At 40.0% G+C, this 72,089-nt stretch overlaps 2 protein-coding genes and 1 long non-coding RNA gene across 8 annotated transcripts; 2 read left to right on the top strand and 1 right to left on the bottom strand.

Annotated features, from left to right (window-relative positions):
- The first annotated feature begins 42,633 nt into the window (after positions 1-42,633).
- On the top strand, positions 42,634-45,628 carry FUT13 (fucosyltransferase 13). Its single transcript, XM_078992112.1, has 3 exons — positions 42,634-43,428; positions 43,921-44,094; positions 44,832-45,628. The coding sequence occupies exons 1-3, from the start codon at positions 42,934-42,936 to the stop codon at positions 45,399-45,401; spliced, it is 1,239 nt and encodes a 412-aa protein (XP_078848238.1). The 5' UTR covers positions 42,634-42,933; the 3' UTR covers positions 45,402-45,628.
- Positions 45,629-46,244: 616 nt separating this feature from the next.
- Positions 46,245-49,218, bottom strand: LOC145043451 (BTB/POZ domain-containing protein). Its single transcript, XM_078992111.1, has 4 exons — positions 48,977-49,218; positions 48,735-48,880; positions 47,394-47,509; positions 46,245-46,962 (listed from the first exon to the last, which is right to left on the bottom strand). Exons 1-4 carry the CDS (start codon positions 49,111-49,113, stop codon positions 46,357-46,359), a joined length of 1,005 nt encoding a protein of 334 aa, XP_078848237.1. The 5' UTR covers positions 49,114-49,218; the 3' UTR covers positions 46,245-46,356.
- Positions 49,219-51,600: 2,382 nt separating this feature from the next.
- LOC145043450 (uncharacterized) lies at positions 51,601-55,395 on the top strand. Of its 6 annotated transcripts, none has more exons than XR_013681035.1 (7): positions 51,601-52,725; positions 53,860-53,930; positions 54,292-54,370; positions 54,617-54,699; positions 54,794-54,877; positions 54,970-55,111; positions 55,194-55,395. It is a non-coding gene; the product is annotated as an uncharacterized LOC145043450 (long non-coding RNA). The 6 variants fall into 6 exon arrangements; XR_013681033.1 differs by having other exon boundaries at positions 51,601-52,983; XR_013681032.1 differs by having other exon boundaries at positions 51,601-53,636.
- The last annotated feature ends 16,694 nt before the right edge of the window (positions 55,396-72,089 follow it).

The following is a 72,089-nucleotide window of genomic DNA, read 5'->3' as shown; positions in this document are numbered from 1 at the left end:
TAATTAAATAAAAGCTATATTAAATATAGTATAGGCATAACTCACTTACAATGGGTTTTTATTAAAAACCAGACTTCGTTGGAGCAGCGTTTCCGAGCCGAAAACTTTTCTTCTCGGAGCCGTCGGGCGTTCCGGGGCCTTCTTCTCGTGATAGGGAGGTTCCGTAGACTTGGGAGGGGTTTAGGGAGGCTAGAGAGAAGTTAGAGAGAGAAAGAGAGGCTTATGGTGTGAAGAAAATATGAGGAGTTCACCCTTGTATTTATAGGAGTTTTATAGTAAAGTAGCCTCTAAGCTTCGTCCGTAACTCTTGCATACGAGCTCCGTTTTTTTCTGTCTTTTTACCGTTGAGTTCCTATTAATGAGATCTTTAACTTTCATTTAGACCTCGTTGGCTAATTCTCATTCTATCTCGGATTTACAAAACTGTATCGAATTCGTCGCGCTCGAAAAGTAGGGACTAAGCTTCATCCATAACTTTCGCATACGAGCTCCATTTTTGTCTGTCTTTTTACCGTTGAGTTCCTATTAATGAGATCTTCAACTCTTATTTAGACCTCGTTGGCTAATTCTCATTCTATCTCGGATTTACAAAACTGTATCGAATTCGCCGCGCTCGAAAAGTAGCGACTAAGCTTCGTCTATATCTATCTCATACTATCTCCGTTTTCGACGTTCTTTATATCCATGCGTAGGTAAAAATAATATCTACAACTTTCATTTTGGCTCCGTCGGCTAATTCTCGACCGATCATAAATTTAACATTAGGAGGCGTTTAGACTCTTAAATGACCGCGAAGAATTCGTAACCTTTCATACGAACTCCGTTTTCGTCCATCTTTTTATTGTTGAGTTCCTATTATTGAGATCTTTAACTCTCATTTAGGTCGCTTAAGCCAAAAACCGCTCGAACTAAAATTCGAGTTTCGGGCTGTACACTACTAAGCTGAAGCTTTGAAAAATCATAACTTCCTCATACGAAGTCAGATTTGGGCGTTCTTTTTACGGATTTTCTCATTTTAACATACTCTACGACTTTGGTTTAGATAACTGAGGCTAAAAAGGCTTCTATCATAAATTCACTTTTTACGCTTCCCGGTGCCGTGCCGGTTTTGCCGTAAAACTTCGACGGGCCATAACTTCTTCGTTATAACTCAGATTTCGGCGTTCTTTATATGTACAGAAACCTTGTGACATATACTATAACTTGGTTAAAACTATTTATTCTAAATAATCTTTTGCCAAAAAGTCGTTTTCGACCCATATTGCCTCTAAATTGACTTGCCCGGATCTACGGGCGTTACACAAAACCCCAAGAATCTCCCGCAAATGTTCCTCATGCTGGTACCTAGTCCTCGAATACACCAAAATATCATCGATAAATACGATCACCGACCGATCCAACATCGGTCGGCACACCCGGTTCATGAGATCCATGAATGCGGCCGGGGCATTGGTGAGCCCAAAAGGCATCACCACAAACTCATAATTCCATAACGAGTCCTGAAAGAAGTCTTTTGGATATCCTCCTCGCGAACCCTCATCTGATGATATCCCGACCTCAAGTCAATCTTGGAAAACCAAGATGCCCCCTGCAACTGATCGAACAGATCGTCGATCCTAGGTAACGGATATCGGTTCTTAACCGTCAACTTGTTCAACTCCCGATAATCGATACACATCCGGTGTGAACCATCCTTTTTCTTGACGAACAAAGTCGGCGCTCCCCAAGGCGAGCTACTCGGTCGAATGAATCCCTTTCCTAACAGCTCCTGAAGCTGCGAGGATAATTCCTGCATTTCCGGCAGAGCGAGACAATAAGGCGCCTTGGCGATGGGCACCGCTCCCGGAACCAAATCGATACGAAACTCCACTTGCCTCTCCGGAGGCACGCCTGGTAACTCTTCGGGGAATACATCCGAAGACTCGCATACAACTGGAACGTCATCAATCGAATTGGGCCTCTCTGCGGTCACACGAGTATCCGTCACATAGGCTATGAATCCATCACAGCCCTACTGCAAATTCTGCCTCACCCTGGCAGCCGAACAAAACGCCGACCCACACCGGGTCCCCTCGCCATAAACCGTGAGCACTCCCCCACTAGGGTCTTGAATCATCACCAGCTGTCTCTCGCAGTCAATGACTGCTCCAAACTTGCTCAACCAATCCATGCCCACCATAACGCAAACATCCCCCATAGCTATAGGGACCAAGTCTATAGGAAACTCGACCCCAAAAATCTCGAGCACGCATCCTCGAATCACCTCGGTGGCGTATACCGCTCTCTCATTTGCTATAGCAACTCGCAGGGGACGAATCATCACCTCCCGATCGATATCGATGTGCTGGCTAAAAGCCAACGAAACAAAGGACCGACTCGCACCCGAGTCGAATAATACCAAAGCAAGCACATGATTCACAAGAAAAGTACCTACGCATATAATAATATAAGCACAATATCTCAGTATTGATGAGATTAAACTAACCTTTAATCTATAAAGATCGATTAGATCTTGAACAAGAAAGTAAATAAAAACGATATAAACACAATAATAAGAACAAGACAAGATGGAATCAAACGAGTCGAATGATTAAACAAAATCCTCAGAAGAGCTCGATTAAGAACATAAACTGTAGAGGATTGGAAGGTTACAAGAACGATCAAAGAAACCTGATATCGTCTAGATGTATCGCTATACTCAGATCTCTAAAAACCTTTACCTAATATGCATGCAAGCGTAAACTTATATACAAAACATAAAAGGTTCACGGTTGGACAGGCCCAAACCGGAATACAAAAAGCCTTATGCTAAACGAGCCCAAAAGACGCAATCTTCAAAAATGATCTCCAGCCCAACAATCTCCCCCTTTGCGTCAATTTGGAGCGAGACCTTCACTAGTTACTGGGGCCAGCAGCTGAAGCAGGTACCTTCTTCTTCACGGTACTCAACAGACATTTGGTGATGGAAAGAATGGTCTGTCTAAACCGGATGTACCAGTTAATCATATCTTCAAAATACTTGACATCATCAGCCGAGTTCTCTTTACACCGTTTGACAATGAACAGCACATGCTCCAAACAGGTTGTGGTGTAAAGATGCTTGTCAGCTAAAGCGAAGAGACATTTCTGTCCTTCCGCTCTAGTGAACATAACCGAGTTGCGTCTCGGGTCGATCCTGCCCAGTAGCATTTAATTGAGATCACTGGCCGATCCCACAGGAGCAATTTTGGGTTTCTTCTTGAAGACTGTGGCGACCTCCTGATCCATTAGGGCAACCTCCATGATGTAGCAGACTAACATCCTTTTGACATGGTCTAGAATGGGACCATATTCAGCTTCATTAGTCAAAAGGATATTATACAGGACAATCCAATCATGAGGATTTAGATTCAGTAGATCTGCCAGGGAGATAAGATGAGCAGTTCTTGCAGATCCCCGAATCAACTTGAACCGAACATTTATAAAACGTCCCTCAGTATAAGGTTTCAGCACCCGAACGTTTACAATCTTCTGGGCGCTCCAAGTAAGGAATTGTGGACTAGCAGCCGCCAGATAGAAGTCAATGAGCTCCGTGTCAAGCTCAGCGTTCGGGTGAGGGACTTCAAAGATGTTAGAGAAGACGTGGAAGATGAACGCCTTTCGAGTCAGCGGCATATTGAACTGCGAATCGACAGTGTTGTTGCAGTCGAACGATATAACCGGCTCAAACCATAAGATGCTGGGAGTTTCAATGGCCTCTTTGATTAAACGTTCCCTGGTCCAGGCAGGGAAGAGAGTCTTTCGGCTCTCAAGGAGATCGTGGGCTTCTTTTTGTCTGCCTTCGGCTTCAGCAGCCTCTCGCGCCACACGACTGGCATCTTCATCAACCTTGCGACTGTTCTTTCGTTTTAAAATGTCAGCAATGGTCTCCTTGTCGCCTTCTTCATCTTCGTCCTCAGCAATGTTTTTTCCTTTGTCCTTCACACCCGAGCCTAAAGCATGACCAATCGGAGATGGTTCGGTCGTGTGAGTAGCTTTGGAGGAAGGAGGTGGTTTTGATCCTGTCTTCTCATCTCCCCCTTGTTTCGGAATGGACACGAAACTTGGGAGCCCTTCTACTTTGTTAAGAAGATCGATGGCTGGAGAGAGCTTTTCAGCAAGGGAACGCCTCACCGAAAAGTTTAAGATGGGATCGTGTGCTTCCAGAATGTTGGATATAACAGCGTGAACATCCGAAACACACGTCTTGACCACCTCCCGTTCAGATCGAAGATCTTCCAGTTGTTGTTGGGATTGAGAGAGTTGAGTTGTCTTGACCTCAAGTGCGGTTGTTTTGGTTGCCAGATCGTCCATTAACGAACGCTCGGTTGCAAGATCCTCTTGTAGTTTGTTGAGGCGAGTATCAATGGAGGCACGAAAGGCCGAGTTGTCGTCGCTTATGTTTTGGCGTAGAGTAGCGAACGAAGGCAACTCCGATGAGACAAAGTTGGCCAATTGTTGGACAATTGGTTCCAAAGATGTCTTTGTGGCATCTGCACTTTCCTGCAGGGACTGCAGCAGGGTAGAGGCATCAGAAAATAGTTTATCGACTTTTTCGGTCGCTGCCTCATATGCCCTGGTAGATGCTTCAATTGCAGCAGTTGCTGAGGCCGCTGAATCATGTTGAGCCCTGGAGAAGGCATCAACAATCTTCTGAAGGGCAGCTTCAGACAGAGAGGACTGCTGGTTGGAAGAGGAGGCGAGAAGTAGGTCAATCTTCTCGTTGAGCTCTTTGAGATGCTTCTTGGTTACTGGAGCATCATCCTCCTCGTCACTTTGAACTTGAAACGGACTATAGTAAACCGAATCAAAGATCATGTTTTCTCCCCCAAGATAAGGGTTTTCGCCCTCAGATGCATTTTCAGGAGATGAAGGGGGTGGAGAGGTTGGGGGTGTTGTGGGTTTGGTAGGATCAGGTTGAGTGGGTGATGGTATAATTTTGGTTGGTGGTTGAGTATGGGTAGTTTCAGTTGTTTGGGTTTTGGGTTGAGGAGGTTCGGTTACATGTGGTGATTCGGTTGTAGTTGTAAAGATTGGTGGAGGGGAAGGAATTGGGGAAATTGGTAGTTCCATCTCTGGGGTAGGGGACCGAGGTGGTGTGTTGCCTAGTTGAGGAGATGCGTCCCCTTGAGAGTCGTCAGAACCCGAACTCTCACCCTCAGAGTCACTCGAAGAAGAGGGTATTACAGGCTTTCGCTTCGGTTGGGTCTTCCTCTTCTTCGGTGGTGGGGATTGTGCAGCTTTCGGTTGTTTCCTCTTTTTAGGAGAAGGCCCCTTTGGAGCTTTGGATGTTTGCTTCCCTTTGTCTGCCTTTTTGCCCCTGCTCACCGGTTTGTCTGCATCGTGAATTGACCTGAGCATTTCCGGGGTCAGATCCCTTGGACCAGATGGCCTTAGCTCCTTGAGCTTCCGAATCAACCTGCTATCAGAAGGCACATCACCATACATTGACTCCGAGATAGAGCCAATAAAGGAGAATTTTGATGCATCTGAGACGATGATCTTCTTGGTATGGAAAGTACCAATAGAAGACATCGATGCACCTTCAGCAGTGGGAACATCAAATCTGTCCATGGCCCATTTTGTGATCAGGATCCAGAATCGGGCCAACGAGACCTAAGAGTGTCGGGATGAAGAGGAGAGGCTTTGAATAAGTTGTTGCCATAGGACAAACCCATAATCCAGGTTAATCCCATTGTAAACCCCGTACATGATGGTGAGGAAGAGACGACTTGCGCCATCTGATCCTGAACTTCTCTCCGACAAGCCCTTGAAAAGGACTATAAATAAACCGTTCCATTGTGGCGGCAAGCATGACTTTTTGAATCTTGCGACAGAGGTGAGAACTTCTGTGTATCCCATGTTGTAAAACATGTTATACAGATGACCAATCTGTATCGACTCCGGATGAACTCTTGAAGGGTCATCAGCAAACCCTAGCAAGGTGCAGAAACGTGGACGAGAGACGGAGGTTTTGTGTTCTCCAATCTCAAAAAACACCCGGTCGACAGCCTTGTCGTAATATGCAGTCGCGTAGACCTACGATAGGGCCACCATCGGCACCGATTCGATTCTGGTAAGAGCCGGAACAAGTTGGGAATACTTCAAGCACTCTATGACCGGCGACATATAGGAGTCGTACGCCAGTGGGTTAAGATCAATGACCAGACATTGTTGTGGGCGAATGGGAAGGACTTGTGAGGTAGCATGAACAGAAGAGGAATCAGCCATTGTTGTAGGTGTGAAGAAGATGATGAACAGGAAACTGTTTGAGAGTATTTGCGTTCTGGAAATTTTGAGGGTGGTAAAGAGGTAAAAGGTGGTGTAGTGGGCTATTTATAGTGGGAGATAGGAGAGAGAAAAATCGTTTCAAATCTCTTATGGAAATTTGAACCGGGTTGTTGAGTGACAGACGGACGATAGTTGGGGCGTGCGATGATCACGTAGGAGAGAGAGTGTCAGGTTCCTAGGATAACGCCGCCCAACAAGCGCCGTTTCATAGGGACAAGCCGTTACTATTCCCACACGCGCATTTAATGTCACAGGACAAGAAAGAACTTAAGGTTTAAAAGAGGATTCCCGTTAAATTATGATCAACCATTTATTAAGAAATGTTGAAAGGCTTCTTTTAATTAGGCTAAATAAGAGTGGTTTGAAAAGAAATAAAATCTCGGAAAGAAACATAAGAACACGATCCCAAGGGAAGAAATGTTTTCGGTTTAAACAATTTCATAGGAATCACATAAAATTCGAGATTTTAATAGGGTACTTTCATCAATTCTGTAGTGAAAACTTGAGCAATTTAATTGTTCACCGTCAATTCATTAGGTGTGGAATTTTGGGTTTCACTTAGTTCGTAGTGACACAATACTAAGATCATAAACACAGATGTTGTGTAACCATAAACCTCAGTGGTAATTTCTGAGAGTCTCAAGGGTTACTATGATGGAATGAGTGTAGTGGAGAAGTAATGTGGAGATGGTGTAAGAAAGCGAAGTACCTCTGCTGCGAAAAGAAGGACCAAGCAGGAAACTCTTAACTCATGTGAGAAAAAAGTGAGGTAGCTCACGATTAGAATAAATGAGTTGGCCTTATTGGGAAGACAAGGTTTGTGTATACCAGGTCATGAGGGACATTATTCAAAATCTTATGAGGCTTGAGACACATACAGCAGCATGCTTCTAGGGACACTTAGGTATTTCATCAAATTTATCCCACAAACAAACACAAATCATACAAGAAATAAAAGAAAATATTTTTGGAGTTTTTGAGATTAAAAACTTAAAAAAAATTAGACATAAAAAAAACTTTAAACAACTTTAAATAACTTGAAAATATGACAAATGAAAAACCGAACCCGAACGTTCACGTGGTTTCGGTTCTAGAAAATTTTGAAAAACCGAACCCGAACCTTTGGTTGGTTTCGGTTCAATAAAATTTTGAAAAAACCAAATCCGAACCTTCGGTTGGTTTCGGTTCAATAAAATTTTGAAAAACCAAGAAATTTAGGCAAACAAGGAAAAGAGATTTTGACACGAGGAAAAACAAAAATTGTACAAGAAATATACAACATAGAAAAACTACCTTTGAAGTAACGAGTGAGTCAGATAGTTGAACCGAACCCGAACGTTCGGTTGGTTTCGGTTCTTACGTTTGAGTTGGAGAGATAGTGTGAGGTACTGACTCTGATTCCATCATACCTAGTCCTTGCAATATTTTATTGAATGATGCTTCAAGAAGAGCTTTTGTAAAGACGTCAGCCAGTTGATCAATGGTTCTTACGAAGTGAACTTCGACATTTCCATCTTCCACGTGATCTTTGATGAAGTGATACCGCAGTGCTATGTGTTTGGTTTTGGAGTGTTGCACTGGGTTATGACAGATCCTAATTGCACTTTCAGAGTCACAATATAATGGGATCTTCTTCATATTGAGTCCATAGTCTCGAAGTTGACTTTGGATCCAAATCACTTGTGATGTGCAGGATGCAGCTGCAATGTATTCCGCTTCGGCAGTAGATAGCGACACGCACGTTTGTTTCTTGGATTGCCAGCTGACTAACTTCCCGTCAAGAAATTGACAACCACCAGTTGTGCTTTTATGGTCGAGTCCACATCCTCCAAGGTCAGCATCAGAATAGGCTTGAACAAAGAAGCCTGAGTTGGATGGATACCATAGACCTAAGGAGGTGGTTCGCTTAAGATATCGTAAGATGTTCTTCACTGCAAGCATGTGAGGTTCGCGTGGGTTTGCCTGAAAACGAGCACAATAACACACAGAAAACATGATATCAGGTCTGCTAGCAGTTAGATACATCAGTGATCCAATCATTTGACGATAGAGTGTGATATCGACAGCCGGTTTGTCTAAGGATGGGGTAAGCTTGGTGCCGAATGCCATTGGGATTTTGACTTTTGTGTCTCCCATCATACCAAACTTTGCTAGGAGAGTCTTCGTGTAAGCTTCCTGATTAATAAAGATGCCTTCGGGTCCCTGTCTTATGTTTAAACCAAGGAAAAAGTTAATAGGACTCATTGAGCTCATTTCAAATTTAGTCTCCATCAGCTTTCTGAATTCATCTGTTAAGCTGGGATTCGTGGAGCCAAAGATGATGTCATCGACATAAATTTGAACTATCATAAGGTGGTTACCTTCCTTTTTGCGAAAGAAGGTTGGGTCAACCGAACCTTGTTTGAATTTAGACATCTTTAAAAATTTTGTAAGCATTTCATACCAGGCCCTCGGAGCTTGCTTGAGGCCGTACACAGCTTTATCCAAAATATAGCAATGGTTTGGATGCTTTTCGTTCACGAACCCGGGAGGTTGCTCCACGTACACAGTTTCTTTGAGTTCTCCATTGAGAAATGCACACTTGACGTCCATTTGGAAGACCTCAAAGTTCTTGTGAGCAGCATAAGCCAGAAATATTCTAACAGATTCTAGCCTAGCTACTGGAGCGAAAGTCTCTTCATAGTCTATCCCTTCCTCCTGACAGTATCCCTTTACCACCAGACGAGCCTTGTTCCTTATAACATTACCTTCCTTGTCCATTTTGTTCCTAAAAACCCATTTGAGACCAACAATCGAAGCATCTGGAGGAGTTGGAATGAGGCGCCAGACTTTGTTCCTTTCAAATTCGTTCAGTTCATCTTCCATAGCTTGAACCCAATCAGAGTGATCTAGGGCAGAGTTAACTGTCTTCGGTTCAACTTTTGATACGAATGAGTTAAACATACAAAACTCAACTTTTGAAAATAAGGATGTCTGTTTTGCCTTCAGTTGTGATCGGGTCAGAACCTTTTCAGAAACATCGCCAACTACTTGAGAGACAGGATGATCTCTGGTCCATTTGATAAGAGGAGGGTAATTCGGATTAAAGGTTGGATCTAGTTCAGCATTGATCATTTCTTCTGGCTCAGATTGGCTATCGTAATCGAGTGTCAGATCATCATGTTCGTCCTCAAGTGATGAGCTTTGAGAGGCATGAGGTTCAGGTGTTTCTTGTGGTACTGAGCTTCCAGGCGTTGAGGCATCTTCGGATGGAGCGGTATCTTCTGTTGGAAAATCATCTTCGGTTGGTGAAAGACCTTCGGTTGGTGTGGTAGAATTTAGTTTCCCCTGGACTTGTGAGCTTGACTCCCCCTCGACTTGAGAGCTTGGCTCCCCCTCGACTTGAGAGCTTGGCTCCCCCTCGACTTGTGCGCTTGGCTCCCCCTCGACTTGAGCGTTGTTGGATGGAGAGTCGTTAGTGGTTGAATCTCCTTCATGCATTCTTCTTGCAGCATCTTCAACAATCTGCTTCATGTGATCAACTTTGTTGTCTGCTGCACCTGCTTCGGAGAGAGAAGCATTCTCCGGTTCGTCAAAGAGCTCCAGAAATGTGTCATATAAGTTGGCGACTGAGACTGTGACCTGGCCAGTTAGAGGAAAGATTTCCCAGCGGTGTCTTCTTTAGCCTGTAGCTTCTTGACATAGTTGTCGTCAAAGGTCACATAGTATGTCTCTTCAATCTTTCTCGAACGCTTGTTTAGGACCCTGTATGCCTTGGATGTGAGTGAGTAACCCAGAAATATTCCCTCGTCGGCTTTGACATCAAACTTGTTGCGGTGTTCTTTAGAATTAAAGATGAAACACCTTGAGCCGAACACATGGAAAAATTTCACATTTGGCTTTCTGTTGTTCAGTATCTCATATGGAGTGAGCGCGAACCTCTTGTTGAGATAGGACCTGTTCTGTGTAAAACAAGCAGCCGAAATAGCATCAGCCCAAAAATAAAGTGGTAAGGAAGCGAAACTTAGCATAGTTCGGGCAACTTCACACAAAGATCGGTTTCGTCTTTCGACTATTCCTTTCTGTTGCGGTGTGTAGGGAGCTGAGAAATTGTGACTAATTCCCTTTTCTGCAAGAAATTCTTCAAACTCCCTGTTCTTGAATTCGAGACCATTGTCGCTTCTGATGTTACGAACAACCTTCTTGAGTTGTACTTCAATTTGCTTGATAAACACTTTCAGCTTTTGAGTCGCTTCAGATTTGAGCTTTAGAAAGAACACAAATGTAAATCGTGAAAAGTCATCAATGATAACAAGAATATACTTGCTACCACCGATGCTTTAAAATTGAGATGAGATAATCTTCGGTGCCACAACCAGCTTTCGTCGGATTGAGCTTTTGACAACAAGCATATAGCTGGGTTTCCTTTGATGGGTTTGAGGTTTAAGGGAAACATTTCACCCTTTCGCTCTGACTTGAGAATCACTTTCTTTGACTTTTTCTCTATGATTTCAGAACCTTCATCATCGAACGAGACTTTGAGACCTGTACCTCCAACAAGCTGAGATACACTAATTAGGTTGTGTTGGAGTCCTTCCACATAAGCCACCTTCCTTATAGTAAAGTCCCCATTTGTTATCATCCCGTATCCCTTTATGGTGCCGAAAGAATTATTTCCAAACTTGACGTTGCCACCATTTGCAAGAGATCTGTATTCCCTAAGCTCCTCTTTCCTCCCTGTCATGTGACGTGAGCAGCCACTATCGATGTACCATTCTTCGTCGAACTGCTCGTCACTTATAACCTGCAAAAATTAGACAGATTTAGGAACCCAAAGTTTCTTGGGTCCACGTGAGCTTTGCATGGGAACGGGAACAATAAGAGAGACATCAACAAGATAAGTTCATTTTATAAGAGTTGTTTCATCTTTCCTTTTAATGGTAAAAACCTTTATTTTGTTAGGATTGGATGAGTTAGGTTTGGACTCTGGTTTGGATTCATTGACCTTCTGCTTCCCCTTTTGCTCAGCTGACGAATGAGATTTTTGAAAGCAAGAGGAATCAGCTTCAGAGTAAGACGGAGACGAATCGGTGGGAGTAGAAGAATTAGAAGAACGAGAAGAAGAATTAGAATAATGAGAAGAATTTGAACGAGAGGGTTTGGATTAAGAGGATTTTCTGGCTGGAGACTCTAGGTGACCCTTTTGCTTTTGATCGTTGAAGGGACTGACCTTAGAGTTTTGTTCTCTTTTGACTTCGGAACCGAACCTTTGCGTTCGGTTGGAGCTGTCTTTGGAACCAAACCTTTGGTTTCGGTTGAAGTCTTTTTCAGAACTGAACCTTGGCTTTCGGTTTTTGTGACTTTCAAACTTTCCTACAGGATTGTTTTCACACTTCAGATTCTTGTCTTGATGAGAGAAATATGCATTCTGGGAATACCAGAATTGTTTCCTTTCAGAAAGGTTCTTCTTGTATCTATTGTTCCTTTCTCTCTTCCTATTCCTCATCTGTGTAGGTTGATGATGAACATTTGCTTTCGTTTTCGGTGTCTCCTTGGCCGGTTCCTTTTGAACTACAGGAGTTTTACTTTGAGCCGAAGGAGCCGAGGGAATGTCTTCTTTTGCCGAGTGATCATTCTTCTGAGGAATATCTTTTGTACCACTGGTGCTTGGCTCATCGAAGTTGTTCGGCTTATTCAAGGGTTCAGGTATGTATCTTCCTTTGCTCTTCCAGGAAGTTCTTTCAGATAAACCAATGGTTTCGTCTGCATTATCAATTGGAGCTTCCCAGAAGTACTCATCGCAGCCATCAGCATTGTCTTCGTTTACAATGGCTACAAGTTCAACTGTTTGATGTTCGGTTACTCCTGTTACTTTGTATACTTGATTCGGAGTGGTCCTGACCTTTTGATACACAACTGCTTTCTCAACTAAAACTGGGGACTTTTGATGGGACAAACGAGCGAACTCTACTGAATTTTCAGAAACAAGATTCTTGTGGTTTTCAGGTTCGCTTTTAGTAAATTCTGAGCAGTCAACCGTGTCCTCTACAGAAATTTCACTCATGTTTTCGTCCTCGTTAAGCTCAGATGCATTTTCAACATCAATTTTGTTTTCTGAGCTTATGTTGGCGTTTAAAGAGTTAAATTTTTGCATGGTTTCGGTTCTCAGTTTAAGTCTGTCATTTTCATCCAAAAGGTTTTTAAGCATGTCCTTGTGGTCCTTGGATTTAATGAAGGACTCAATTTTGTCCAGTCCATAAATGTAGGTCGGATTGACATCATCAGACGATATCACACTCTCACAATTGTAGGCTTCGGCATCGATTTCATCTTCCTTAAACTCTAAGAAGGGCAAAATCATGCGGTGGATCTTTTGGCCTATTTCACAATCCAAGTGAAGCTGAGTAATATTAGAGTATAAACGTTTAGCTATTAAACAAAAAACATTCCGCTGTTTTAACAATTTTAAATTGTCTCTTTGCAAATAAATGTTTTCGTCTCTAACTTTAACTAATTCCGACTCCTTTAACTCGATCCACATTCTCCGCTCCTCACTTTTCGATGCCACCCTGCTCAATTGATCAGTTAGGTTAGAATTGGTGACTCGAGTTTGAGTTAAGCTACTATCTAGATGAGAAATTCTTGTATTAACAATTTTTAGTTCTTTCTCATATAAGGTTGATGGTACTTTAGATGAAACAAAAACAGATTGTACCTTCTTTATCAGTTCATCGAGCTCACTGAACTGTTGGCTAAGTGGTTTGGCCGCAAAACACATATCCTCCTGTACCTTCGGTCCATCGCTTCCTCCATCGGTGTTGTATCCCCTCATTTGAGATACATCAATCACCATGAAGCATCTTCCTCCACTGCTTTCCTCCTTAGCCACATAAGCCTTTCCATGGGTAGGCTTCCTCACTTCATCGTCTTCTGAGTCGGTAGACCAAACTTCCGTGCTACCGAACTCATCACCTTTAACCGAACCCTGCACAATAAGAGCATTAATAGAAGGGTTAGCGGCAGACTTTTTCTTTCTCAACTCGTCCAGTCTTTTCTGCAACACAGCTTCCTCGTCATTCCCATCATCTTTTTCAGCCATCTTCTTGAGGACACAGTCCTTGGCATAGTGGTTTTTCCCACCACAGTAGAAACAGCTTACTCCGGAATCCCCATCCACCTTCGGTTCCTTCTTGTGCTCCTCAGCCTTCGGTTCATTGTTCACCTTTTCAGAGCTGTAACTCCCCTGCCAGTTTCGGTTTTTGTTGCTGGGGAATCTCTTCTTTATGAACCTCTTGGGATTGGACACCATCATGGCATAATCCTCTGATGTGAGATCATATTCCTCCAGGTTGAGGTCTTCATCCTCCATCACAGCTTTACTTTTAGATAGGAGGGCCAACGAACCAAGACTAGTAGCAACATTCTTTTCTTGCACCACAATCTTCTCTTGGGACTTGAGAATACCCACCAGTTTCGCCAAAGAGTATGATTTAAACTGCTCATGGGCTTTAACTGTGGAAACCACTACTCTCCATTCATACCTCAGACCATTCAGGAAAGTAACCTTCTGTTCAATAAGCTTCCTTTCAATATCGTGTTTGATCATCTTGCTGAGAAGATGATTGAAGCGATCAAATGTCTGGGTCACGGTTTCTTCGACTCCTTGCCTGAATTCTCCAAACTCAGATAAAAGCAAAGTCTGAATAGAATGTTCAAGATCCTCGTCTGTAGAGTACAGTTCACGAAGTCTATCCCAAACTTCCTTTTCCGTCGTGCATGAGCTGACCAACCTGAATGTGTCGGACTGAAGGGCGAATCTAATCAACCTTAATGCCTTGATATTGCATTGGAATTTATCCTTTTCATCTTGTGCAATATCCTTCACGTCCTTTAGCAGATCATTGTACTCCTTTTGTGTCTTGATGATTCTGGACGTTGCAGAATGAGAAAACGATCCATTGGTGATGGCTTCCCAAATGAGATACCCATTATCCTTCGATCCAATAACGTAGTCTTCGAAGTGATGCGCCCATACTTCATAGTCATGGGTGTATAAGATTGGAATCTTTGTCGTCGAACCAATACTGTTGGAAATATTAATAAGGTTTGATTGTGTCGCGTCCATTATGATCGTAAAAACCTGTTCAAAGATCAGACTTGTAATAAAGCAGATTAGGGCAAAATAATAAATATCAAGATACGTCAATAAAGAGATGACGGCTCAATAAATATTGATAATTGCGGAAAAACCCTAATGGAAATCTTTTTCACAGAAAAGATGTGTATCAATTACACAGCCTCCTGCTCTGATACCAATTGATGAGATTAAACTAACCTTTAATCTATAAAGATCGATTAGATCTTGAACAAGAAAGTAAACAAAAACGATGTAAACACAATAATAAGAACAAGACAAGATGGAATCAAACGAGTCGAATGATTAAACAAAATCCTCAGAAGAGCTCGATTATGAACATCAACTGTAGAGGATTGGAAGGTTACAAGAACGATCAAAGAAACCTGATATCGTCTAGATGTATCGCTATACTCAGATCTCTAAAAACCTTTACCTAATATGCATGCAAGCGTAAACTTATATACAAAACATAAAAGGTTCACGGTTGGACAGGCCCAAACCGGAATACAAAAAGCCTTATGTTAAACGAGCCCAAAAGACGCAATCTTCAAAAATATCTCCAGCCCAACAAGTATAAATGTAAATACATGAAATAATACATACCGGCCACGACATCAGGCGCCGCGCGGACCTCCTCCGCAGTCAACTGGAAAGCTCTCCCACGAGCCTTCGGAGCCTCGGTCTTCACTGGCCGAACCTCAGGAACCCTGGCAGCAGGCGAAGATCCCTGGCGAAGCTGGGGGCACTCGGCCTTCCGATGGCCAGTCTGGTTGCAATGGAAGCAAACCATGAATCCCTTGGGGCAATCCCTAGCAATGTGCCCCTCCTTGCCACACTTGTAGCAAGCACCCGATCGACATGCCCCCTCGTGACTATCACACCCCCAAACCAAGGATGGCGGAAACGTCTGGGGGTGGAGGACTTCATGTACAGTATCACAACAACGTGTATAATAGTGCTCAAAGTAAAAACAACCACCATATATATAATTGCAAAAGTTACACCAAAGTATATGTTTATATGTTTCAAAAGCAATTACATTATGATGACAAAATAAATTGTTGACGGTTTAACGTCCCACCCTCAAAGCGATGAAGTTTTCTTGTTTCACTGATTTCCTGAGAATACAAGTAGTTTTAAAAGTGTCAACAATTAAGTTGGTGAGTTCATAAGAGTTTTGTTTGAAGTAGAAACCGTTTTCCTTGTAAAATCGATATAGTTTGATTTCCAGAAAATCCAATATTTTCTTAGTTAAGTGTGAATAGAAATATTCCTATATGATGCATTAATGAACCCTAGAATGACCCGTAGAGTTCCTCTATAATCGTCCAACGTATATAAGTTATATAAGGTTTAAATTAGATAAAACGTTGAATATAGTGGGTCTGCCCTAGGTCCACAACCAAACAAGGAATAGGAGATGAGGCAGGCATCACTAATTCTAGGCCAATCGAGACAAAATTCTTATAGGACTCAAACGTGTACGCTCAGCGATTATAGTTGAAGTCTCACAGTTCTAGATGCAATATAGTTTTAATATCATAATAACTAACTTAAGTGAACCTGGTACTTTGTATCGGTACCCCCTTTCTTTATAGAGACCCGGCACTTTGTATTTGTACCCCTTTTTGTATAGAGACCCGGCACTTTGTATTTGTACCCCTTTTTGTATAGAGACCCGGCACTTTGTATTTGTACCCCTTTTTGTATAGAGACCCGGCACTTTGTATTTGTACCCCTTTTTGTATAGAGACCCGGCACTTTGTATTTGTACCCCTTTTTGTATAAGTGTGTTGAGTGATGTATCATAAACTATACCTATTATAGTTCATCTAAAATGTATATAATATGTATGAATTCTTTTATGGAAATGTATTAGTGTTGTGAATTTATCAAACTATACTTTTATAGTTACATAATACGTGTTATAAATGAATGAATAATATTAATATGAATGACTTAGTTTCAGTTCATAATGATAAACTAGCAAGGAAACACATTCAAATATTAGAACTTATGATTATACACTTTGCTCAACATAATACAAAGTGTTATGATATTTACATGCTGTTGGCAAAATTTAGCAATTCTGCCCTGTTTTGGAAAAATCATAGAAAAATCATACGAAGTCGAAAACTAGATCCGTAAATTCTGAGAGTTCACAAAATGTGTCTAGTTTGCTCATAATTTTTATCACAATTTTTAATGACCTCTAACTTGGGTGAAAAAGTCCATAATCACAGACTGGTCCGGATTGTTGTTTGAAATGATAGGCAGTTTTGTAAAAATCACCATAAATTGTAGAAAAATCGTATGGAGATGTGCAAGTAGTCATTTTAAAGCTACAAACTTGAAATATTTGCACCTTGTACAGTTTTGAAAACAAAAATGTTTAAGATGCCCAAAAAAGTCCGTGAATCGAGTTGAACTTTTCTGATGAAGGCTGTTAGAAATATTTAGTTATGTTCTTGATGTTTTAACTTGTATTCCCCCCCTGAAAACTTGAGAAAACATGAAAATGAGGGGTATGGACTCACCTTAAGTGATTTCAGTAGGTAAGTGTTGAAGAAGAGAAGTGTTCAACCCAAGAACACTTGAAGAATCACTTGAAGATTCGAAGATCTAACACAATTATGAGAGAGTTTGTTTAAGATATCCATGATTTGAGTGGAAATAAGTGAGATAATCATAAAGAGAATGGATTATGCTTACCAAATGTGGAGGAAAAACTCAAGATCAGCCCTTGAATCTCGAATTTCTAGAGAGAGAAAGTGAGAGAGGAAAGAGTTTGATCTTCTTGTGAAATGAGAGCAAATGAGAGAAGTGAGGAGAGAGGATGAATATTCAGCTCTCAAAAACATGGGAAAGAGTGATAATTGAGTGGAAAGGACATTGATGTGAACTAGGTAAGGTGGGGAGGTGTGGCTGGTCATAGAGTGGGTGTGGGAGTGGTTGCTTGTGTTATAAGGTAAAGCAAAGTCAACACTCCACCTCTTTGTACTTTACCCACTTGCTTTCATTATTTAAATAAAGATTTTTATGAAAATATGATTAAATTGTGAATATTTAGGGTTTATTATGTTAAAATATGATTTTGGGTGAAATTCCCACGTTAAAATAATTAAAAACGGGCCTTAAACGCAAAACTACGCGAAAACCGGGAGAAAATGAGTTCCCAGCGAGACCTCTCGGTCCTAGGCTGAGGTTCGGTCCCTAGGCCGAGACTCGGTCCATGCTGAGGATTGTAGCCGGAAACGAACAAAGGGAAACGAAGGGGCGAGGAGGTGAGACACGAGAAGGCGCGAACCGGAAGTGAGAGGCGAAGGCGAGGGTTCGGTCCGGCGATGAAAGGCGAGAAGTCAGAACCGAACGGACTGTAGTGAACAGTAGTGAATAGTACCTTCGGTTCGGTTCTTCAAGGGCGAGGTTCGGTTCGGTTCCTCTTGAGCAAGGTTCGGTTTCGGTTAGTGGTGAACAGTACCTTCGGATTCGGTTCGGCTCAGGAGGGTTCGGTTCGGCTCAGGAGGGTTCGGTTCGGTTCAGGAGGGTTCGGTTCGGCTCCTCTTGCTCTCAGTCCCTAAGAGGACCTTCGGGTCCTAAGAAGCTTCTCTCTTGGTTTCGGTTTCTAAAGCCTATTTTTCTCGTTTTCGCCTCGTTTTGAGCCGTTTTTGACCCGGTTAAGGGTCGGAATGACCCGAATGATTCCAAAAAGTTACGGAAAACTTTTGAGAGAGATTTGGGAGAGATTTCTCACACTTGGAGAGATTTGGGAGAGATTTGACATTCTTGGAGAGATTTCTCATACAGAGAGATATTTGAGAGAGATTTCACATGCTTAGAGGGATTTGGGAGAGATTTGACATTCTTGGAGAGATTTCTATTACCGAGAGATATTTGAGAGAGATTTCACATACTTGGAGAGATTTGGGAGAGATTTGACATAGAGAGAGATAGAGTGAAAACGATTGAGAGAGGTTCCGTGTGGGACAGTTGTAAGTGTCCGGCATCGCAATGCATGGTTCGTAAACCCTGTTAAGCCTCGTTTAAGGATCTTACACACTCCCGATGAGTAAGCATCATTGTTTTATCGGTTTGGCTCGCCACGTACTACAGTTTTTAGGTTAAAGAGATCTAGTTGTAACTACTTTTCGATTTATGTTTTCTTATCAGAATAGCGAGTTGTTTAGTAAATACTGAACGTAAGTCTAAGTACACAAGGGTTAGTTGAGCTGATCGGTTTGACTTGTTGACTTTATTTGACTTTGAATTGACCAGAATTTGACGGTTGTCACATCATCCCCCCGTTAAAGGGAATTTTGTCCCGAAATTTGCACTTCGAATGGGGATCCAGGGATTTAGGGGAAAGATGGGGATAACTTTTCGTAGTACAAGAATTTGATTACTACTATGCATGCTTTAATCGATGCTAGATTTAGCATATAAAGAAATTCGGGATTTAAATGTCGATGTTAGAAACACGTACTGATATTTGCGGGCAGTTCCGGAGTGGTTTCTCCCTCGGTGATTGCAAGCACCCTCCCACCACCACCGGCATCTCTTGTCCTTGGGAATTCCCTTTTAAAGTGTTCCGTTTCTCCACACTCGTAACAGGTTGGGCTTACTCCAGAGCCAGGTACCTAGTTGATGGGTCGTGCTGGTGCCTTACAGAAACGAGCAGTGTGCCCCTCTCTGTCGCAGTTTTTGCAATGCATCTTTCGGCAAGCCCCAATGTGATGGAAGTTACACTTGTTGCATTTTGGAAGTGTTCCAGCGTATGGTTTCATGGGAGTTGGCATGGTGAGGGTTGTGGCAGCATGAACAGCAAGGATCTATTGCTTCTTAGCGAGGCCTTGGGTTGATTGGTCCTTCTTGTTGTCCCAAAACTTTCTTTCATTGTTCCCTCCTCTTGCTTGGGTAAGGGTGGTTGTCATAGTGTCATGGTGGGCATGATGGTCAACGAGTTGTTGTGCTAACTCCTTGGCGCTGTCGAAGGTAGTTGGTCTTGAGGCTAGCACGCTATCTTGAATTTCGGGGGACAATCCCCAGAGGTAACGCTCCAACTTTTTGTCTTCCGGGGTGACCATAGCGGGACAAAGGAGTGCTAGATCACAAAATCGGTTGGTGTAAGTTGTAAGGTCGGAGCCTGCCATTCTGAGATTCCATAGTTCTTGCTCCAGCTTTTGCACTTCACCTCTTGGGCAATATTCCTTCAGCATCATCTTCTTCAAGTCCTCCCAACTTAACGAGTTAGCCACTGCAAGCGTAAGCGATTTAACTTTGCCGTTCCACCAAGTGAGAGCTCTTCCGATGAAGGTGAATGTCGCGTACTTGACTTTGCTCGCTTCGGGGCAAGCACAAATCTCAAAGATTGCTTCGGTCCTCTCGAACCATTGAATTAGTGCGAGGATACCCCTACTTCCATCGAAGGAATCGGGTTTGCCATTTGTGAAGTCCTTGTAAGTGCATTCCCTTGTGCGTCCTGCGCTATCCCCGTGGTTAGGGTTTGTGGCTCCAGATCCAGCACCACCAGTGCTATTTGTGCCAATTTGTGACATTGCAGCTACCACGGCTGCCGTTACTGCAGCTTGGAACATTTCGGGATCAAACTGGGGAGGTGGCGTCGGAGGTGGTGGCGCTGTGCTGCCCGAAGGTCTGGGTCTTTTCCTTGGTGGCATCGTTCTGTCATGAGTTTGCAAAAAGAAAAAATGATCAAATGGTAAGTTTCTACTAGTAAAGACAAGTCAGTTGTTATAGAATTAGATTTTTCCTGCATTATTCTTCGATTTAAGAGTTCCTTAAATATAACTCATAAAGGAAGTCCATACGAATGAACTTCACGAGTTAGTAGGTTTTGTGGTCTCTCTTAGATTTTTCATGAGTGTGCTCAAGGCGATTGGTGCGGATCGTATGTATTCTTGCATTTGCATCAACCTCTGCGATACTATGGAGAGTTGTTCTACCCTGAATCTCGTTTCGGGCAACTCTATGGACCAGGATTGGAAAAATTTTATCTGCTGAGCTTCCTTCGTTTATGTTGTAGAAACTTCGTTCTCTATTAAACGACATATGTTGGTCTTGTTCTTCGCTCCAGGTTTCCAAGCACTCTACCCAAGGAGGCGTCGGGCCCTGAAAAGCCGGTCAAGGGTTGGGATTCGGAACAAGAGTCATCGAGGTTAAGTTCTCCACTTCAGGGTCGGAGTCAGAACCATCAGCATAGCCTTCAGCTTGGTGACCATCTACAGGGGTTGGGTAATCATTCTCTGGCTCCTCTCCGAGCCATTTGGTATTGTCGTGGTTAGGGTAATACAGGTCGTCGTGTGGATGGAAATCCAGCCATGATATCTTCGCGAGAAATGGGGATATAAGAAACAACTAAGCAAAAGTACTAATTGGCTAATTATATGATGATCTTTATCAGGTACTTCAACATATTGTTTAGTGCATACTAGTTATATGTATTCGGGACAGGATAGACCTTCGAATAAGCGACCCTAACTCTAAATCCCCAATCCAACGAGAACAGGAAGTAGAGCAAAGATTCACAGATTCTAAGTCTATGACGTCCTGGATGCATAAAATTTTAATGTATCCACTAAGCAACTATTGACCTATTGATAAAGATCTATTTAGTTCTCACATATGTAATTATAATGATGCCAAAATACCCCTATGGTATTTCATTGTGGTAGTGTTGGTAAGTTTTTAGACTTGTTGCCACATCACAACCATTCTTGGGCATATGCTAATCACTCCTCGGACCAACATAGTTGATCAGGCTATGCCACTCCCAAGATGACCATACATCCCCAGGCTTACCTGTGATATCCAACAATCATTACTTTTGTTTTGTCCTAAAATGATGCTGACCTTAGTATGTATGCATGAATGTATACTTTTAACAAAAGCTATTTATTCCTAAAGGTATAATGGTTTTGAAATCTTAAAATCAGAGACCTTAGTCCCAATGCATTTATAGTTTGTATATCTTATGTGGTTCGATATACTTAGCTCACTATAAACAATGCTCTGATACCAATCTGTCACACCCCCAAACCAAGGATGGCGGAAACGTCTGGGGGTGGAGGACTTCATGTACAGTATCACAACAACGTGTATAATAGTGCTCAAAGTAAAAACAACCACCATATATATAATTGCAAAAGTTACACCAAAGTATATGTTTATATGTTTCAAAAGCAATTACATTATGATGACAAAATAAATTGTTGACGGTTTAACGTCCCATCCTCAAAGCGATGAAGTTTTCCTGTTTCACTGATTTCCTGAGAATACAAGTAGTTTTAAAAGTGTCAACAATTAAGTTGGTGAGTTCATAAGAGTTTTGTTTGAAGTAGAAACCGTTTTCCTTGTAAAATCGATATAGTTTGATTTCCAGAAAATCCAATATTTTCTTAGTTAAGTGTGAATAGAAATATTCCTATATGATGCATTAATGAACCCTAGAATGACCCGTAGAGTTCCTCTATAATTGTCCAACGTATATAAGTTATATAAGGTTTAAATTAGATAAAACATTGAATATAGTGGGTCTGCCCTAGGTCCACAACCAAACAAGGAACAGGAGATGAGGCAGGAATCACTAATTCTAGGCCAATCGAGACAAAATTCTTATAGGACTCAAACGTGTACGCTCAGCGATTATAGTTGAAGTCTCACAGTTCTAGATGCAATATAGTTTTAATATCATAATAACTAACTTAAGTGAACCTGGTACTTTGTATCGGTACCCCCTTTCTTTATAGAGACCCGGCACTTTGTATTTGTACCCCTTTTTGTATAGAGACCCGGCACTTTGTATTTGTACCCCTTTTTGTATAGAGACCCGGCACTTTGTATTTGTACCCCTTTTTGTATAGAGACCCGGCACTTTGTATTTGTACCCCTTTTTGTATAAGTGTGTTGAGTGATGTATCATAAACTATACCTATTATAGTTCATCTAAAATGTATATAATATGTATGAATTCTTTTATGGAAATGTATTAGTGTTGTGAATTTATCAAACTATACTTTTATAGTTACATAATACATGTTCTAAATGAATGAATAATATTAATATGAATGACTTAGTTTCAGTTCATAATGATAAACTAGCAAGGAAACACATTCAAATATTAGAACTTATGATTATACACTTTGCTCAACATAACACAAAGTGTTATGATATTTACATGCTGTTGGCAAAATTTAGCAATTCTGCCCTGTTTTGGAAAAATCATAGAAAAATCATACGAAGTCAAAAACTAGATCCGTAAATTCTGAGAGTTCAAAAAATGTGTCTAGTTTGCTCATAATTTTTATCACAATTTTTAATGACCTCTAACTTGGGTGAAAAAGTCCATAATCACAGACTGGTCCGGATTGTTGTTTGAAATGATAGGCAGTTTTGTAAAAATCACCATAAATTGTAGAAAAATCGTATGGAGATGTGCAAGTAGTCATTTAAAAGCTACAAACTTGAACTATTTGCACCTTGTACAGTTTTGAAAACAAAAATGTTTAAGATGCCAAAAACAGTCCGTGAATGGAGTTGAACTTTTCTGATGAAGGCTGTTAGAAATATTTAGTTATGTTCTTGATGTTTTAACTTGTATTCCCCCCCTGAAAACTTGAGAAAACATGAAAATGTAGGGGTATGGACTCACCTTAAGTGATTTCAGTAGGTAAGTGTTGAAGAAGAGAAGTGTTCAACCCAAGAACACTTGAAGAATCACTTGAAGATTCGAAGGTCTAACACAATTATGAGAGAGTTTGTTTAAGATATCCATGATTTGAGTGGAAATAAGTGAGATAATCATAAAGAGAATGGATTATGCTTACCAAATGTGGAGGAAAAACTCAAGATCAGCCCTTGAATCTCGAATTTCTAGAGAGAGAAAGTGAGAGAGGAAAGAGTTTGATCTTCTTGTGAAATGAGAGCAAATGAGAGAAGTGAGGAGAGAGGATGAATATTCAGCTCTCAAAAACGTGGGAAAGAATGATAATTGAGTGGAAAGGACATTGATGTGACCTAGGTAAGGTGGGGAGGTGTGGCTGGTCATAGAGTGGGTGTGGGAGTGGTTGCTTGTGTTATAAGGTAAAGCAAAGTCAACACTCCACCTCTTTGTACTTTACCCACTTGCTTTCATTATTTAAATAAAGATTTTTATGAAAATATGATTAAATTGTGAATATTTAGGGTTTATTATGTTAAAATATGATTTTGGGTGAAATTCCCACGTTAAAATAATTAAAAACGGGCCTTAAACGCAAAACTACGCGAAAACCGGGAGAAAATGAGTTCCCAGCGAGACCTCTCGGTCCTAGGCTGAGGTTCGGTCCCTAGGCCGAGACTCGGTCCATGCTGAGGATTGTAGCCGGAAACGAACAGAGGGAAACGAAGGGGCGAGGAGGTGAGAAACGAGAAGGCGCGAACCGGAAGTGAGAGGCGAAGGCGAGGGTTCGGTCCGGCGATGAAAGGCGAGAAGTCAGAACCGAACGGACTGTAGTGAACAGTAGTGAACAGTACCTTCGGTTCGGTTCTTCCAGGGCGAGGTTCGGTTCGGTTCCTCTTGAGCAGGGTTCGGTTTCGGTTAGTGGTGAACAGTACCTTCGGGTTCGGTTCGGCTCAGGAGGGTTCGGTTCGGCTCCTCTTGCTCTCAGTCCCTAAGAGGACCTTCGGGTCCTAAGAAGCTTCTCTCTTGGTTTCGGTTCCTAAAGCCTATTTTTCTCGTTTTCGCCTCGTTTTGAGCCGTTTTTGACCCGGTTAAGGGTCGGAATGACCCGAATGATTCCAAAAAGTTAAGGGAAACTTTTGAGAGAGATTTGGGAGAGATTTCTCACACTTGGAGAGATTTGGGAGAGATTTGACATTCTTGGAGAGATTTCTCATACAGAGAGATATTTGAGAGAGATTTCACATGCTTAGAGGGATTTGGGAGAGATTTGACATTCTTGGAGAGATTTCTATTACCGAGAGATATTTGAGAGAGATTTCACATACTTGGAGAGATTTGGGAGAGATTTGACATAGAGAGAGATAGAGTGAAAACGATTGAGAGAGGTTCCGTGTGGGACAGTTGTAAGTGTCCGGCATCGCAATGCATGGTTCGTAAACCCTGTTAAGCCTCGTTTAAGGATCTTACACACTCCCGATGAGTAAGCATCATCGTTTTATCGGTTTGGCTCGCCACGTACTACAGTTTTTAGGTTAAAGAGATCTAGTTGTAACTACTTTTCGATTTATGTTTTCTTATCAGAATAGCGAGTTGTTTAGTAAATACTGAACGTAAGTCCAAGTACACAAGGGTTAGTTGAGCTGATCGGTTTGACTTGTTGACTTTATTTGACTTTGAATTGACCAGAATTTGACGGTTGTCACAGTGACCCTTGCCGCACTTCCCACAAGTGCGGCTCTTCTGACCTCCAGATCTCAAATCAGCGGACTTGGTCCGCTTGGCTGCCGGCTGAGACTGAGCTGGCCGCCGATCCACCCGTTGAGACTCGGCCTCCTCCCTGGCCTGGGTCTCCAACTCGATCTTACGCTTCCTGGAATTCGCCTGAAGCTCATCAAAAGTCTGATATGACGAGTTCGATACGAACTCCCGGATATCTCTCCTCAGCACTCACAAATACCGGCTCATCCGAGCCTGCTCCGTGGACACCTGCTCGGGGCAGAACATCGCCCTCTCATGAAACTTTCTCGTGACCACTGTAACCGAATCATTACCCTGCTTGAGGGTCAAGAACTCCTGAACCAACCGTTCCCTCTCCACCGGGGGAACATACTCGTCTCTGAACATATCAGTCAACCTCTCTCAAGTCACAGCTGAGACCTCTGCCAGAGTGAAGTTTGCCGTCACAAACTTCCACCAATCCTTTGCTCCCAGGCGGAGCTGGTTCAGGGCGAACCGAACCCTCAGATGCTCCGGACATGAACAAGTATAGAAGCATCCCTCGATATCCGCAATCCATCTCATCGCAGCAATCGGATCCTGCGTCCCGTCAAACTCTGGTGGCTTCGTGTTGCTGAACTCCCGGAACAGCAACAAGTTACCCCCCTGTGGTCTGGCAGCAGCCACAGCTGCGGTAGCTGCAGCGGCGGCAGCCTCAGTCAACGCGGCGTACCGCTCATCAAATGTCTCCATCAGCGTGGTCTTAATAGACCCAAACATCTCCGGAATCTCGGCCCGGATCGCTGCAGCTACCTCCTCATGAATCATCTGACGAAGCTCCTTGTCAGTCACACCACTCGTACTAGGTCTGTGTCGTGGTCCAACCATGATGTCTCTGATACCAACTTGTAACATCATAAAATTTCAAACCAAAAATTTTCATTTTTACAGTCATCAAAACATGAGTAATAAGTTTAGGTTCCAATGTAACAATTTAGTCACAACCGATTACATAACAAAAGATCACAAAATGGTTTCCTCCGAGTGTGTGTACGATCACGTCGGCGCCTTCCCACGGTCCTCGCTAGTACCTGAAACACATAACACAACATCTGTAAGCATAAATGCTTAGTGAGTTCCCCAAAATACAACTTACGCACGTACGCCTTTCCAGGCCTTGACCTTCCGCTCCATGTGTCTCAGGGGACTTCCGTCCCGACTGGGTAAACCTTCCGGTCCTACCCACATCAACCTTACAGTCCATATGACCACGCCTTCCGGCCCATATCATGTTGCCTTCCGGCCCAAATCAAGCATATCATACATGGCACATATAACGAATAACTTAACACACATAAGGCATATATCTCATATCATATTCGACCTTCCGGTCACACAGTCAAAACCCTTCCGGTACAGTATAGTGAGAAGACTCACCTCGTATGCCTCGCTATGTCGCTAATCGTGAATCCTGGAATCACTCGTGCTCGAACCCTCAAGCTGCACTCCTCCTATGATATAATAAATCTATAATTATTACTTGTACCACTAAGGTTGACCATCCATATCAAGTCAACACAGGTTGACTTGGTCAACACTCTTTAGTCAATTTGGACCGGACTCGGCGAGTGCACAATAGTGACTCGGCGAGTCTACGCACTTTAACCAACTCTCAAGGATTTTCCCTTTGACTCGTCGAGTACTCCCCCAACTCGACGAGTTCCACCTGGGCCTGAATCACAGGGCCACCACGACTCAACTCGCTGAGTCGCAAGGTCAACTCGATGAGTCCCAACTTGACTCGGTCCACCTGTCAAAACCTTTCCAACTCTCTGCGACTCATTGAGTCGCCCATAACTCGGTCAGGACTACACACTGGGTGGTCTCAAGGACAATCTTCAAGCGACTCGTCGAGTCTGTTCATCAAACTCGACGAGTCCATGCCATGCACCAGCTAAAACTAGCTTTTGCGGTCAGATCCGTTCCATAAATTCATAGATCTGGCCTTCCCAAGCTTATTTGTCACGTAAAGTCTCAGTCTTGGTTGCCATGCAATGCATACAAGGCTTATTTGGGAGAAACAACCTCTAATATGACAACCTTAGCTTCTAACTCAAAAGGATGGACATAAAGCTTGTCATATGGGGTCTCCTGGACCTGCTAAGGCCCAGATCTAGGTTCCATATCTCCATGGGACCTTTCATACTTCCAATTCAAGCCAAGAAATGCAAGAAGAAACCCTAGATTTGACACATCAACACAAAACACGAAGTTTGGCTCTGAAAGTTACCTCAAGAAGACTCCCTTGATGAAATAGCAACAGATCCAAGCTCCCCAACTCCTCAAGCTTGATCCTCTCCCTCCTTTCTTGCAATATCACACAAAATGATGAACAAATGGCCTCCAAATACACTTACAAGGGCTCACAGTCGTATGGGGGCTCTTAGGGTTCAAGGTGGCCGCAAATGAGGGCCATAAGGTCCTTTAAATAGGGCTTAGGACCGGGAAATTAGGGTTTCATTAAACAGCGCGGACTCGCCGAGTCCATCCCTTGGACTCGCCGAGTCCGGACGCGAACCCCCGCCCAAAACCGCGACCAAACTCGGCGAGTTCGACCTCCAACTCGCCGAGCCCCCTCACAGAAAGTCAAAAAAAATATGAAATGAAGGTACCTGGGGATCTGGGTTGTTACAAACACCAAAACATTCAATTCAATAAATGCCCTTAATTACCAAATTACCCCCGGAAGACAACTGGTCAACCTAGGACAAAGTCAAAGTCAACCCGTGACTGACCCTACTCGCCGAGTCCCTATGCTTAGAACTTCCCTCAATCAGCGACCCAACTCGCCGAGTCACCCCATGACACGCCGAGTCCAACAACTCTGAGTCCACTCGCACCCAACTCACCGAGTCATCCCTTGACTCACCGATTCTCGACTCAACCAGGAAATATTGGGACTCTTCGACAAGACTCGCCGAGTCTAAGGCTATCTTCGACCTACTCGCCGAGTTGTTCTTCCAACTCGCCGAGTTCCAGGCCATCTTCAAGCAACTCGTCGAGTCCACCCGTGTGACTCGCCAAGTATCACCGGTCTGAATCAATTCAGAAGCACTCCAGGCCATGCAATTGATCCAAAACATAGATCCAACCTCCTACAATCCTTCCATCATGTAAAGTGGCAAACTTTACATGAATCCAAAGAGATATAGACCTTATTCACCTTAGAACTAAGGTTTGGGACATGATAGCTCCATTAACAACACAAGAACAGGGGCTTTAATGCTCTTAAGATCTTCTCCACTCCAGATCTGAGGTAGCAACCTCAGATCCATCCTTCAAACTCAAGATGCCACACAACTAAGCTTCCCACACAACCCCAAAAATGAGAATCTAAGAAAACACAGCCCAAGAACGAAATATTACCTCCAAAGAATGCCCCAACAGCAATGAAACTCAAATCCAAGCAAAGCCCTTTGATCCAAGCCTCTTCTCCTTCAAGATTTCTTCAACAAACACCTCTCCAAGCTCCAATTTGCTCAACAATGGGGTTCCTCCACGAAATTAGGGTTTCTGGGACTCAAGGGGGATCAAGGAGGTTGTGGAGGAAACATAATGGTCTTTATATAGGGCTCATTCCCCGGATTTAGGGTTTTCTTCACCCAGCACCTACTCGCCGAGTCCATCTTTGGACTCGCCGAGTAGGTCGCTTGACACGCGACCAAAGTCGCGACTCTACTCGTCGAGTCCATCCATGGACTCGCCGAGTCGCCCTTCAAGATTTACACTTTTAGCCCTTCAACTCTACTCTTGCTATTCCGGGATGTTACAATTCTCCCCCACTTAAATTAGGCTTCATCCTCGAAGCTTATGGAAACTCAATTCCAAAATACTCCCACGACGCACCACCTGGCTTTAACTGGACCAGGTCCCTCAAGGCATACCCCACGAAACTCGACTCACTCTCTCTTTCCTTACGGTGTCCGACCACCATCTCAAACCGGGCACCGGCTGTACCCTCCGATAGTCGCACTCACAACCGAGAATTACCCATGATGCCTTACTGCTCCAATTCTCATCATTCACTTGACTCATATGGCTTGAAAATCATGAACCATCGGATCCCCGATCCGAATCCCACTCTATCCACTCCATGACGACAGAAAGTCCCATCCTTCAATCCCGGAGCAACTCCCACGAGTTCTCCTCTTGCAATCACACCGCATGTTGAACTAGCTCTAGCACCCTCAGGTTTGGAAAACCCGATACACTGATGATATCCTCAATCATCCCTCCAGGATGAACCACTAATACATACTCAAAACCCTGATCAGAATCTCACTGAGAGTCCAAGACCCTCTCCTTGCATCCCTTCCGAACCCCCCCCCCTTGGCTCTACACCTGCAGAATTCCCTCCGCACCCTGAGCAGGCATCTCAAGTCGGAAGAGCTTTTATTCCACTGTCGCGAACATGCTACTCAAAAACCACCGTCGGACCACTCCAATCATAACTCTACACTGCCGCTATCACTTCCGTGAATTCGCACTCCCTTTCGGAATTTCATTCCTCCCTCTTTCCTTACCAAGGAAACCACTCGCCCGCCCTGTAACCATGACATGTACTATGGTGCTCACCCCAAGCTACACTACCTTTTTAAAGCGCACCCGATATCCATTCGACACAACTACTCTGACTCTCATCGCAGGGACTCTTAAGCCCATGCACTATCTTCACTGGTCAAGATTACTACCCGGAGCCAGACCTTCCAATGCAATCACACGGCAACATACGCAATCCATAACCTCGAACCGATCCGACAGTACTCGCAGAGTCTTCAGCATGACTGGACCACCTCACCAGGCCTTCAGTCAATCTGTACCACTCTCAGAACCTTCAGCCAATCTGGACCGCTCTCAGTGCCTTCAGTTTGGCTGGACCGTCCTCCGAGCCTTCGGCCTGACTGGTACGCCTACCGGCCTTCAGTCTATCCGGACCGCTCAACTAGAATTCATCATTCCGAGCTATCTCTTCGGGGAGTCCTCTCGTGCATACCGTTCTAGCCCTCTAAGGGTTCCGAACTCTAACTGCATCATACATACTCGATCCCGGCCTGCTCCCAGGCCTTCCATAATCAAATGCCCTAGGTCTGTATTCTGCCCCGCACGCCTGCTACTCACCCATACGAGCCTGCTCTCGGCTGATCGAAACACCGCTGAATTCCCAAGCAGCTAACCAACCTCTCAAGCCTAATGACCATCCGGAGAATTTCCAATTCTCCCCCACTTAAAACACTAACAATTAACCACGGGTCGCCATCACCGATCTCCCAAAACAACAATGCAGAGAAAAAAAACACTTACACGTACTTAGTTCCTCACCAGCGCTAACAACTTTCATAAAAACATATTTCCACACTGAACAACCCGCTCGAAAGGAACCCAATCTTTAACTTTCCATTCCTCAGTTTGCAGAAGCTACCCGGCCTTCAACCAACACCGCATCCGCCACTAATCCTCACAAAGATAATCAACGATAGCTCTAAGCACTGATCCATAACCATATCGATCCTTTACGGAACAAAGGATACCAAAACAAAATCCCAAACACCACTCACCAAACCCCTAAGGAACAACAGATGCCACACGAAAACCCAAAACGCAATTCTATAACCATCCAATGAGACTAGCAGATAGACGATACTCCACAATAATCATAAATCATCAAGACAACAGGAAAGAAACATACCCACAACAGCAAACCGAAAAGCATGACCTTAAGCCCTTGGGGGCTCCGCTTCATCCTGACCTCCACCGGTGATCCTTAACGTGGCCGGTGCTGGAGCCCGCACCGATCCTACAGTAAGCTGTGGACAGTTGACCCTCAAGTGTCCAACCTGATGACAATGATAACATATCCTCAAATCCCGAACTGGCACTGATTGCCGACAATCCCTCGCATAATGCCCATCCTTCCCGCACTTGCGGCATGCACCACCGGACCGACAGACTCCGGCGTGACCCCTTCCACACTTTCCACAGACGTGGCTACTCTGCTCTCCCATCCTGAAATCAACAGTCTTAGACCGCTTCGATGTTGGATGCAACTGAACCGGTGCTTGCTTCAGCTCACGCCTCTGCAACTCAATCTCTAACTCACGCCGCCTGGCGGCCTCCTGCAACTCTAACAAGGTCTCGCACCTCTGCGCAGACACAAACTGTCTGATGTCTCTCTTTAGCATACTCAGATATCGGGACATCTGAGCCTGCTCCGAAGCGAACTCAGGGCAAAACATCGCCCTCTCAGTAAACATCCTGGTGATTTCCGTCACCGACTCCGAATCCTGCTTCAGCTCGAGGAACTCCTGAGCCAACCTCTCCCTCTCGACCTGTGGAACATAACGAGTACTGAACATCCCTCTGAACTGATCCCATGAAATCGCAGCCCTTTGCGCATCCGTGTATGACCCCGTGGTCAATCTCCACCAATCCTTTGCCCCGAGCCTTAACAGGTTCAGAGCACACCTCACCCTTTGATCAGTAGGGCATGAACACGTGAAGAAACATCCCTCCACATCTGATAACCATCACATAGCAACGATCGGATCCTGAACTCCATCAAAGGTGGGAGGCGTCGTATTATCGAAGTCCCGATACTGAAAACCTCTACTAGCTCCTCCCCCTGCCGCTGCTACAGCTGATGTAGCCGCCACGGCAGCCGTCTCTGTGAGAGCCGCATAGCGCTCATCAAAATACTCCACCATGGCGGTCTTGATCGACCCAAACAACTCTGGCAGCTCAGCCCGAAACAATGCAACAACCTCATCATGCAGGATCTCACGAATCCTCGCATCCAACTCGTGCGTACTCATCTGACTGACAACCTCGGGCTGCACAGACCCACCCGGAACTCCCTCTCCTGCTCCTGATCCTGACCCGGATCCACTCCCAGCGTGTCCTGAAATCTCCATACTGAAAATAAATCACCAAAAATCTCAGACACCTCCCACTATCCTGGGAACCAACTCTCAACCCAACCCTAGAGGTCATGGTTTCCCTAATACGCGTATGGGTCCTGTGCTTTCAGTAGTACGGGCCCATACTACCTTCCACACCTACCCATATTTGTATGAAGTACTCCCACAACACCCTTAAAGACAAATATACATAACAACGCTCTATCCTCACAACTAGAGGAACACTAGAAATCTCTCACAAGGAAACCCTAGGCTAGCAGGCATCATAAATCAGGCAACACATCAAGAAATCCTGAAGATCCCTAGCCTAACTCTAGCATGCTGTTCTATCAAAGCTCAATAAAACAAATATCATGTATGGTAATTTGGGGTTACTTACTGGCTCCGACTGATCGTACCTCTGCGTCCTCCTTTACTTATTTTGAAAACCATTTTAAATTCTCTTTTGAAAACCCTCCTCGATTTGAGACAGGAGTCACACAAGTGTTCCCCCAATTCGCTCAAACCAAGGCTTGATACCAACTTGTAACGACCGAAAAATACAACCAATTTAAATTTTTCAAAAACAACCCGATTTCATTAAACTGTTTACAAAAGGTTTTCAATACAAATCATTTAGAGTATTCTCAGAATCACATTGCTACAAAATCATGAGGAGCGGTACGATCACGCCTTCGCCTTGCCACAGTCTCCTGAAGAACCTGAAAAACAGTAAACCACAACTGTAAGCCCGAAAGCTTAGTGAGATACCCCCAAAATACCAACCACATATACGCCCTTCTAGGCTACGACCTTCCGGTCCAAAACATATTGCCTTCCGGCCCATAACATATAAAACATACATAACATAACAGAACATAGAACAGCCATGCATATCGGGTCTACTGTGTGACTGGTCCGCCGTATCGGGCCTTCAGTCCACCGGATCCATCCTCCGAGTCTAGTCATGTCCTTCGAGTCTACAGTGTGGTTGGTCCGCCCGCACTGGGCCTTCAACTCACCTGGTCCACTCTCTGAGTCTACAGTATGACTGGTCCGCCCGCATCGGGCCTTCAATCGGCCTGGTCCACTCTCCGAGCCTCGGCACGTCTGGTCCACCCGCGTGGGGCCTACAACATATCCGGACCGCTCGCTGGGCCTTCGGAACAACCGGTTCGCCCTAAGTATCTTGGCCTACAGCACAAAGCAGGACCGCCTCAACCCATCTCCAGTCCAAACAACCATGTACACATAAACATATAATCATATAACAGTTCACATTTAAACAAGCCGATCTAGCAGATCACATAGCATAACATATTCTAAGCAGGATACCGTCCTAACAGATCATTAGCATAGCATCTCCCCATCTCTCAGGATACCGATCTCGATCAGGTCTCTAACATATACCGTCCTAACTCTCAGGATGCAAGCATATCACAACAACAAAATAATAACAACTACCCGGATCTCAATCCGATAAGGGCCGGCCTTGGTGCCTTAGACCCTGTTGATATAGTGAGGATAACTCACCTCGAAACTGCCGGCTGAAAGGATAAGATCCCGCTGCTCCAACTCTGACACGAACTCCTCCACTGAACACCAAAACATTCAATTCAATAAATGCCCTTAATTACCAAATTACCCCCGGAAGACAACTGGTCAACCTAGGACAAAGTCAAAGTCAACCCCTGACTGACCCTACTCGCCGAGTCAACCCGATGACTCGCCGAGTCCCTATGCTCAGAACTTCCCTCAATCAGCGACCCAACTCGCCAAGTCACCCCAAGACTCGCCGAGTCCAACAACTCTGAGTCCACTAGCACCCAACTCACCGAGTCATCCCTTGACTCACCGATTTTCAACTCAACCAGGAAATATTGGGACTCTTCGACAAGACTCGCCGAGTCCAAGAACAGACTCGTCGAGTCTAAGGCTATCTTCAACCTACTCGCCGAGTTGTTCTTCCAACTCGCCGAGTTCCAGGCCATCTTCAAGCAACTCGTCGAGTCCACCCATGTGACTCGCCGAGTATCACCGGTCTGAATCAATTCAGAAGTACTCCAGGCCATGCAATTGATCCAAAACATAGATCCAACCTCCTACAATCCATCCATCACGTAAAGTGGCAAACTTTACATGAATCCAAAGAGATCTAGGCCTTATTCACCTTAGAACTAAGGTTTGGGACATGATAGCTCCATTAACAACACAAGAACAGGGGCTTTAATGCTCTTAAGATCTTCTCCACTCCAGATCTGAGGTACCAACCTCAGATCCATCCTTCAAACTCAAGATGCCACACAACTAAGCTTCCCACACAACCCCAAAAATGAGAATCTAAGAGAACACAGCCCAAGAACGAAATATTACCTCCAAAGAATGCCCCAACAACAATGAAACTCGAATCCAAGCAAAGCCCTTTGATCCAAGCCTCTTCTCCTTCAAGATTTCTTCAACAAACACCTCTCCAAGCTCCAATTTGCTCAACAATGGGGTTCCTCCATGAAATTAGGGTTTCTGGGACTCAAGGGGGATCAAGGAGGCTGTGGAGGAAACATAATGGTCTTTATATAGGGCTCATTCCCCGGATTTAGGGTTTTCTTCACCCAGCACCTACTCGCCGAGTCCATCTTTGGACTCGCCGAGTAGGTCGCTTGACACACGACCAAAGTCGCGACTCTACTTGCCGAGTCCATCCATGGACTCGCCGAGTCGCCCTTCAAGATTTACACTTTTAGCCCTTCAACTCTACTCTTGCTATTCCGGGATGTTACAGATTGGAAAAGGTTTAAATCAATAGCAGAAAGAATAAGAAGAATCAAGTAGGCAGAAAGATAAAAGTTTCTCTATTCTAAGAAGAAGGGAGAGTACCTTTATTATGTTTTATGATAAGTCATAATGATTAAGAACCATATCTCAATCGATACTCTAAACAAGTCTTAGTGCAATTGTATGTCTGAAAAGAGGAATCAAGAATTGAAGAAATGGTTGAATCAAGAAGCCAATCATACATAGTTCCAAAAACAAGTCGTAAAGTTTAGATTGTGAAATTGAGTGACAAGTATTAAGAAGGTTTATAACACTCATCAAATGTAGAATATGGAAAAAGTTTTTCTTATTCTTGCAGATTTGAAATTGGAAATTTGTGATGTCTTGGATAAGACAAAGATCAACTAGGACCAATTTTGTGAAGTGTTTTTGTCTTGATAAAAACTACACTAACTCTTGAATATTTGTTTGTCAAGAAATGTTTATTGACAAGAGAATCTTATATGTCAAGGAGTCAGTGGGAGTCTTAATGGTCTTGAAAGGTTTCAAGAACAAATCAAAATAAACCTTATTGAACATCACTAGCACACGACTTGAGGTTTACAACCTATCGTGTTGACATTATCTTGTTTTTGCGTCGTTCCAATCGAGTTAATTATGCATGTGAGTTCTATGAGTTCTCATTTGAATGCATAAAAGGCAAGGACCTTAATCAATGAAAAGTACATTGATGGGAAAGGGTGAGCTGCTTAACTACTTGGAAGACATGGTGGGCAGCCGTGTTACCGTAAGGCAAGAAATCAAGATTTAGAAAGTTCGGTCCATATGAGTTTGAATTTGTCGTAAACTTTGTTTTTGACAAATTCACATGGATAGGAACACATACACCATTAAAATCTAAGTGTTATAAGATTCCCTCCTTCATGAAAATGACTATGAGGAAATGCTTTCACTAAGAAAGATTTTAAGAAGATGGTGATTGTGAAATTGTATTCTCGAATTCGATTATGGTTATGGTATCCCTTTCCATGATTCGAATTGTGAGATTTGGCAATTAGTCTTAATTATTTAGACACACATATGAGCTATCTAAAGGAAAAGTGTATAAGTTCAAAAAGCCTTGATAAAAGATTATCAAAGCATTGGGTATTAGAAATATGAACTTAAATAAATTCAATAGGCATTGTTTTTCTGAAAGTTAAGTTGTTTCTGAATACATGTCAAAGCTAGTGGGAGCATAAGCGTTATGTTTAAAATAATCATCATGATAGTGGGAGCATAAATGTTATGATTGTATGATTATTAAGGCAAGTATTGCAAGTTAGCAATATTAATTATAGAAAACAAGAGTCATACTTTGCAAAGTTGTAAGGGTTGAATAGTTGTTTTGCTATAATTAAGGGAGAGAATATTATGCTTCATTTCAAATCTAAAGGCTTAGGTTGTGGAATGTTAATATTTTTGGTCAAAGATACATAGTATGTTCTTACATTTCGATTATGATTACGGTATTCCTCTTCATAGTTCGAATTGTAAGAACGAGACACATAAAATATTATGGCAGAAGATTGATAAAATATCACATATTTATGTAAGACATTATGCATCGTGTCCTATACGCTTCAGGTATAGGATTGATTGATAGTGCTATAATATTTGACCATTCTAAAATTTTCCAAATGTCTAACGCATTTAAAGGGAAAAAGGACTATAATTGGTTTTGACTAAGATAATTAAACAACTATCAAAGGACGATCCAAAGCTTGTTGAGGATTGGTCGCTTGTGAGTAGTTGGAAGTATGATATTGGATGGAGCATATCGACATTATTATGAATAGATAAGATTCTATTAAGAATGAGTTGTCATATGGTAAGTATGGAAAGGTTTCCATATTGGGAGTTGGATATTAAGAATCTATGTCTAGATTAGAAAACTTTATGCAAAAAGGATGTTCAAAGGAATGTACTTTGAGTGAGAGACATCACATCTATGGAATTATCTTGTAACAATTTCCGATAGAGAGCTTTGTAATTCATTGGCAATAGTCCTTGTGAGTTTAGTGCAGTGATATTACGAAAGGATCATTGCATAAAATGTTAGAATCTAGCATATTCTATAAGTGACAATAATTTGATATTCTTTCACTTGTAGAAAGGATTGGGAGTTGTGAAATGAGTATGATTGGTAATGTGTTCATTTGATCTATTTCACAAAGTAAGAACCATAGGTAAACATTGTGTGGATGCTGAGAGCATGGGACAAGTGTGGTAATAATTCAAGTAAGAAGTTGATTACCCGAAACGACAAATAATGAGTAATCGATATGGTGATAAATAAAAGGTGTTTTATTTATACTCAAAGGTGAGGCCATATGGAATTAGTATTATTCTTGTGTTTCACTTTTCATGTTTCGACTTCCTGAATAATTTAATTGGTTAAGAACAGTAAAATTATTCGAACGAGCCACAGTCGTTCATATGTTGGAAGTAGGTATGAATGAACACAAGCAAATGTTTTCTGCAACGTTCATGAGTGCTTATGAATATGATTTGAGCATTGGATTAAACCCACGCTCACCTTGATCACTTCATGGATTTTCTCACGAGTGATTAGGGAGACGATAATATCTTATATTCTTGAAACCAAGATGTGTGAGTTGTATCTTGCGAGTCGGTTGCACATTGATAATCTGTAAACGCACCAGTAACTTGGTGTTATAAAACATATTGTTGTGTGTCATTTGGTGAGTGAGTACAAGCGAGCATTGAGTCAAAGTTTATCCGTTCCTTTTATCCAAAGTAGGATAAAAGCGATATATGTGGGCCCCTCGATGATTTAGTGATGGCACCTAAGTGCTTGGCCAAGCCGGGACTAAATTGATGTGTTCAATTGTAGTCTGTTGTCAGTCGTCATTAATCTGAATTCGGGAAATAGCCCATAGACAGAGAGAATGATTTAGATCCATGTCTTAGTCTATACAATAATATCTAGAATGGAGGAATATATGATCCCTTATCTAAAGGACATGCGTATCTGATAAGATCAGAGTTGACAACGACTTTAGAAAGCTACGATTGCAGATCAGGATCTGAAGTCATACGCGGAATAGTTATTAGACTTATCCAAGTGGGAGACTGTTGGATTAGTGTCTAAGTCCATAACTATTTTGGTATGTACTTGACCCGATTATGCATGGTCCTTTTGGGTTGCCTTCACCAAAGCAACTTGATAGGATGAATTATGGAGAGAAAGGATTAAATATGATTTATTAATATATTACGAGAATAATATATTAAAGGAGAAATCATATTGTTTGATTAATATTAGTCAAGAATTAATAAGAATTAAGTTTATGGCTAAAAGAGATTAATTAAACTTAAGGGACTTGAACTATCAATTGTATGATAATTGAATATTGAGCTAATGGACTCCCTATTAAAGGGGTGGACGAATTCTATGGGGAAACCCATTAGAAATCGTCCTAGGGCCTTTAAGGAAGGAGTTCATGAGTTGCTTAGGGCTTAAGCATCCAAATTAGGGTTTCCTTGTTTGATAACCCTAATAGCTTCACTATTTAAAGATCCTTAGAGCACCAAAAACGTGGGCAAGTAACTCCTTAGGGTTTTGGACGGTTTTTGGGTGTCTCCTTCTCTTCTCTTCTTCATCATCTTGCTCTTGGTGTTTGTGAACCATTAGAGGAGTGACATTTGTGACTCTAAGCTTTCTAAAGTCATTACAAAAAGGATTTGGGATTGTTATTGCTACATAACAATCAAGGTATGATCTAAACCCTAATTCATATGTTATATTTATTATCATATGCTAGATCTAGGGTTTATAGTCTTGGATGAATTGCATGTACAATTATGAAACCTAGATCCAAGCATTAGGGTTTGCATGAGCATATAAGATATTCTTATGGCTAAAACCAATCACTAAGTTGGCTAAGACACTTAGTTATTTGATGCTCTGACCTGGTAAGACTATTTGCACATACTAAGTTGGCCAATACACTTAGTTATCCGATCCTCCTTTAAAACATACAATTTTCACAGATTTGCCCTTGGTTTTCTTAATTTTTCTGATATTTGAGTGAGTTCTTTTTCAGCTTCAGTAAATGATTCCTGTTTCATTATGTATTTTTGATACTTTTTGTAGGGAAAAATGGTGGCGAAACCTGTGAAAAAACTTGCAACACCAATAAAAAAACATGCAACACGATTGAAGAAAGATGCAACATCAGTGAAGGAAGATGCAACACCTTTAAAAGAAGAAATAGGAAGCAATGTTCTAAATAACATAAGGCGTGGCTTGGCGGCAAGGTAAAAGTTAAGTCATGACAAGCCGTGGCGAGCCATGATGTTTTTCAAGGCGTGACTATATTATATACATTAAAAGATATAAATAATATAATTATTGAATTTTATCAAATATGTGAAGTTTTTAGAAGTGTTATATTAATATATTATAGAAAAAAGTTAACAAAAACTCATTTATTTTTGGCCCGATAAAAAAACAAAACAAAAAAAAACAAAAAAACTCGTACCTTGAAAAAACCGCGCCATAACGCGATTAGGCGCGCCTTGACACGTTATTTGGGCGCCACGCTTCACAAACCCGCCTTGGACGTTTTCGTAACGGCTACACCACGCCTCGCACCATGGCACGCCTTGAGGCGTGCCATGACACGCTTTTTAGAACCATGATAGGAAGTAATAAGAAAGAAAAGGGGACTGGAAAAATGGTTGACGAACAAAAAGAACCATGTGATGTGGAAGAAGGGAATGGAATAGAAAATAAGATTAAAAGAAGGAGAAACAAAATGTGACTTTGCAAAGAAGGTGGACCAAAGCACAAATGAAGACAAGGATAAGGATTAAGAAGAGTAGTATTTTGAAAATGACTGCAATGATGGCTGATGGACAAGTTACCAAGGTTGATTCCATAAAAGTGCAGAGTGAGAATGATCTTTGTGGGTACGCTAGTTACATATATTTAACTTGGGATGATTTTGAAGTAGTTCTTACAATGAATGAGCTGACCGATGCTGTCATTGTGTCTTATATGATGTAAGTGCAAGAATTTTAATTTAAATAACATTGTGTCTTAAAACAAAATTTGTCTAATGAATGTAGTGTTTGTATGATAGGAAGGTGTTGTTCAACAAAATGAAGTATGGCCCCCCAAAAAGAGATCATAGAATTTGCTTTGTGAACCTGGCTGTAATCTCGCCAAGTATGCATAAAGGGAAATCTAAGAATATTGACAATGCAAGCAGAGGTTTAGCAGATCGGTTGTCTAGTAAAAAGGGCAATGACATCATCTTTATGCCCTACAATCTTGGGTTTGATTTTGACATTTTATTTTGAAAATGACTGCAATTATGTTATTTGACTTAATTTTGTTTGTGGTTTTTTGTAGAAGACATTGGGTATTGGGTGTACTAGACATGAAATCGGATACTTGCTATTATCTTGATTCCTTGAGTTCTAGCAATTTCAATAGGCAGTTGAAGCAAGTTGTTGATTCGTAAGTAATATAAATTCGTAAGCAAATTGTTGATTCGTGAGTAATTTTGTTAATGTTTTTTTATAAGGCAATGGTTTTGTATGCTACACAAAGTGGATCCAACAAAAGGGTTAAACTAAATTGGGTGAATGTTACGGTCAGCACTTAATTCCTTATTGAAATTGTAGTTTTAACTTTATTTTTTGGATCAATTGCAATGATCATTTTATATGTAATTGTGTAGTGTCTAGTTTAGCCCGGATCTACCAAATGTGGCTACTAAATGCTAAGGTTCATGAAGGAGACAATTGAGGAAGGAATTGAAGTGTTGGTCAAAGACAATGTAAGGATATAACAGTCCGAATTCATTACTATAATTTAATAGGAAAGGAATTGAAAAAGGATCATTTTATAGGATCCTACTCTCACAATTATAATTGAAACATTAGGTTACATGCAAAAATAACAATGTGCTTTCATTCATTTGAAAGTACAATGCTCTAATCCATTTTTGGCCAAAAACTCAAAATCCAGCACCCAGAGCCATCAACTCGGCGAGCGCATGAACATGACTTGTCGAGTTGGTCTGTTACTGAGTGGACTCGTCGAGTCAGCCAGCGGACTCGACGAGTTCACCAGTCAGAAGCCAGAAAATCGATTTTTTCAATTTGGAAAATTAATAGGCATCAAGTATAACAGAAAACAATCATAGGCTTTGATACCACTGATGTGTTTTGAGCACTCTAACAACCTTATGATGCAAATGAAACCCTAGATGCTTTGGATCTATGTTTTCTCTAATTATACACGCAATTTGAATTTCCAAAGCATTCATCCTAACTAGCATACAATTAAACAAAATTACTAGTTAGATAACTTACCTCTTAATAGGAATTGTAGTTATTGGCCTTCAAAAGCTTTAGCACCTCAAATGTGATGCCTCTAATGTGTTACAAATACCAAGTGCAAAAGGAGGCTTAAGAGAATAAGTTATGTAGCTCAAAATCAATTCACACTCTCCAAGAATGTATATGGCAACCGATTTTAGCTCTAAGGGTGTCTATTTATAGTGCGACAAGTGCTAGGGTTACATCCATGCAAACCCTAATGCACCATGACTCTTCATCTTACTTAGGCTCCATGGGTTAACCTCCATGGATCATCCATGTTAGTTTAACCCACCCAAATAACCATTGATCATTGGCCCACACTATAAGAATCATTGATTTACCAAATTAGTCCCTGTATATTTAATTAGTCTCTTTTAATTACTAAATTAATTCAAAATTAATTCTTGATCAATACTAATTAAATAATATGATTTCATATTAATATATTATACTTGTAATATATTAACAAATAAAAAATAACCTTATTCTCAAAAGTCCATCCTATCAATTTGCATTGATGAAGGCAACCCAAAAAGACTATGCTACTCTCAGGTCAAGTACATACCAATTATAGTTATGAGCTTAGACACCTAATCCAACAGAAGGGACCTAAACAACTCTATTACAATGCCAACTAAGTACCACAAAACAGCTACCAACCAAAGCCTTTCGAAAACAGAGTCACATACAATCTGCAGATAGGATAAAGGTTGCACTCTTGGTCCAAATCATAAGTTAAAACCCAAAAGAACCATGCTCATTATTCGAACCAAAAGTCCTAATGCCATCTTGCCCAGCTCACACGGAACACCCCAGACACATACTTCAGAAATCCATAATTTCATCCAACAAGAAAAAAATACCAGAAATAATCGAGAAGACCACCTTACTCAAAACAGGAAATATCCTCATGATCGGTCAAACAAGACCCCATACTTGTGAGACTGAATGGATTCCATCACTACCCCACTAGTTCGAGAAAACCTTCAAGATGATCCTGAAGGTTACCAACATCTAAGTTTACCAAGCTCCCACTCTACCATTGAGGGGAACACACTTGAAGACCGAATGAACATAGAATGTATTGAACACGAGGGTAGCTGACACATTCCTTGATCTTTACCTGGCACCACTTAAATCCTTCAGAGAATTCCCGCTGAATAACAAACTCAACAACTAATGGCCTCGAATACTTTGACACCCAAACCAGAGAAACCACAACTCACCTGGAGCTGAACATCCTGCTTCTGGAATCCCAATTCTCCCCCACTTAGAACTCGATCCACCGCCCACTGGTGATGAACCAAAACATGACCCAAACAGCCCATCTATGTACAACCATACCTAATCATGAAACGAATATCACCTGCAAAATGGTCCTCCAGGTACATATCAAACGAACCCCACGAAGAATCCGAAATACAGCTGAAGACCTCGGATCTTTCCATAATAACGGCTTACAAAACATAGACAACCACCGATCCAAACATACACCCTTGCATGCAACCCATACGACAATCCCTAACGAACTTCCCATCTCCCAAGGATACAACCCTTGCTCACATGGCTTGCTCACATCGTTAAGACACTCGAGCCACATCAGACCAATTGCGCACACCAGCGCTGAAAGGCTGTCGACTACCACCGCGAACAATAGAACTCAAGCTTATAATCCCACCTAACTTGGTAGGTCGAAAGACTGCCCACTCCCTCTGACTCTGAAAAAACTGAAGGCAAAAATCATAAGGCGCTTGTAATTGCAAATTATTACTTCACCATTCTTGTTCTTCCGTCTCTTCCGTCTCATGGACATTGATGGTATTGAATCTTGCAATTTTCCCAACAAAAACTGATCCACAGTCCACACCTATCTCAGTTAACCTGTTCCGCTGATCTGCGGATTCTGCCTTCTTTGTATTCTAGCCAGAAAGAGAAAGACAAGGTGACTTTTCGGTCGCACGTCTACCGATTTGTGAGATTCCTAAACCATAATGTTATTGAATCTGAAACCCTTCAATTCATTCGCCATAACGATGCTAGGTCTCTCTCTTCTCATTCTTTTTTGTTACATTTTCTTCGATTTTCCCTCCACCACCACTTCTTCAATCCCAATTCCAACAAGTCAAACGCTAAGTCAACTTCAATTACATCCCCAATCTGATCCAGAACCGTTTCAGCTGTTGTTGGCTGCTTTCAGAAAATGGGATTCTCAAGTAGGTTGTTCTAATTTTAAAGCAAAACATGTGGATTTGATGAAACAAGGGTCAAATTCATCATCTTTGCAACGTGATGATCGTGATTATCAATGCAGTGAATTGAAGATGAATCATGTGGGTGTGTTGATCAAAGGATGGACTTGGATTCCTGATAATTTGGATAATTTGTATTCCTGTAGATGCGGTTTGAGCTGTTTGTGGACGAAATCGCCTGTTCTTCTTGATAAACCGGATGCCTTGCTCTTTGAGACCACCACACCTCCATCTCGAGTACCATTCTTACCCATTTAACACCTTGCATATGTGTGCTTTCTGTGCATCAATTTTGGTACCTTTCAAATTCTAAATTGGCATAAATGTTTTTAGATTCTATATAAAAAATGTTCTTACTCTCATATTTTTCCTGAAATCAAAAGAATTCTTATCAATTTAGGGGTGTTTGGATTTTCATCTAGATTTATTACTGCAAATTCAGAATAATCAGCTTAGGGTAATTCACAAAAATTGATTATGATTTCAACTTTGAAATTATTTAGGCGAAAATAATCATTCAGGGTATGCCCATTTTCATAAGATGGTTAGCTCAAGGGAGTTTATGTTGTTATTAACTAGGAATAGAATGGGTGTCAATGCAAATCTAGAACTTTTGTGGAGATGTCTTGTCTGCCTCCTAAGAAATCAATCTTGTGTACTTACAAAAATGCCCCTAGTCATTTTTTCCTATTTTTCAAGATTGAATGTAAGATGCACTTTGGTTTGTAGAGACGCAAGGGAGATCCGCTTCGTGTGTATATGGATCTTGAGGCGGGTCGAAAAAGATCCGGTTTTGAAGACATTTTTATCAGCTACCATGCCAAAGATGATGTTCAGTCAACTTATGCTGGTGGCCTCTTTCATAATAACCGTAATTATTATCTTTCTTCCTATAAGAATAACGTAAGTGCCACATGTTTTCACTCTTTATAATAATCATCAATTTGATTGGCTTATATTCTTGTTTTTGCAATGGCATAACAAAGTTGTTTTTTAGACAAAATGTAAAACCATGTTTCAGTCTAGGACCAAAGTATTTAACATGTTGAAACAGTTGTAAAATCAGAGTCGGTTACATAGATTGGTACTAAAAAAAAAGTTGAACATTATTGGGTAAATAAACTTTTAACCAACGCCATGCCATTAGATAACAAGTTTCCGGTTACAATGTGGTAAGAATAAAATGTAGTTGCATATTGTAGCATAAATTGGGAAAATGTGAGATGTTGTTGCATAAACAAGCATGTAATTGTAACCCTTTTTTAAAGTTTTGAGTACTGTACACATCACAAAGTATAACTGTATAAGTTGATGGTCTGCAAATGCTTACCACGGATAATAATGATTTAAAGGGCTGAATGCTAGATTCGTTTACATTTCCTTGTATTACATTGTACTTGTACTTTTTTGAAAATATGCCTAATTACTTTGATTTTTTTTTTCCAACCGTACTTTGAAAATGATGTAACAAAAATAAATTGAAAGTTACACACACTAAACAAATGAATGAAAGTACATTGCTGGCTTTTGCATTTACCCCAGCCGTAATCAAAATAACAAATATTTTTTTATGGTACTTACAATGCTGTAATAGAAAAGAAAGAAAGTAAAATAATAAGAATGTTGGGTGTGATAATCAGGAAACTCTGGTTTATTGGTCATCCTCACGGTGTCTCCCTGAAAGGAATAAACTCGCGAAGACAATACTCGGTTTATTATCTCATCATTCGTTTGGCAAGTGCTTGAACAACGTAGGTGGTCTGGACATGGCACTTTCTCTATACCCGGAGTGCACTAAAGACCCGAATTCAGCCCCTAAATGGTGGGACCATCTTCATTGTGCCATGTCACACTATAAATTTGTTTTAGCAATTGAAAACACCTACACCCAGAGCTATGTAACCGAGAAGTTGTTTTACGCGTTGGATTCGGGGGCGGTTCCCATATATTTTGGTGCACCGAATGTGATGGATTTTGTGCCTCCGCATTCCATTATTGATGGGTCAAAGTTTAAGTCAATGGAGGAATTGGCTGATTATGTCAAGGCACTTGCTAATGATCCGGTTGGGTATGCAGAGTATCATGCTTGGAGACGCTGTGGTGTGGTTGGCAACTATGGGGACACACGGGCCACGAGTTTGGACACACTGCCGTGTCGCCTCTGTGAGGCTGTTAGCCGCAGAGCTGGTAGGGATGCTACGGCCAGGTGATGCTGCTTGCCCTTTTTTGTTCAAAGATTTTGTTTTAGGTATTAAATGGGAGAGACAACACCATATCAATATCATGTCATGTGTCTGAGTGTCATACATATATATAAGCTTTTTTTTTTTAGATGTATTATCTTCTTCTGTGTGGACTTTGACACATGAGTTAGGTGTGTATTCCAAACAAAGGATTTGCTATTAAGAATCCAATTTTGAATCCAGTTGCCATGTTATGTGCATATCTAAATCAGGCAAATACTAGTTTTACTTTTACATATCATTGTTTAAGAGGTAAAACAACTTCACTTCACTTCCATTTTTTTTTATTGTTGTAAAAATAATTTTAAATTTCAGAGTCATAACATTTAATTAAAGAAATTCAGTAAGCACTTAAGTTTTTGTTGTTCCATCCCTTTGATTGGAAGTTGGACAACATTAAATAGAAATAAAAGTTGATCATAAACAACATTATCACATCATCGAAATATTGGGTTATTCCATCAAGTTTACATATTATGACACCACACCTCTTTCTACAAACGTTTTGAAAAATAAATAAATAAACGTACTTGTACTTGTCGTCGTTTTATGTTTTACAACATTTATACTACATATTTGTTATAAATCCATGTCTTTCATATTATACATTAAAATCCAAATCAACAAATTTTGCAAGAAGCAAGACTGTAGCGACGATTTTTGTCTCATCAATATCATTATAACCATCTTATTTTTATATATTAACAGAACGATTATTTATTAGATTGCCAATTTTTAATTATTAGCGTCAAAATAATAATATCTGGAAAATAATTGTTGTTCGGGTTTCAATATTAAATAATAATAATATAAATAAAGCAAAACCCGGTAGATTAAGAAAGGAACGTTTTGAGGTTTTAAAGCGAGACACACTGCCATACATACATGTATACAAATAGAAGCAGACATAAAAGAAAAGAGGTCAGGCCGGTTTCCAAAGCGTAAGCACCTCCTGAAACATTTCCTGTATGAGTTCCCTCTCAGCAGTCCTAAAAAAGATATTAATCTCATCTTTGATATCATAAATCTTCCCAAAATCAAACAAATACGTCAAACACCCTTTCTTGAGTTTCTCAAGCTGGTAAAGCCAGGCCTCCTGCAACCTCTCGAGCACATTCCCTGAGTTTATATCCTCCAGCAAACTCTCCTCACACAAATCCTTCAAATTCCCAATCCCATACTTATTGGCCGCACTCAGCAGTGGGACCCGGTGGCGCCAGAACTCCTCCTGCTTGATGCTTCCATACAAGTAAGACAGAAGTGCAGTGCAAGACTCCAACGACATGTCCTGGATGTTAATGGTGGAGGATTCTTTTTCCTGGAGGTTGTGGAGGAACATGCTGTGGAAGACGGGTGAGCTGGCAGAAAGTACGGCTTTGTGGGCTTGTAAACTCCCATCACACGTGTTGATCGTCACGTCAGCATCGATGGACTCCTGCAGCATCCGCGAAAGGCAACGCAGAATGCTGTCCGTTGCTGACGACCGCAGCATCGTGTCCCGAGGCCATATCGAACTTGCTTCCTCTCCCTGCCCAAATTTCTTACTATTATTATTGTTTTATCTTCTTGCTACCAATATCAATATGTACTTAGGTTTTTCTTACTCGTTCATAATACCAATATACTTATGTTTAGGTAACAAATAAATAGCCTCTTCTTCTACTTTATTCGGTACATCCCGAAAACTATATTTTATGAAATCTAAGTACCTTGCTATTATTGGTATAAAAAATGTAATTATGTTTACTATTATGGGTAATAAATGTAAGTACATTGCTTATGTCAAAAAGTTGAAAGTAAGTATGTATGTTACTATTATGGAGTTGTTCAGTAAAATAAGCATTAAGAAAATATTTGTTGAATTCCGTCCAACAAAACATCCCATGTTATGAAAAAGGTTTGGTTTTTGTGCAGACCCTTAGGAAAATATTGAAAAAGTAATAAAATGAAGTTGCTTACATTAGCTGAATAAACCTGAAGGTCCAAGAACTCGACATCTATGATGAATCGACCATGGAAAGTAGAATCAACAGGCCACACAAAGTCTTCACTTGTCCGAAGAAGTCTCTCATGAACTGCAACATTAACCAACCAACTTTACTATTTGAAGCTATAAACTATCCGGCAATTTGCCCAAAAGGAGCTCATCTCAAACTTTACAAAGCATGATTTGACATTTCCCAGAAGCCCAACATGCTAGCATTTACTAAATTCATCCTTTTTACCTTTTACTACGGAAATATGCCAAAACTGGATATATCTGAAATTCCAGATACTCCCGTTTCTGAAATACTGGATACGGGTGCTCGAATCCGAAATTTTAATCTATGAATCTACAATACTTTGTCTTTTTCAAAACCTCACAATTTGGGAATTAAAAACCAACTTATTTCTTTTACACTCAATATGTATATGAAGAAAACAAACCCATTTAATGTCTCCAGGTTGTTTCATTTGACAATTACATAGTAACTGACAAATGTAATATATATAACTGACAAATGTAATATATATTTAAGTACACAGTTATATAGTAAAAAAAAGAAAAAGAAAAAAGGTAAACTAAGGACATCACGTGAAATAATGTTATATAGTCAGATACGTTATATGTACTTTATATACATGCATAACTATGTATAGACATAAATATATACAAGTATTTACACATATGTAAATGTAATTATGTATGTGTGAATATAGCTTTGTAATCCCAAGATACTATTAGTTGATTGAATACCAAAACACTTGGAAGATTGCTTCTTTGATTGTGTGAAACTATCACCTTTCACCTCTAGGTGATATGCCTTTGGTTGTCTTGGATAGAATGAGAGACTCTATAAACCTAGTTCCTTTATTGTATTCCTACGTCCCCAAGTATCATAATTGAGATCTTAGGTTCTACCGTGGTATGCCCCATGAAGTGTTAACTACTCAGAGCTTCAAGAGTGATCTATCTGTTGGATTTGATTCTCGTATGGTCTACAAATGGGGAAACGATCCCTCCCCTTCACACTTAAACCTGTTCCCAAATCTGCTATAGTTCACGTTCCCTTTTGTTGACTGATTCCTCGCTAAGCAATAGTGATTACTGAAATACTTTATTAAATTATCTGTTGATACGCATACAGCAACTCTCGTAGATATTAATGAACAAACCCTAAAAACATGTTATGTAGTCACAAATTCCATTAATTCAAAAGTCAGTAGTATTCCACAAGACTTGAGACTGCTGATGCGTGGAACACTACTAATCGATAAGTGTTAAAGATGAGAAGACACGCATAAAATAAGAGTGCGTACTTGGTGAGATGTATGGTCTGCGATTGGATCCCGCAGTGGTAACTCGAATTATGAATTTGGCAATCGGCGGCTGTTCTTTCGATAGGCGAGACGGCTCTGGAAACAGACGAACGTAAAGATGTCGATTCTTCTCGACTGATATTTGCCTATTTCATCATCTCAATCAATTATCATGAGGAATAAGATATAAATGAAGCAGTCGAGATGATTAATTATGGACTATGGAGAGAGTGATTTGTTACCAATTCCATATGCCGATTTTAAAAGGTTCTGATCTTTTGTAAGTACAAGGTCCAAAATTGTCGATCCTCCATTGAGCCAACCTGGATATGGTCTCTACCTTGGTATCAACCATCCCCGAATCAAGAGCTCTCTGCATATACCTCTAACTCTCGTGTTGGAGTATCAAAGTAGATGCTACCTTCATTCCAGCGATACCCAAGCAAGTGAAGCAGCTAACGACTGATAATTGATAAATACGCCTACGACTTTAACCATGTTTTATTATATTTTATTTTTGCGTATGATTTATTGTTTATAAATTAAATTGAAGGGATATACTAAACTAGCTTTTCCTATAAACCAACTAAACTATATTTTAATTTTTTCCCGGTTTTTTTTTTTTCTATAAAAATTCTATGGTGACCACTTGTATTTTATTTCTAAAAAATCACTAATTTTATTTTTGCTAAAAAAAACACTCATAAATCGGTAATTAAACTGATTTTTAGAAAAAATATAGTGTTTTTTAAAATTAATAAATAATTGATTCGACTCTTACAGTTAACAGTCGTTGCGTCGAAATGTTTACAGAAAAAATAATTGTTTTTTCGAAATTTATTAAAAATTAATGGTCAAACCATATTTTTGGAAAAATTTAACACTTATATATATATATATATATATATATATATATATATATATATATATATATATATATATATATATATATTGTAATAAACCTTATTAAAAATAATATTTTTGTTTTTTAGTTTTTGGATAATGACAATTTTTTTATTTTGCAAAGTGTATTTTTCATACTTATTTTAAAATGTCAATATTATTGTTTTTCAATTATATATATATATATATATATATATATATATATATATATATATATATATATATATATATATATATATATATATATATATATATCGTTAGAAGAAAAAGAAAAAAATAAAATATTAAATAATTTTATTGGAAGACTGATAGTTATTTGGGCTATTGTTTTAATTTGTTTATTCGAAAAAAAGGTCAAAAAATCATTATATAGTTTAAATGAACAAAACCTCAAAAAAACAACATTAAAAAATATATTTAAATAAAACATTGAAAATATTAAAAGATTTTTAAACCACAAAAGATGAATAAATAAAACAAATAATAATAATAATAATAATAATAATAATAATAATAATAATAATAATATATGATTTTATATAATTTAGATAAATCATTTAAGAAAATAAAAATAATTGTATAAATAATCTAATTCTATTAAAATAAAAATAAACAATTATATATATATATATATATATATATATATATATATATATATATATATATATATATATATATATATATATATATATATATATATATATAATTGTTAAAAGAAAAAGAAAAAAAAAAAGTTGATCATGAACCTGCATTATCTAATTTTCACAAACCATAAACCATAAGTATTTAACATATTAAATTTTAAACTTAATGACCTGAAAATACAAACACCATTTTTGTAACTTACTCTTGTTTTTTTAGTGAACTTTGACTTTCCAATTTTTTTAAGATAGGGTGCCTATACAGCCAAACATATTCTTGTGAATTGGGCGGTGGTTGCTTTGGTGGAAGAGAGGCTTTTAAATTTCCTTTTCAATCGATATTTAAAAGAAAAATTATAAACTAACTGGATCCACATTGGAAAGAAAGACAAAGGACAAGTAAACTTTGTCCTTTTATGCGATACCACTTAATTTTATAGAATTAGAAAATGACCGAATGATTATTCTTTGCAAAATTTTAATGGTTTAGCTGTTTATAAATTCTGAATAATTTAAAGACATTAAATGAATGTGTCTTTTAATAAAAACATGATGTTTGATGAGGACGTATTATATATATATATATATATATATATATATATATATATATATATATATATATATATATATATATATATATATATATTAAAGTAAATTTGCTAAGGATTTGACAAAAATGGTTCTTTCTTTATATATACATATTCAATTGTGTCTTTATATATATATATATATATATATATATATATATATATATATATATATATATATATATATATATATATATATATATATATATATAAAAGGGACAAAAGTAAGGAATTGTAAATTTCATAGTTTTTTTTGGTAGAAATGCTCCTTAGTTTATGAATGGGTTGTAATTGTGTGTCCTTTTATTGAATGTTTTTTCTTTTATTGAATGTTTTTTTTTTAAATGTGATTATGGGTTATCTCACTTTGAGTATCAAATGTACACATTTCATTCTATTACCATAAGCTAGCTTACAAACATTAGTGTCGATGACTTTTTGTATTCTCTTTTCATTTTTTATACCAATATACTTTCACTATTTATATTATTTTGAACATTATGGTTAACAAATATTAACCATTAACCAAAACCGTTAACCGACAAAAACCATTAACCATAACCAATATTAATGATACCCAATGACTACCAAAATATATTAACCAATCATAATGGTTATGGTTCGGTTTTGATCAATAACGGAACAAAACCGTCCCATACACACCTCTCCTATTTTCTGTCCAATGGAATTCTTCCATAAATGCCTTCCACCGCCTTCATCCTTTCTGCTTTATGTTCTAAATTTTTTTCTTTACTTCCCACCGCTTTTGTTTTACTTTTTAACCTTTACTCCCTTTTGTTGTCCCACATAAGTGACTGCTTCATTCGTTCTTTGACCAATTTCTCCATCTTCCACCTCCAACTTCCAATCTGTATCTGTTGATCGCGTTTCCAGCCGACAATTCTCTCGAACCGACAACTCTCTTTGTTCTTCCAGTAGGAGATGGACACGGGAAAGGGGATGAACGCATCAGCAGCTGTGTCGCTGGTGTTGCTGGTCGTCACATCGTCTCTACAAGGTGGGTATAGTTACTGGCTTCTGATGAGGTAAGAGGGTTGTATCGATGTGTTTTTTACTGGGTGTGGAATCCCCGGTGCAACAAATCAGGTAGGATACAGGTATTTTTTTAATTTTACATTTCTATTACGATTGCAACGTTGCACTCCACAAACAGTGAATTCCCGTCTGATTACATCGATTGCTTGCGTTTGATACACATGCGTTTGATACTATTCAACCCTAATTTCTTCAAGTCTTTCGTTCTGCTTGGCAAACTTTTGAGACGTAAGCTGTAAACCCTAAGTATAAATTCTGAAATTACTTGGGTTTTGTTGTCTGCCTGTGGAAATAATCTTTTGAATTTTTATTGTTACAAGATTACAAATTTGCCCTTCTTATATACCCCAATTATTTAATCCTCTATTTTAGATAGTTCATGTTGAAGAGGTTAACAATTTTCAGCCAATTCGTATTGTTAAATGTAGAGTGAACACCGTCTTTCTGACTACCATCGCTTCAATGCCCCTGTTTTCAATCATGTTATTTTTTTTCTCTGACCCTCAAATTTGTCCGATTGTCGCTCACGATTCTTCCTACTTCTCTTATTCCCCATCCTTGAGGTAAAAACCCTAACTTTTTAAGTTAATTTCCAGCTTTTGTTTGAAGCTTTAAAGGCCTGTTGACTCATTTATGATTTCTGATTAAAGGCATTTGCTAAAGGGTGAACTGGTTAATGGCCTTACTAAGTTCTGACCTTCTATATCTGTCCCTTTTTTGTCCAAAAGAAACAGCCAAGGACACACTCATCCAGACATTCATTTTTTTTCCTGTGGTTACTCTGTTTCTTCAAAAGCCAATCAGGTACTTAAAGAAAAAGTTAATCTGCCCTTTGATCCTTTTAATCTTATAAAGATTATGATAAGGCTTTATGGTTAAGCAATTATGTCGTTTCTTTTAGCTTCATGTTAATTTGATGGCTAAGTGATTATGGCTAAGCAATTATGTCGTTTTTTTGTTTAAACAAATTTTCAACTTATTTCTTGCTCTGATTTTTGCGTGGAGAATGTTCACGGGGCTTCAAAGCACGAAATAAAAACAACACCGGAGGCGGAAATATAGGTGTTGATTCTCCTTTTTAATATGGTGGAATTCAAAAAACAATGGAATGGAATGAACCATTCCATTTCATTGTCATGTTCACTAGGCTAAAAGGAATGAAATTAGTCATTTATATGATATTTTTTACTTTTTTATGTTTAATTATAAAAGGAAATGAAACTAAATCGATAAATAAAGAAAAAATGTGATATTTTTATAATCCAATTGTTGCTGAAACCCAAATGTATCTCCTCAAATGGAATGTCTTTGAAAAACAAAACTAAAATGCTTGGGTGTATGTCCACGTTTAATTTTTTGATAGCTTCTAATATGTTCTCAGAGTAAACTACAGTTTCGATCCATGATAATAATTAGTTTTTGCAGTTTTGGTTCTTATTTGAAGTTTTGAAATATTTTCCTGCTTTTTTCCAAATAACATGACCATATTTATGAGACCAATATTGAAAAAACTAACCATATCATCGGTGAAAAGCAGTCATTCTACTTGGAATTGACCAACAATATTAAAAAAAAAAACCTCAAACAAGGACCACTATTGCAACATTTTGTTTCCAAAAATGTTTTCTTTGCAATTTTTGTCTGTTACAGGTATGCAATAGTACATTCAGTCCAACAGTAAGTAATTATTGCAACATAGTGTTCCTCTGTTACACGTATGCAATAGTACATTTATCTTCTTCATTTCTTTCCTTTTTTGTCTTTTTTTTTCAATAGTACATTTAGTTTTTTTTTGGTGTGCATAACAATGTATTACCTAATTGAACACCAACATTAATGCCCTGCGATCTGTCGATCTTTACTAAATTATCGTATTATTATTTCTAATATTAATTATTATAATTATATTAAATTAGAAATTATTATTGATTGTTGCAGGATAGACAAACTTATTATGAGGAATTTGTTGCAACAATGAGGAAGGGTAATGATGGAATTGGTAGAAGAAGGTAACCTTAATTTAAACCTATGTGAAGTTGTTGGTGGCGTCCCACCACAAGTCAACTGCAACCTAAAGTCAACAACAGTGCTAAAATTGACGTTTAGTAATGAATTCCAACATTTTATTGCTAATTATTATTATTATTATTATTATTATTATTATTATTATATTTTTATTTTTTTTCCTTAATGTATTTTAATTTAAAAATGTGCATCAAGCAGAAAAAACATGTATAGTTTATTATTGATTATTTGTTTTCGATTGACTTCTTATAGGAAAAGCTCTACATGTTTGGATTTGTTGGTTCTGTAAGCTCTGCTTCTACTGCTGATTTTAATTATGATTAATTTTTCATTTTGGTAATCCAGGTGCAGGTTAGATGTACATGTGGGTTAAAAAGCTTATTGGTAATAAATGGATGTACCCTAAACCTCGCATGGATCTAAGGTTTTGACCCTTTGTTGACCTTTCTCCTTTAAATCATATTTTCCCAACACATTTTTGTTAACTTTTTTTTGGTATATCACCTTACTTCCATTTGTTCCTATTACAACCTATACTTTTAACCTTTTTCATATTAAGGCATGTTACTTTATAAAAAAAATATACCCAATTATAGTAATGGATAGTTGGTTGCTATTTCTTGATGTTAGCAACATGATATATTGATTTTTATTTTTTAATCATTTTTAGGAAGAGCATATTGTATTGTGTTAGCCGAGAGAGTTGTGCTAAATCTTATGCAAAGAATGAGTTGCATTGCTACACTCACAAAGGTAACAATAACATCTCCAAAACTTTATAAAAATTAATAATAAGACATAATAATCTATAACCATTAAAAAATATTAGTTTTTTAAACTGTTATAGGCGATGGTAGAAGCTGCAAACCCTGCGTGCATATTGGAAACAACAAAAACTGTACTGGCATTATGTTTGGAGGATAACTGGATGGTGTTCTTTTACTTTTTCACCATTTGATCTTATTTACATAAACCATAATTTTTATATAATCTTTTTACCAACACGCCAACACGTATTGATAGGTCGAGGGAAGAATCATATAATGGGTTTATTTGATATGGTGATGATAAAAGACAATCATATCTCCATATCCGGAGGTGTCTCAAATTCCTTAAATTTGTTGACCTTTATTTGACCAACAACAATCTTCAAATGGGAGTTGAGGTAATTTCAATTTCAATTTTAGTGAGTTTGTTTGTTTCTTTCCCTTTTAATTTCAAAGCCAATTTTTTTTTTTATTGAATAGGTGGAGACAATGACATTTGAGGAAATAACCAATCAAGCATCTTTCTCTGTTTAGTGTCGCACCGATTCTGATTTATTTTTAACTAGATGAGATTGAAATTATGCCCCCACGGAGCGTGGGTAACCCTCTAGTTGAATATTAAAAATGTCTTTTATCTATTACATTAAAATTGCATTTATAAAAATCGAGATCTTACTTAAAATCGTTTTACGTTTACAAGACCGTGATTGTAAGATTAGATCGGGATCATAAGATCCTATCAAAATGAACTCATTTTCAAATTTGCTTGCAATATATGTAATCAACTTTTACTTATTAAGTATTACCCATAAATTTTGTTTCCACAAATCCTAAACATTAAGAATAAAACACTTTTATTAGAAATAAGATCATTTTGATCATGTACAAGTAAAAAATAATATCACAAATAGATTATTATGGTATGTGTGACATCCTCTAATTTTCATAACCAATTAAAAATTTTTCTTTACGATTTTAAAATCATTTTATCATATTTGCGGAAGATCCCAATATAATTAAACATTTTGAGAACAAGTGATTCCCTCAATTTATTAAAACTCTAAGGATGTCCTAATCAATATAGATACATAAGTTATAATGTAAAGACCTAAGGGTTCTGAACCCTATGACAAACTTTTCCTAAATCACTCAACATCCTAATCAAGTTCTAGCGACTTAAGTCTTGATACCTGTGAGACATACAAACTGAGTGGGTTAGGTTGGAAAACCTTATGAGATACATAGGGATTTCAACCATATAATACTCTTATGATAATATTTCTTAATTATTAGATCTACAAGCCAACTATTACTAAATAATATAGATATAACTTAACTTAAATATCTATAATTCCCTTTATCCCAAAAGTACCCTTCCCAAGCGGTCTTCATAGATCCTAGTCCACGGTTATCAGGAGATAAATCGTTTTAAAAGAGAGGAATTGACTACACCGCTAGGGCTTCCTTGGCTGGTGATAGTCATAAAGGCACCCGAGCCATTAGATTATTTGATGAATTTGGTACTACCCTTCATCTATGTCTATAGTTATGAGCCTACACTAGCAACGTAATTCACAAGACGGCCTAAAATGGTCTAGTGTTGTCATATACCCTGGGAGGTGACCAGCCATACTGTTACAACTGCCTGATCTGGACCCACCATTTCTGGTTATCCAATAGGAATACTAAGATGTACTCCTGTACGAAGCTACTGTACATTGACACCAGATAGTGACATAGGATAGAGTTCTACTCTTCGTTCCTAATGTATATACCCTTAACATGATACTACCTACTATTCAAACTTAATTGAACTAAGCATCCTTTGTAAATCTTATTTCTCTAACAGGCAAGACTACCCAACTTATCTTTCTTGAAATACTAACTCTATTTTAGGCAACCCTATTCTAATATTAACATAGAGTATTTATATTTCCTTTATCTTTTTCGTAAATAATACTTCTATTATTATTATCATGTGATAGTATTATTTGTATACTATAACACATATAAAACTCTAACGACCCAATTTTCAAAAAAATTTCATTTTTAAAATATCATAACATTTCCAATTATCCATAAAATCTCAAGAACAATTGTTTTCAAATTCATACATCAACAAACTTTATTTCAAATACCAGGGTGTCCCAAAAGAAAAACATCTGTGAGAGTGCATGCCGCCCCATCAAATCTTGCACTTGCCCTTAGGCTCAGAAGTACCTGAAACAATCAACAAAATGTTAGCTAATGCTTAGTGAGTTCCCCAGAGCATACCCTACACAATCCACAAAATCACATAATCATATTAGATATAAAAGCTACATAAACCACATAAGCCATGCATACAAACATATAAGAATGCCGTGGGCTTCTCCCAAGGTCTTACTCCAGGATGCCATGGGCATGGTCTTACACCTAAGTGCCATGAGCTCCCCCATGGTCTTTAGCAGGAAATCCATGGGCTCCCCCACATGGTCTTACATCCAAGTGTCATGGGCTCCTCCATGGTCTTTACTTGAAAAGCCTTGGGCTCCCTAACATAGTCTTACATCCATGTACCATGGGCTCCCCCATGGTCTTCCCTGCAAGTATCACATATATATAACTAGCATAACTCTTATAATAACTAACTATCATACTACGTATCTCTATAATCAACAAGTGTACCACATATCACAAAATGGGCCGGCCTTGGTGCCTTCGACCCATTGGTATGGTGAGGAGACTCACCTCTCGTGAATGCTAAACTGACAAGATAAGATCAGATAAGTCCCATGCATTGCTCCAACTCAACTGCCTATAATCATCATGTGATTAACTTGTCACAATCCCGAAATACCATAGATACCCTCAAAGTCGACCTTGGTCAAACTTGGTCAAAGTCAAAGTCAACAGTCAAGGTCAACATTCCATGTTGACCACAACTCGTCGAGTGCATCCAACAACTCTCCGAGTTACTTGAGTAACTCTTCAACTCACCAAGTCACCTAGGGAACTCGTCGAGCTCCTTAATTTCCAGAAGACCGAAAACTCATATAGGCCGAAAACTCTAATCCTCCACCGGAATCACTTAGAATCTCGAAAACGTGTAAACCCTACCCGACTCGTCGAGTTGGCTAAGGGACTCATCGAGTCCCTTTAATCCTTTTTGTGTTCAAACATTTTTAAGCTACCCCAAAGCTCCAGATTGCAGATCTAGCCTCTTAAGGCATGGTTTCCACATAAAGTTGCAAACTTTATGTGCATGCAAGCTCTTAAATGCCAAAACCAAGTTAAGGGAAGGGTTTTAGCCAAAAAGAAGGGCTAATGTTTGATAAATTTAGTAACTTTATAACTCTAAGGACTTAGAGGAGTCCAGATCTGAAGTTACAACTCCAGATCTTACCCAACACCCAAAATGCTTCACAAATATACTAAAAATGGCCTTAAACCCAAGAAAAAGGGGATCTAATGCTATAATGATCAAGGTAACAACTTGTTACTGTAACACCGCGAAATTTCAAAACAATTTTTCATTTAAAATCGCTTAATCTTAAAACATTTTTCGTAAAAATCCCATTTTGTTTAATTTACAAAAAAAAAAAAAAAAAAAAACTCCATAATCAATTTAATAATAATCCAGGACCCTAAAAAAATATAATTGTAACATCCCGGAATCGCAAGAGTAGAGTTGAAGGGCTAAAAGTGTAAGTTTTAGAGGGTGATTCGGCGAGTCCATGGATGGACTCGGCGAGTCAGGTCGCGGCTATGATCGCGTGTCTAGTGGCCTACTCGGCGAGTCCAAAGATGGACTCGGCGAGTAGGTGCTGTATGGAGAAAACCCTAATTTTCGGGGTTGAGCCCTATATAAAGAGCATTATACCCCTCCACAGCCTCCCTTATCCCCCCCTTGAGTTCCAGAAACCCTAAATTCGTGGAGAGTTCATTTGTGGAGCAAATTAGAGCTTGGAGAGGTGTTGTTTGAAGAGATCTTGAAGGAGAAGTGGCTTGGATCAAAGGGCTTTGCTTGGATTCGAGTTTGGTTGCTATTGAGGCACCTTTTGGAGGTAACACTTTCGTTCTTGGGCTATATCTTCCTAGTTTCATCATTTTGGGGTTTGTGGGGAGTATATCTTGGAATGTTTTGGAGTTTGGAGGTTAGATCTGAGGTTGCTACCTCAGATCTAGAATATTGAAGGCCTAGAGTGCATTAAAGTTCCTGTGTTTGAGTGCTTAGTGAAGCCACCATGTCCCAAACCTTGGTTCTAAGGTGAATAAGGCTTAGATCTCCTTAGATTCACGTAAAGTTTGCCACTTTACGTGATGGATGGATTGTAGGAGGTTGGATCTATGTTTTGGATCAATTGCATGGCCTGAGATGCTTCTGTATGGATTCAGACCGGGGGTACTCGACGAGTCACATGGGTGGACTCGACGAGTTGCTTGAAGATGGCCTGGAACTCGACGAGTTGGAAGAACAACTCGGCGAGTAGGTTGAAGATAGCCTTGGACTCGACGAGTCTATTTGGACTCGGCGAGTCTTGTCGAGGAAGTCCCAATATTTCTGGTTGAGTCGATGAATCGGTGAGTCAAGGGATGACTCGGTGAGTTGGGTGCGAGTGGACTCAGAGTTGTTGGACTCGACGAGTCTTGGGGTGACTCGGCGAGTTGGGTCGCTGATTGAAGGAAGTTCTGAGCATATGGACTCGGCGAGTCATCGGGTTGACTCGGCGAGTAGGGTCAGTCAGGGGTTGACTTTGACTTGTCCATGGTTAACCAGTTGTCTTCTAGGGGTATTTTGGTAATTAAGGGTATTTATTGAGTTGTATGTTTTGATGTTCAGTGGAGGAGTTCGTGTCAGCGTTCGGAGCAGCGGGATCTTATCTTTTCAGCCGACAGTTTCGAGGTGAGTTATCCTCACTATATCAACGGGGTCTAAGGCACCAAGGCCGGCCCTTTATTGTATTGAGATTCGGTTATGGTTATTATGTTATTGTTTGATGAGTCTGCATCCTGGTAGCTAGGATGGTACATGCTAGGAGGCTTTGCTAAGGTCAGTTTCCCGATATACAGAGTGATGCTATGCTAGTGACCGGTTAGGGTAATGATATGCTATGTGATCTGCTTGCTCGGTTTGTTGACTATGACTGTTATATGAATGTATGTTTTGTGCACATGGTTGTTTGGACTGGAGATGGGTTGAGGCGGGTCCTGCTTTGTGCTGTAGGCCAAGATACCCAGGGCGGACCGGTTGTTCCGAAGGCCCAACGAGCGGTCCGGATAGGCTGTAGGCCCCACGAGGGCGGACTAGACGTGCCGAGGCTTGGAGAGTGGACCAGGCCGACTGAAGGCCCGATGCGGGCGGACCAGTCACACTGTAGACTCAGAGAGTGGACCAAGTGGGTTGAAGGCCCGATGCGGGCGTACCAACCCCACTGTAGACTCGAAGGACATGACTAGACCTGGAGGATGGATCCGATGGACTGAAGGCCCGATACGGCGGACCAGTCACACAGTAGACCCGATATGCATGGTTGTTCTATGTTATGTTATGTTATGTATGTTTTGTATGTTTTGGACCGGAAGGTCGTAGCCTGGAAGGGCGTATGCGTGGTTGGTATTTTGGGGGTATCTCACTAAGCTTTCGGGCTTACAGTTGTGATTTAATGTTTTTCAGGTTCTTCAGGAGACCGTGGCAAGGCGAAGGCGCGATCGTACCGCTCCTCATGATTTTGTAGCAATGTGATTCTGGGAATACTCTAATAATTTGTATTGAAAACCTTTTTGTAAACATTTTATTGAAAATCGGGTTGTTTTGAAAAATCTAAATTTGGTGGTATTTTTCGGATGTTACAATAATTCTTCCTCTGGTGTGTACAATCGAGCTGGTGTTGTCCCGTGATCCTGAAAGAAACCTGAAACACATAACACGTAACACGGTAAGCACGAAGCTTAGCGAGTTCCCCAAAATACCACATACAGCACATACGCCTTTCCAGGCCATAACTATATGGGATCTTCCGATCCAAGTGTCTCAGGGGATTTCCGTCCCATAACTCTATTGACCTTCCGGTCCATATCATCATACTCATATCATAACATATTACATATACAACATACATCACATTTTCATCATATACAAAAGACCTTCCGGTCACACATAATCACCCCATCGGGTAAGGCATAGTGAGAAGACTCATCTGGCAAGCAGAAAGCAGTTATCTTTACACTTGAATCTCGGACTCCCCTCTACCTAACACATAAGGCAAATATCTCTAATTAACACTCGAAATCTCAACTCTAATCAAACCGGCGATTACTCTTTCCCTCTCTAATCTGGTAGTGGGTAAAAGACCATTTTACCCCTCCAAGGTCTTTATTACTTATGTTGACCAAACCCCAAAGTCAACAGAAGTCAACTTAAGTCAACGGTCAACTCTGACCAGACTCATCGAGTACACAAGGGTGACTCGGCGACTCCATGTGTGTCTTCTGACTCCTCCAAGGCCTCATTCGACTTGTCTAGTGAACCTTTCATTCGACGGGTTTCCACTGGTTTCGAATCGCAGGGCAACCCGACTCGACTCGTCGAGTCTTCCCATGGACTCGACGAGTTGCTCCCATGACCACACTCATCTGACCTTCTGAGGTCAGATCTGTTCCTCTAATCCATAGATTTGGCTTCCTTACAACCAATAACCACGTAAAGGTCTAGGCTTGACATACATGCAAAGCTCACAAGGCTTTCCTTGGAGAAATGGCTCCTAAAATAGCATCAAAGTCTCATTCCCTCAATAAACCAACATAAAGCATACAAAATAAGGCTCTATGGACCTCTATGGGTCTAGATCTGGGATCTCTCATCCAAAGGGACCCTATACTCATCACTACAAGCCATAGAAAGGTGTAGAAACCCTAAAATCACCAATCTCAACCAAAACAGAAAAGGGAATTCGATTTGATACCTCTACAGTGAAGATACGAGCTTTGGAGATCTGAATCAACAACTCCCTTAACCTCCCTTTTCTAGGAATGACTTCTCCCTTGCAAAATCACACCAAGAATGCTCAAGAGGACATTATCTCTCTCACTCTTCGCTCAAGCTCTTTAGAGTATCTCTCTCTGGATTGGTAGCCGCACAAGAGGGCTATAAGGTCCTTTAAATAGGTCTCAAACCCGGACAATTAGGGTTTTCCTTTACAGCGCTGACTCGGTGAGTCCAGATACCCAACTCGTCGAGTCCCTTCATTAAACAGGTCACCAAATCGCGATCCTAGTCGACGAGTTGAGGAGTCAACTCGTCGAGTCTCTTCATATCCCAAAATAAAATACTCAAATTTCCAAGCCTGGATATCCAGATGTTACAATTCTCCCCCACTTGAATTAGATTTTGCCATCGAATTCACTCCATAATCACTTATAAATTGAAATTATCAACCCCAAGGCACTACTGAAATGATCTTCATACGACACTGATATCTTTCTCTATGGACACCCGAAACAACATAAAACTTCCAAAACCAACATTTAAACCAACTATTTCGTCGCTAAAATACTCCTTCCCAATACCCGAAAACTCTAGTGGTCTGACCTGCCGCCAGACCGCCTACTCGAGCGATCACCATGATATTCGCTCCTCGAATATCAAACTTGTTTACTCACTGGCTCTCTGATTCTCATAAGACCACATCCAACAACCGACTATCACTCCTCTAAACCGATCATGCTAAATCATACGAATCACGCCCCACGACTAAAAGGGTTCACACTCCACCGGAGCTCATATACTAAACTGCTATTAGAAACCATCCGAACAAAGAATCCCAACACTCTGCCCGCAGACACAAAATCATAACCATGCTCGCTCAGAAGTCTCCTCAAACATCACATTCATAAGCCTCGACTCCAAATTCCATATCTCTTTTAACACCACACGAGGTCTGACCTCAACCCAATAGTTGAACCTCCATGGTTACCCATAACATGATTTAAAATGTCTCACTGAGTTTCTCCTCGTATCAACTATCTTGGCCCAGTGACACACAAGTCACAAAGTCCTTTTTACCCCACACAGATACTTTACTCTCAATCTGGAATCTTCTCATGTACCCCATGGTATTTCCCATGCCCTCGAACTGACCCTGCTCAGGTTTAAGATATTGGTGACAACAATAACCCCTCCTCTTAACACAGAATCCATCTCTAAATCCGAAACTCAACCCGCCTACCTGAAGCATCACCAGAGCCAAACTCAACTTGAGAGTTTGGTCTGCCCCAAGGCTGGAACTACTCGTCCTAACGAAACACTCACCTCATAACTCATGACTCGCAACCTGCGCGCAAACCACCACTGAATTTGGAATATAGCGATTTCCAACAAAGACGGGGACCCCAGTCTCGCCCCTAGTCCAACCACCAGGCTCCAAAAACTCAATACTAGGGCTACTCAAGCCTAAAATTGTTATGCATCATTCTATGATTGGAGAATACTTCATCATCACACCCTCTTATCGTCTAGTGAGTACTATTGCTCCCTGCTCCCTACAGCATCACGATGACCTCTCGATGACTAGTGAGTGCTACGGCTCCTCGTAGCATCACAAAAGCCTCTAACTAGTGAGTACTACGACTCCCCATAGCATCACAACACCATATGACTAGTGAATACTACGGCTCCCCGTAGTATCACAACTCCCTCTCTCATCATCCCATAATCTCATTCTCACTACAACACAAGACTACGTCCACTAACTCATGCTCCACATACTATCATAGATAGCTATACACACTTGACCCAAATATGCATCACAGACTCTGGCGGCAACCTCCATAACAAAATACTTTCCCCTGCTGAGATCCACACTCTTAAATAATCCCTCTTGATGACAATACTCGAAAGGCTCCCACTGGGAACGTGGATACTTGATACATCACTTGCCGTCTCAAACTCAAGATTCTAAAATAAATCCGAAATCAGGACATTATACCCAAATTCCTCGAAGGACTCACACTGAACATTACAATGTCCTGCCTCAACCACTGATCTCCTACTCCCAGCATCTTACAGATACAATCATACATTCCCTCTGAACCCGTACTTAATTCTTCGTGTTACCCAATGCGCAACTTCGGTGTATCAAAATACTCAGTTGGAACACAGAGAAAGCGCTAATGCTTCAGGACACATTGATGATCCTTCCGATATTCTTTCCTTTACTGCTCAAAACCCTCGCAATAGTACACCTACCGGCCCCGGAGTTGGCTACTCAATCATCTTCTATCTACCCCAAGGAGCATATACAATCCATACTTTGACTCAGAAGTTCTTAACTGTCAATATCATCCTTACGAGCCTTCCACCTGGAACGACCCTAACCACTTCCAGGTTCTTGACCACTGGCCACCTGCCATGGAGACACTCATCCTTTCTCAGATACGAACCACATGTATCATCTTGCTCTGCACCTCTCCTTGATCACCAATAACACTGGTCTCATGAATTCATACCGCAGATCTCTAAATCCCACCTCTTAACTGCTCTTTGAACAAATCTCTTCTTTCTTCAATATGATACCCGGTTCTCCCCCACTTAAGGTTCGATCCACCACCAATTGGCGCACAAACCATCCCACAGACTGTTTCCACTAGAAACATCGCACCTGCCTTTATAAGGTTCTATGCAATGCCGGATAATCTCCTTTAAAAAGATCAAGAAATCTCAAATACTCTGAATCTCAAATGAAATCCTCAGGAACTTCTCATCACGACTGCCTCTAGTCGTTCAAAGTCTCATACCATCCCAATATCGAACATCTCAACTGTCCAGTAATATCACTAACTCTTTGACTGAAACAATAAATCATCATACTCCTCAACCTCAACTTCTCAACCCACGTTCCAACACATGAATCATCACAAGGACAGGGACTCCACTCCCATACCCAATACCCATCATAGACAGAAGAGCCACCGCCCTGATATACTCATCTGGATTACCCGTTGATACCACTACCACACGCCCTACTATACTAAAATAGGGTGCAACGTGGTCCTTGACCACCTCAGTCCCAACCGAATACATGCTCATGATATATCCTTACCTCGTGGCAGACATGCTGCGTGATACTTTGGTGGAAAAATTGACATAAATGTCAATCCGCAGGGTTTTACTCCTAAACCCCAAAACCGAAATCTCACACCTCTTATGTTTCCTACAAGAAACGTAAATAGCACCACTCAGGTCACAGAAGGTGACATCTCTTCTATCAGCTGGTTGCTTAACTCAGACTGCAATCCCCCATAAACGCCATCTCTACTTATCCTTGAGTCTTGCGACTACCTCTGACATCTTACCAAAAAAATACTTTGAAATGTTCTCGACCTCCCTCTCAAGGGATGCCTCTTCGGATCAATCATGACCCTCAGGCCTAAAACCCCATCCCGTCCAATTTCCACCTAATTAATCATGACCGGATAACCGGAGAACCACAAGCGTCATTCGCTACGAACCATGGTACTCAGCCCATGACATCTCTTCTCAATCTGCTACGATGTATGGTACTCGAACCATAACATCACCCCTTAATATGCTAAGATGCAGGGTACTCAAACCATGGCATTACTCCTCAATCCGCTATGATGCATGGCACTCGAACCATGACATCACTCTTCAATCTGCTCTGATGTATGGTACTCTAACCATAACATCACTCCTCAATCTGCTCCGATGTATAGTACTTGAACCATAACATCACTCCTCAATATGTTACTTAGAACCTTCAGGATACTCCCTGTATCGAGTATGGGTCCTCTGCTTTCGGTAGTACGGGCCCAGATTACCTGCCACATCTACCCATACTTTCTACATGGACCATCCTGGAGCTCCTAAGTAGATACTCAAACTTCTCATTCACTAACTCCGTCACGCATGCTCGCTCCTCAGCATAAGGCTCTGCTCTTCCAGTGTACTCATCTGACTAAGGTTACTCCATAGGCTCTTCTTAGGTTCTCACACATCTCCGCCATCAGCTGCTGAAGAGCTCCTAATGATGCCAGCCATCTACCTCCTGAATATCGTCATATTCACTTAGTAGTTAACGCCCATCATTGAGAGTTCCACAAAGCATGAAGCAAGTAACATTCGGGCATCGAAGCATCTCCTTCAGCATGTAAAACTTCCTTAGGTTATTATCCACTCGCTTTCCTCATACTCGAAGGGTATCACCGAACTCTAACAACTTCGCCCCACATGGCATCTAGCTACCCTCTCGGTATGCTCCTCCTATGCTCATATAGGCACTTTGTCTAGATTACTCCTCTACTCGAATCCTCGAAAAGGATTCCTGATAGACACTCTTACTCAGCACATACTCGAAAGCACGTCACATATAACAACAACTCCTAGGCTAAGGCATCACAAATCATGCCACTCTAGTCCTAAAATATGAAATACCTAGCCTGTCTCTAGCATGCATAATATCTCATAACACAAAAGTAAGGGTATTTTGGGAAATCACCGTTTGGGCTCTGGCTGATTGTACACACTGCTCTTTCTCGTTTTCTCTTTGAACTCTTATCCACTTTAAAAAATCATTTCTTTGAAAACCTCTTTCTCAATTCCTTAGTTTGAGTGCAAATTTACCCGAAGGTGCATCCGAATTCCTCAAACCAAGGCTCTTATACCAACTTGTAACACCACGAAATTTCAAAACAAATTTCATTTAAAATCGCTTAATCTTAAAACATTTTTTGTAAAAATCCCACTTTGTTTAATTTACAAAACAAAACTCCATAATCAATTTAATAATAATCCAGGATCCTCAAAAACATAATTCTTCCTCTGGTGTGTACAATCGAGCCGGTGTCGTCCTGTGATCTTAAGAGAAACCTGAAACACATAACACGTAACACGGTAAACACGAAGCTTAGTGAGTTCCCCAAAATACCACATACAACACATATGACTTTCCAGGCCATAGCTCTATGGGATCTTCTGATCCATGTGTCTCAGGGGATTTCCATCCTATAACTCTGTTAACCTTCTGGTCCATATCATCACACTCATATCATAACATATTACATATACAACATACATCACATTTTCATCATACACATAAGACCTTCCGGTCACACATAATCACTCCATCGAGTAAGGCATAGTGAGAACACTCACCTGGAAAGCAGAAAGCAGTTATCTTTACACTTGAATCTCGGACTCACCTCCGCCTAACACATAAGGCAAATATCTCTAATTAACACTCGAAATCTCAACTCTAATTAAACCGGCGATTACTCTTTCCCTCTCTAATCTGGTAGTGGGTAAAAGACCATTTTACCCCTCCAAGGTCTTTATTACTTATGTTGACCAAACCCCAAAGTCAACAGAAGTCAACTCAAGTCAACGGTCAACTTTGACTAGACTCATCGAGTACACAAGGGTGACTCGGCGACTCCATGTGTGTCTTCTGACTCCTCCAAGGCCTCATTCGACTTGTCTAGTGAACCTTTCATTCGATGGGTTTCCACTGGTTTCGAATCGCGGGGCAACCCGACTCGACTCGTCGAGTCTTCCCATGGACCCGACGAGTTGCTCCCATGACCACACTCATCTGACCTTCTGAGGTCAGATCTATTCCTCTAATCCATAGATTTGGCTTCCTTACAACCAATAACCACGTAAAGGTCGAGGCTTGACATACATGCAAAGCTCACAAGGCTTTCCTTGGAGAAATGGCTCCTAAAATGGCATCAAAGTTTCATTCCCTCAATAAACCAACATAAAGCATACAAAATAAGGCTCTATGGACCTCTATGGGTCTAGATCTAGGATCTCTCACCCAAAGTGACCCTATACTCATCACTACAAGCCATAGAAAGGTGTAGAAAACCCTAAAATCACCAATCTCAATCAAAACAGAAAAGGGAATTCGATTTGATACCTCTACAGTGAAGATACGAGCTTTGGAGATCTGAATCAACAATTCCCTTGACCTCCTTTTGCTGGAAATGACTTCTCCCTTGCAAAATCACACCAAGAATGCTCAAGAGGACATTATCTCTCTCACTGTTCGCTCAATCTCTCTAGAGTATCTCTCTCTGGATTGGTAGGCGCACAAGAAGGCTATAAGGTCCTTTAAATAGGGCTCAAACCCGGAAAATTAGGGTTTTCCTTAACAGCGTTGACTCGGCGAGTCCCGATACCCGACTCGTCGAGTCCCTTCATTAAACAGGTCACCGAATCACGATCCTACTCGACGAGTTGAGGTGTCAACTCGTTGAGTCTTTTCATATCTCAAAATAAAATACTCAAATTTCCAATCCTGGATATCCAAACGTTACAGTTACCTTCAAATAGATGCCCAAATGTTGTAGATGCTGGATCTACAATCTCCTTCGCGTTCCAAACTTCTCAACCTTCAAACTTCTTGAACAAAAGGCACCAAAAGCACTTTCTTAGTCTCACAAGCACAAGGAAGCAACAAATACCGGCTAGGGTTACTTCTATGGGTAATGAAGTGGTAAGGGAGGCGCAAAGAGGCAGATTAAGTCCATTATATAGGTTGCAAACCCTAAAAATTAGGGTTTTCCTTTAGAGCACCTACTCGTCAAGTCGGGGCCTTATGACTCGCCGAGTAGGATTTAAATCCCGCGTCCTCATAAATAGTCTCTATTCGACGAGATAGAACTCCCCAACTCGTCGAGTCTTAGCATAAAACCCTAAAACTTGAAAAATTAAATGATACCTGGAACAGGTGTTACAAAAACCAAATCTAGTTCACACTTTGTATATACACATATAAATTTCTAACATATATTCTAGGAAATAGGCACATGGTTCACATATAAAATTTTTAACGTATATTTCATACTTGTATTAAAATCATGTTCATGAAAGGGACTATGCACTCACCTGACTTAGGTGGGTGATAGGAAAATTCAGCAGCGCAGGAAAATTCCTTTGTAAGGGGAGGGGATGATATGAATGCAAATCACAACCTTTCGCAATCTAAGTCACATATTGGTTGTGATCGGGTGCGGTCTCATTACAAATTCGAAGCTTGGGAAGATGAGAATGAACGGATAGTATTTTTTATTAGGTGCAAAAATGCATAATACGAAGAGTCACGTGTGCATGGAGTTTGCATGGTTTCATATTTCGGTTTAGCTGGAAGGTTCTAGTAGTATATTTGGTTTATTTTTAGTGTGACTAAGCCTTTGCAAGACAGTTTCCTTTTATTTTAGATTTGCCTTAGTTTTTTTTATAGCTTGTAAGGCTATAAATAGCCCTTAGCAGAACCTTTTGAATGTATGATGTTTTGCTGATTTTGAAATAAAGAACTTTGTTTCTTTTGAACTGCTTACTCGTCTTTTGTCAGTTCTAGAATGCGTATTATAGTTTGACACGAACTCAAATCAATAGGTATTGATTTGTTTTTATTGATACTTAATTTATAGGTCTAGGTTGTTTATCACATCTATCCGTTTTGATTTCTTGCTGTGCAAGATAATTGTTTTTTATTGTTCTTGGTTTCAATCTTAAATATTCTAATGTATTCTAAGTTATTGAAATCAATCCCCCATTCACGCATCATAACCTCGGGAGCTGCCCACATATAGGGCCGCACCCATCATAATAGGCCCCATCCAACATACAAATGGGCCCCATCGAGCATACATAATGGGTCCCGCCCAACATACAAAAGGTCCTTTCCTAGCAAATAAATGGGCCCCGCCCAACACACAATGTAAGAGTCATAAAGACAGCTAGCATCCTACACAGTATAGCAAGAAGAGTCACATATCTCAATAAATCAGATAAACCACAAGTAATTGCCACAAGTTCGGTGCTACAACAAACCTAATCATCAAGTGAGGTCCAACCTTACCCAAAATTCAACCCTTATTTAAAAGTCAACGATCAAAGTTTGACTTTGATTGAACTCCATGTCGTGGCTAATCCATGACCACATCGTGGTTGATAAACTATGCCCCGACCTAGCCTCTCAATCAGAAGAAATCCCACTGCCACGTCATGGAACACAAATCATCATGTCGTGTCAATGAAATTCCAAAACAATCGTAAATTCTCCAGTCCCCATGTCGTAGCGAACAGGTTACCCGCCATGGCCGATGAATTTTCATAATTTAATATATTCAGCCACCAAATCATTAAGCCAACCCTTTATCCTTTAGATAAAGCTTCCTAATGATTATTAAGTCCTAAAGATTGATGATTTTCGACAATGCATACCTAAAACATGGCTAGAGTTCAAGCTAGGTGAAATATGAAGAAAAACACTAATATATTATGCAAGGTGCTCCAAAACATCAACATACTTCAGCTCTTAAAAAAACATCAACATACTTTAGATCTGGACTATATGATACTCCAAGGACCTCAAAGATCCATAAAGTTGCTAACTTTATGGGATCCTTCCACTCTAACTACACCATCATGAAGAAAATGGGACAAAAACCTCGATCTAGAGAAATAAATCAATAAAGGTTAAGTCTTGATCACTTACCAAGGTTCAAAATATAAGGTTGAAGATGATGATGTGGCTTGCAAGCAAGATCTACTCTCCAAGTATCTTCCTTCTTCTTCAAAACACCAAAAAAAAAAGCTCAAGATATTCAACAATGGAGGCTAGGGTTATAAGGAGATTGAGAGGGAGGTAATGGAGGCTAAGGGTGTGAAAACCCTAGCCATCATATCCCTTAAATAAGGGCACAAGGTTTTGCACAAAAATAGATGCCACGTCGTGGCCAATGTTGTGCCACATCATGACACTCTTTAAAGATGTATCAGCCATGTCGTGGCCAGCCAAAAATCTCAAATTCCTTTCAAAATTTGTACCTCCAAGATTTGGATATTACATTTAGTGTTATCTTTTTATGGCCAGGGTGTTTTTGTGATTTCTATAACCAAGTTGTAGGTCGATTACACAAAATTTTCAACTTAGATGATTTGATTAGAAATCTTTTGCGAACAAGGATACCTGAGCAAGAGATTTCTGAGGCATAGAAGGGATCAAACATGTCTAATTAAAATTTGTTATTAGCGATCTCATAAACCTAGGAATTATATACTAGTATATAACTGATAATCAATATGTACCTAGTTGGATTCAAATAAATGGGATAAATGATACCCAACCATTTACATGTTTTGCAACTGGGATCCTAGACTTTGATATTTAATGTTTTTGGAAACTTAAAGGGTATTAATTATTGAAGATTAAATATTAAAAATATTAAATGAATTTTGTTAAAATTTTGTGTGTATATATATATATATATATATATATATAATCCACTCTCTAACCATGAATTGTTATTATTTGTAACGACTTAATAAAACAATAACATTCAATAGATACAACTTCAATGAGTGGGTTCATGCCTAGAGAGACAATCTCTTGAAAGAGGTGAAATTATATACAGTTAAAGGTCCTATTCCTAAACAACCTGCTTTGAGCAATAGACTTGAACATAATACCTAGTAAAGGCATAACTATGATGTTGAAGAAGCTTCTAGCATCATACTAGGAACAAGTTATCCTAGATTTCTAGAAAATCTTGGATAATTTTCATATATATATATATATATATATATATATACATATACATATACATATATATATATATATATATATATATATATATATATATACATAAAACATGTTAAACAATATTCTAATAAATACAATGATATTTGTTTTAAAATTGTTCAAACAATGGAATAATGAAAGCTGAAAAGAGTCACTTTGTGTGATCTAAGAGGCCCATGTTTTATGGACTGAAGATCTTTAAACCTAAGAAATCCAAAAAGGCCCACATAGATGGATATTGTTTCTTTTGTGGAGAAACTAGACACTAAAAGAGAAACTGCTCCTCTTATTTGATAAGAAAGTCTAGAGAGAGTAGTATTTCAGGTGTCTACTAGATAGAACTAATACTTTTCATATAACACTCACTTAATTGGTACTTAATGTTAATCTAATATTTATAGATGGCTTGCAGATATTTACAGAGGAGTAACCTGCTGATTACAAGCAAGTTGGAACTACACTCTCAGAGTTTAGTTTATTATTTATGCTTAAAACATAAATTACTTGTAATATAAAATAATGTTTGTTTTGGAACAATGTATGTTTTAAATTTAGCGTCTCTCTCTCTCTCTATATATATATATATATATATATATATATATATACATACATATATATATATATATATATATATATATATATATATATATATATATATGTCTCGGTTATTTTATTTAAATGTTTGATTATTTACTTAAATCTTTTTTTCATAACGATAATATTCATATTATGAAATGATTAAGTTCTATTTATGAGACTACATCTTATAATAGAATTATAAAGTAAA

The sequence above is a fragment of the Lactuca saligna genome, chromosome 4 (assembly GCF_052625555.1).
Source record: "Lactuca saligna cultivar CGN05327 chromosome 4, ASM5262555v1, whole genome shotgun sequence".
NCBI lineage: Eukaryota > Viridiplantae > Streptophyta > Magnoliopsida > Asterales > Asteraceae > Lactuca > Lactuca saligna.
Note: the sequence above shows the minus strand (reverse complement) of the source record. Positions and strands in the feature narration are given on the sequence as shown.

Bases quoted from the DNA above. Each gene is read 5' to 3' on its own strand.
- LOC145043451 (XM_078992111.1), bottom strand. From the start codon at position 49,113: ATGCAGAGAGCTCTTGATTCGGGGATGGTTGATACCAAGGTAGAGACC. The intron at 47,510-48,734 runs GTACGCACTCTT...TTAATGTTGCAG, and splicing joins CAGACCATACATCTCACCAA to TTCATGAGAGACTTCTTCGG. The intron at 46,963-47,393 runs GTAAGCAACTTC...AAATTTGGGCAG, and splicing joins TTCAGGTTTATTCAGCTAAT to GGAGAGGAAGCAAGTTCGAT.
- FUT13 (XM_078992112.1), top strand. From the start codon at position 42,934: ATGTTATTGAATCTGAAACCCTTCAATTCATTCGCCATAACGATGCTA. The intron at 43,429-43,920 runs GTACCATTCTTA...TTTGGTTTGTAG, and splicing joins CCACCACACCTCCATCTCGA to AGACGCAAGGGAGATCCGCT. The intron at 44,095-44,831 runs GTAAGTGCCACA...TGTGATAATCAG, and splicing joins TTTCTTCCTATAAGAATAAC to GAAACTCTGGTTTATTGGTC.